Source organism: Cydia splendana, chromosome 2 (assembly GCF_910591565.1).
Source record: "Cydia splendana chromosome 2, ilCydSple1.2, whole genome shotgun sequence".
Lineage (NCBI taxonomy): Eukaryota > Metazoa > Arthropoda > Insecta > Lepidoptera > Tortricidae > Cydia > Cydia splendana.
Window position 1 is genome coordinate 14,376,009 of NC_085961.1, and position 72,089 is coordinate 14,448,097.

The 72,089-nt window shown below is 36.8% G+C and overlaps 4 protein-coding genes and 1 pseudogene across 4 annotated transcripts; 2 read left to right on the forward strand and 3 right to left on the reverse strand.

The window, feature by feature from the left end:
- Window positions 1–681: 681 nt before the first annotated feature.
- On the forward strand, window positions 682–5,563 carry LOC134799346 (odorant receptor Or2-like). The gene is made up of 5 exons (XM_063771756.1): window positions 682–1,535; window positions 1,977–2,073; window positions 2,672–2,776; window positions 4,069–4,221; window positions 5,510–5,563. Exons 1-5 carry the CDS (start codon window positions 742–744, stop codon window positions 5,561–5,563), a joined length of 1,203 nt encoding a protein of 400 aa, XP_063627826.1. The 5' UTR covers window positions 682–741.
- A 26,035-nt stretch (window positions 5,564–31,598) lies between these two features.
- LOC134801063 (uncharacterized protein K02A2.6-like) lies at window positions 31,599–37,047 on the forward strand (annotated as a pseudogene).
- A 16,719-nt stretch (window positions 37,048–53,766) lies between these two features.
- Window positions 53,767–54,153, reverse strand: LOC134801075 (uncharacterized). The gene has a single exon (XM_063773599.1). It carries the CDS (start codon window positions 54,151–54,153, stop codon window positions 53,767–53,769), a length of 387 nt encoding a protein of 128 aa, XP_063629669.1.
- Window positions 54,154–54,289: 136 nt separating this feature from the next.
- Window positions 54,290–55,054, reverse strand: LOC134801086 (ATP-dependent DNA helicase pif1-like). The gene has a single exon (XM_063773608.1). The coding sequence runs from the start codon at window positions 55,052–55,054 to the stop codon at window positions 54,290–54,292; it is 765 nt and encodes a 254-aa protein (XP_063629678.1).
- Window positions 55,055–55,589: 535 nt separating this feature from the next.
- On the reverse strand, window positions 55,590–56,165 carry LOC134801096 (uncharacterized). The gene has a single exon (XM_063773620.1). The coding sequence runs from the start codon at window positions 56,163–56,165 to the stop codon at window positions 55,590–55,592; it is 576 nt and encodes a 191-aa protein (XP_063629690.1).
- Window positions 56,166–72,089: the final 15,924 nt, after the last annotated feature.

The following is a 72,089-nucleotide window of genomic DNA, read 5'->3' on the forward strand; positions in this document are numbered from 1 at the left end:
TATATCCCGTGCGGAGCCTGGGCAGGTCGCTAAGTGTTGTAATACATAGAATATTCATTATCATGTCAAAGCAATGATGTGATATACTTATCATGTAATAAGCTCGAAATTCATGTATTTAAGTAGTCAATGTTTTAACGTCACTGTACCTGGTGATTGGATAATGACTAACGCAGGAATGTCAGGTAATAATTAAAGTAGTGCTGTGCTTAGGTAAAGTTTTAAATGTAAATATATTATTTGATAATAATTTCTTACTCTTAGTAACTATGTAGGTTATATTTTAGTAGGAAAGTAGATACCTAATACACTTTTTTTAATACGTACACATAATTTGTAAGTATATTGTCTAAATACAGATCATAATCGTTCACAAAATAAAAACAGTCTGGCATCTAAAAATACTAATCAATATAATTACCTCTTATTAGATTTAGAAATAATACCTTGTCAAACTCTCAGACGTGACGTATAATTTAGTTTATAAATAATAATGATGTTTAATTGAATATAGATATTGACACAATTTTCAACGAATCAGCCGCCGAAACGCCACTCCCATACAATCGAAGTTAAGCTCTCATTAAAAAAAAATTACCGTTAAATATTTTAATTAAGTTTACTTCTAATTAAGAACACCCCATCACTAATACAAATAGAAGGTATAAAAGGACATATTATTAAGTTCGCTCCTCACAATTATTTTCATTTCCTAGGGAAAAAACATAAGAACAACGTAAAATGATTCAATATATTTTGAAAAAGTTAGAAAATCCAGAACGACCCTTGCTTGGTCCCAATGTTAAAGCCTTACAATTTTGGGGACTTCTACTCCCAGAAAACGTAACTATGAAATATGTTTACATATGTCTACATATATCTATCATTTACTTTACGGCTACAGAATACGTGGATATATGGTTTATCAAATCGGACATGAATATGCTTTTGGAAAATCTTAAAATAACTATGTTGGCTAGTGTGAGTGTAATAAAAGTATCGACCTTTTTGATTTGGCAAACTTCTTGGCGAGACATAATTGATTATGTGACAGAAGCGGATTTAAACCAGCGAAAAACTACAGACGAAACTAATCTAACCATTATTAGACAAAATACAAAGTATTCGCGTAAAATTACATACCTTTACTGGTCGCTCATGTACACTACGGTTGTAATCGTTATGGTACAGCCGATTATCAAATACGTCTTTTCACAAACATATAGAGATAATGTCAAGAGTGGAGAAGAATCATATATCCAAGTCGTGAGCTCTTGGGTTCCATTCGACAAAAGTCAGATTATTGGATATCTGGGTGCCTGCGCTTTCCAAAGCTACGCGGCTATATACGGCGGAGGTTGGATCACTTCATTTGACACAAACGCAATAGTGACTATGGTATTTTTTAAAGGAGAATTGCAGCTGCTAAGAAGAGACTCTGCTGAGATTTTTGGTACTGGTAATAATCCTGTATCGCGTGAGGAAGCAGAGAAGAGACTCAAGGAATGTCATAGTAGACATGTTAACTTGATCAAGTAAGAGTCATTTATTTGCTGGTCTGTAGGCATTTGTTACGTACGTCGTAAAATGTGCCTACTTTGCTCCAAAATATTCCACAAAATTCGAAGTTTAATTTAAAATTTATAATTCTTATATTTAGGTAGGTGTGTTGAAATGATGTTATGATATAGTTGTCGTATATAAAAAACTGTTGGAGCACAATTACCCAGTGGGGAGCAAAGCAGGCGCATTTAACGGTAAACAACTTTATTTTATTGTTAGTTCGTGATAGCTACATTAGTTATAGTTAACTGAAGATCTACACATTAAATTTCCATATTTGGGATATCAACTTTCATTTACGTTTGCAACACCAAAACATACCAAAAAAGAGAATAAGTACCTACATACGTGTGCTATGTTCACTGCTTTTTACTACTTAGATTTTTTTTTAAATGTATTTCCGTTTTTTCCAGATATTCAAGGCTCTTTGACTCCTGCTTGTCACCGATCATGCTTTTCTACATGTTCGTATGCTCCGTGATGCTCTGCGTAACTGCGTATCAGATAAGGGTGAGAAAAAGCATCAAAAGGCTATGTCCTACCGCCAACAATTAGCGAGAACCTAATAGCAATGAGAGAGCTTGTTTATTCGCGGGCTCGTACTGGGAAAAGTAAACAGTACTCATACCTATACGAAGGCCTTTGGCGCGAGAATATAAGTAGTCAAACGCTACACGCTGTTGCGACGGCGGCCGGACCAAGCACATGATTGGCGCGACAGTATCTCGCCGCGAGATGGACTACCCGTCTTTTTCTAACTGTATTAATTAAAGAGGGACGAGTGGTCTATCTCGCGGCGAGATACTGTCGCGCCAATCACGTGCTAGCCCGGTGTCTACACGCGCGAGCAAAACACGGAATCACTTCACATGTTTGATTTCTCAATTCAATAAATTTTCTAATTTTCACGTCATCCTGAAGAAAAACATATCAAATGAAAGCTGATATTAATAGCCTATCAAAAATTACTAACATTCTATTTCTTGCAGGACGACCAAAAATATTCCTAAAAAAATAAACTCGAATACTCGTCTCGCAATAGGCAATCTTTCCTATTCCAGCAAAGCTTCTGACAATATACGAGAAAACATAAATCTTTTATTTTCAGTTTGGAACTAGTCTGATGCAAACGATATTACAAGTTGAATATCTTGTGTTCGGCGTGTCTCAACTCTTTATGTATTGCTGGCACAGCAACGATGTCATGTACACTGTAAGTAATTTCGTTAAACCATTCATTAATTGTACCGCAGTTAACTAGTAGGTATTTCGCCCCGAATTGTGAACTCTCGGTTTGCCAAAAACTACTAGAGCGATTGAATTTGTTGCACCTCCAAAGTCGTCAATAGATCGAAAACCGCGTACGATTAATTGCAAGGTTTGTGGAGCCCTTAACTAATTGAATTATGTCACTATAGATAAAATATACTGAGTCTGTGATAAGCCGTAATGTTTCTTGTCAAATGCCAAATATCTATTTTATTTTATTATGTTTATTTCATTTGTTTTTTAGGGTTCCGTACCCAAAGGGTAAAACGGGACCCTATTACTAAGACTTCGCTGTCCGTCCGTCCGTCCGTCCGTCCGTCCGTCTGTCACCAGGCTGTATCTCACGAACCGTGATAGCTAGACAGTTGAAATTTTCACAGATGATGTATTTCTGTTGCCGCTATAACAACAAATACTAAAAACAGAATAAAATAAAGATTTAAATGGGGCTCCCATACAACAAACGTGATTTTTGACCAAAGTTAAGCAACGTCGGGAGTGGTCAGTACTTGGATGGGTGACCGTTTTTTTTGCTTTTTTTTTTTCGTTTTTTTTTTGCATTATGGTACGGAACCCTTCGTGCGCGAGTCCGACTCGCACTTGCCCGGTTTTTTTTTCTTTTTGTCTTAAATTGAGTGACTTAAATAGTATTTTATACAATTTAAGTTACTCATTTTATTCATGATTTAGGTTTAGGCCAAAAAAGCCTTGTTAAAATTTTGTTCTTATTGTAGAATTATTAGAAAAGGACGGTGTCTAAGTCCTCCCAGGTTACCGAGGTCCAAATACCCAAAGACCCAACGTTGAATTTGGAACTTAAATTTTGAATTAAGTAGGTACTGGCTTTATGGCGCTCAGTACGATATATTACTCGCAGTGGATACGATTCGCACGCCGTTCCGATGTTCGAATGCGTGCTTATTAGCGTTGTCTCGCTCAAACATCGGAGCGAAGTGTGCTAAGCGCTTACGGAATATGGATAGACTGCAAATTGCAAGCCTGAGCAGTTCACTTTGCTTGTAGAAACATCGGACGAGAGTTTGTGGGTTTTGCACGATTACATCAATTTAACAGAATTCATTCATAAAATTTTGCAGCACGCTTTACAAAAAAAAAATAACAATTATGTTTCATCGTGGTTGTAATATATAGGTACTCTTAATGAAACAGACGACGTGCTTTCATCCACTTCAGACGCGTTTAGTAATTAATTTCGCAGATTAATACTTATTTCAGAGTCAGGAAGTAATCCATGGCCCGTACGAAAGCAGATGGTGGTATCAAAATGCTCTCCGCAAGGACCTCGTCATATTACTGGGGCAGTACCGCAAAGAGATTGTATTTTCTGCAGGGCCTTTCACCAATCTTACTCTACCCACTTTTATAAGTGTAAGTTTTTCTAGACACTTATTTGAAGAGTATGTCTTTACCCATCACGGAACATTGGTGTTCCGGATATTTGGGAGACGTGCGTGGAGCCGAAGCCTACACGTAGATGCCCTTTTGACACTAATGAGATATAAGGTGTACACCAAGTTGGCGCTGCCCTTGCCCGTGTCATGGGACACACGCAGAGCCAAGGACTGTTGAAAGATGATGGAATCTAAAATGAGCTAGGCTATTGGGTGAAAACGATGGACTAAATATAAAAAGTATATTAGGTAAAGGTAAAAGTTTACGAGTATACCAACTACTGTAATTGTACCATTTTTGTAGCTGCTATGTTACGCACTAGTTAGTAAGTTAGGAAATCAGTAATTAAATTTAAACGTTACTAAACTAGCAAATTTTGAGGTTTAGGTACGGATTAAATGCACAACATGCATGAACGGTCCGTCGTCGTCGTCCTAATAGTTCTTTCGTTGTCTTTAGTTTCTGAATCTGAGGTATGTCAGTCAGCCGGTCAGTCAATCGGTCGATATCAGGCCCCTATTTCACCAACGTGACAGGTGCGACAATTCTCATAGTTGCTGACGTCACAGGCATCCATGGGCTACGGTTATTGCTTACCATCGGGCGGGCCGTATTCCTGTTTGTCACCATCATTGTATTATTAAAAAAAACTTTATTATATTGGCAAAAAACAGGTATTTCTCTTGCGATGTTTATAATGACAATGATGACAATGGTCACAAGATTTCAAAGAACTTTCAGTAATTCTTGACAGCAAATGAGTTCTGTGTCGGAATTTCGTGACAATTGTCGTACGTATTTCTTGTGACAATTGTCATGAGCTTCGCAAAATAAATACTTATTAACTGGCGATATAGTGGAGTTTTTTTTTAATTAACATGTTGGTGACAAACAACCACACCGCCCGTCTGATGGTAAGCGGTTACCGTAGTCTATGGAGGCCTGTGACGTCAGTAACAGTGATGTCGACAATTGTCGGACCTGTCACGTTGGTGAAATATGGCCCAGGTCACCACGGAGGTTAAAAGCCCTGACAACGTACATCCCGCTAAATGCTTTAAAATGAGTTTACATAACAGTTATAGTTTAATGAATAGGTACAGTCAACTGTAAAAATATGGGTGCACAAATCATCTCAAAAATATGGCTCTTATGTCAGCGAATTAAGAACATACTTACACGGGACATATTTTTGAATAAGTTGGCTACACCCATATTTTTACAGTCGACTGTACATCAATCAAAACCTTTACATTTGTTTCAGATTTTGAAAGGTGCCTACAGCTACTACACATTGTTGACCAATTCACAAAAGTAGAGCAGTAGCTGTAGATTTTTTTTTAGTTTTAGCTTACACGTTATAGGTATAATAAAACCTCTGTTCTACTTATCCATTGTTACTCTCTTCTACTTGCACTCTAAAAATATTTATATTAAAAATAATTTACACTTCTATCGCTGACTGTGATTTCTCTCCTTTGTATGTCTATGAAATACTTTTCGAGTCTTTTCTAATAAGCCTAAAATGGATTTCTCCCTACTTTCCTACTTAAGAGGGGGCGTTACGCCAGGAAATTAGAAAGAAACAAAAGATATGGTGCGCCGCGCGTAACATGTGACGGAAGATTTAACGATTTTTTAAGCTAGGTACAAGATCTGTAACACCATATATTGTAACATCCCCATACTGTATCAATGCAAATAAATAATTTCTGATTTCTGATTTCTGATTTCTGATCGCGCGTGTTTTATCGTTTTACCTCAAAAACTTAATAAAAATACTCTTCTTTACGCTAGTCATATATGCTGAACCAATTTAGATGACATTTTCCATGACGATTGTTTGAGTACGAAGTTTTTGGCATGGAAATCATCATTCTACGCAGACGAACTCGCGGGTAGAAGCTAGTTTCTAATAAAGTTATACAATGCACACTAAATACTCGAGTCAAATAGTCCCCGTGTCATAAAAAGCATGCACAGTTTCATCATAGAGAATTTATTTGTTTTGTTTTATTTTCGTTATTGGCGTTTTCATGGGTCATTAATTTTAGAAAAACTAGTATTTATTTTGTGAAAATAAGCATCTGTAACATCACAAATACAGATATACGTACACAAAATGGCCCATTATGTCTGTTTGTCGAGGAATTTATCTGATCTCAGGATAATTGAAACGTGCTAAAGCTAATATCTCGCGGATTATATTATTTTTTTCGAATATTCTTCGTTCTCATAAAAATCTGGTAAAAGTAAGATTCGTAAAGTAAGATTATGTAAATAAAGACAACATAAATATTAAAACGGAATAAGGATATACCCGTACACACCTAGGTCTACCCAACGCTGGCTGGATAATGTTAAGTGTTGGTAAAAATAATCAATTATGTTTCTTGAGGAATGCTTAGGAAAGCTGTTCTGTTATTCTTTGTTATATTTTAATTAATTTACATCATTATTATTGTAATAAGAAAATCTTAAAATCTTATGATTGACCTGCTTTTTGTGAACAATTGTTGTAAACAATTTCAATATTTACTTCATTACTTAGGTAGGTACATTAAGTACTACATATAAGAATTATCTCTGGTAAAAATACTCAATTATGTTTATTGTGGAATGCTTAGGAAAGCTGTTCTGTTATTCTTTGTTATTTTATAATTTAAATTAAAGGTATTTCGTTTTCAATTTCACTAATTATTCTAACATGACCCAGCCAGCGTGGGGTAGTCCTATAGTCTGTATCTTTAGGTATTTAAATAAAAGTAAACAAATATCTACCCTCAAATCGACTTAAAATGTACAAAGTGTTTATTTAATTTATTTAAATATCTAAATATACAGAATATAGGTGTGTTTGGGTAAACGCCGAACACAAATTATTTTTAGGGTTCCGTACCCAAAGGGTAAAAACGGGATCCTATTACTAAGACTCCGCTGTCCGTCCGTCCGTCCGTCCGTCCGTCTGTCACCAGGCCGTATCTCATGAACCATGATAGCTAGGCAGTTCAAATTTTCACAGATGATGTATTTCTGTTGCCCCTATAACAACAAATACTGAAAAGTACGGAACCCTCGGTGGGCGAGTCCGACCCGCACTTGTCCGGTTTTTTATTTCATATTCGGACTTTACCTAAAAAGCTAGGGTAATACTAAGTAACCCCGGGTAAAGCAAAGTTTACTTAATATTCTGGATTTACCCGTACATAGGTATACTTAATTTAAGTAAACTTAAGTTTACCTGGGTGTACCGAAGGCTTTTGGGTAAAATAACACTTTAAACTCTTGCGTTTTGTACACATATTTATTTACACAAACGGGTCTACCGCGATATAATGTCATTGTTTTACCTTAAATTCCGACGTTTCAGCTAAGTTGCACCAGCTGTGGTCACGGAAAGACTGACGTCCCAGCAAATGTCAACGGAGATATAAATAAAACAACACTAAACTACCCGAAATTAGTTTATAAAAATGTCCGGGTAGACAAAGAAATTGCAGCTACCCGTTAAAGTCGTCGACGTCGGAATTTAAGGTTAAAAACAATGAAAGCCCGAAAATGAAATCAACTTTTACGCCATTATCCAGCCAGTGTTGGGTAGACCTAGGACCTAGGTGTGTACCGGTAAACCCCGAATACAGATTAATGTTGTTTACATTTTCGGACTTTACCCAAAAGGCTTGGGTAATACAACTCGTAGTTATATCCGGGTAAACTTAAGTTTAATCAACCTTCTAACATTACCCGTAACATATACATATGAGCATATAGGTAAGTACTTATAACACATTCAGCGCTAAAACGTTGCCGTTTTGCCTCTATGAAGCATTTTTGCTATACATAAACCTATACCAGGAAACCCATGTTAATCGGGCTAGGTTCTACGTAGCGCTACGATGGTGGCTCAGCGGTTAATGTGTTAAGTTTAATAGTCATGTACCTAATATCGACGCTTTGTACCCATAGTACCTATAATTTTATTTTTAAATCATACAAATTAAGGAACAGGTCCGAAATTATTTTTTTTATATTATAGTCTCTGTCCATCACGGAACAATGAGCCCGATTCGGATTTTGAAATAGACATCTATTAGACATCTTTTAGACATCACCAAGATACGATAACGATATGTTTAAGATCTAACCTGCCAAATTTGACATTTGCGCGATTCTGGAGATACTGTTGAACGATTTCCACAAGATATGACTTAGAGATCCATTTCACATCTAATAGATATCTTACTCTAACTATCTAACGTAAAAGTGACATTGGTTGCCCGAATTGCGCTGCAAAAGAGAACTAGTTGATATCTAAACTATAACGTATCTAGAATGGATCTAATACGTGTCGTCTCTTGTGAATATCTTGAAGTTCGAATACGGCAGAATGGTGTTTCGAACATTTAGGAGGCGTGCGCGGAGCCAAAGCCAACACGTAGAGCCCCTTTTGACACTTTAATGAGATGTACCTAAGGGGTACGCTGTAAACTATTTATTATTAAAACATCTGAAAATTCAGACATTCTACATTTTTATAACAATACAATTTTATTTGCTTAGAGGTACAACTTTCGAGATATGGAGTTATTAATAGTTCCTAAATAAAATAATCTATTTAATGAAAAAAAAAAAGATCTCTAGATGCAACCATTATATTTTATTAACATTTTTTTAAATCTGAAATTGTCAAAATGTACTAGTTGAGAAACTTGCATTTAAAGTTTATGGTCGTGAAGAAAGTTACTGCGAAGTTACGGAATGATTGATTCCAAGATAATCTGGAAAGGTCTAAGATAAATAATATATTTCACATTTATCCGCAACATTGATGGTTTAAAAGATTTAGAGAGAAGAACACGGAAAAGTGAGGACAACATTTTTCACAGTTAGTTTTAGGAAATATGACGAGAGCAACTAAATAATCATCACAGTTATTATATTTGCATTTGGTCCTGAATAATTAACAATGTAGTACATCTCGCTCGCTTGCCATTTAACGCGAATTTAGAGCCGCCATAAAAGAAAAAATCACCAACTGTCAAGATGACACTTCATATATTTTGCGCGCGCCTCACGCATCTGTCGCATACTGTTAGTAAATTAAGTTTTATCGAGTATTACTAGTTTTTCCCATGCAGTTATACCTAAAAAAGACGATATGCAGTGCAATGTGTACATGGAAAGTGAAATTTGTAAATATCGCATCATCACAATGTACAGCGTTGTACATCTTTACGGATGATTTAATCAGCATTGGTGTTCAGCATAGTGTTCAGCTGGTAAACAAAAGTAGTCTTCATTTTCCAAATTTTTGCAACTATAAGGTGCTAAAAGTGTTCCCGTGGGGAAACTTGGAGGTCTAATGCAATAGTCGTGTACTTAACCTCACTTTATTATAGAGTACCTATACAAAGTTTTTGCCAAGTTTTTATACATACTCGTGTGACGAGTTTGTCTATGTCCGTGGGACATTGTTGGAGGTGTTGGCTTAAAGATATTCACATGTCGAGTGGCGACATATTGTGCTTCATCCTATAGAGAAGATAGACATAGGTCCGTGGGACATGGTTTGAAAATATTCACATGTCGCGTGGCGACATTGTGCTTCGTTCGTGGAATGAAGGTCAGATCTTTTTCAACTCACTATAACTATAATATAATGCTTATTGCATAGCAACATTGTTTGAAATATTAGCTTGAAAATATTCACATGTCGCGTGGTGACATTGTGCTTCGTTCGTGGAACGATGGTCAGATCTTTTTCAACTCACTTTAACTATAATATAATGCTTATTGCATGGCAAAAAGCCTATCGTCGGTGGGACGAGCAAGAGAATCTACTATTCGATAATAAATGGATTACATGTGAATGATGTGAAAAACATGCCATCCGTGGGATGATAATTTGTGAATTGTTTTGTATTATAAAAAATGACATTAGCACACTAGCATTAGCACAGTCATGGACGTGGTCCTGTTTCATGTACATACTATAACATAAATAACACAAGCATATTCTAATATAGACAGTGATATTCTGTCATTAACAAGCCCGCTAGCGGCATTAAACATTATTCATATTTAATTACACAAACGGGTCTACCGCGATATAATTTCATTGTTTTTACCGATCCGCGGATAATAGTGTCGCTCGTTGGAGAGGACACTATTATCCGCGGATCGTGAGAGAGGCGATTGAAATTAAAAAACACCCTAAAAATTTCAATCGTGAGGACGGGTACAAATTATCGTCTACTTGGGGACCAGTGATTCAAATGTTGAAACCAGCGGATATATCTTCGGACCAGTGTACGGATACTGTGAGTGTTGCGTGTCGTGCCGTGGACAATAAACATTAAACTTTAACGGGTAGCTGCAATTTCTTTGTCTACCCCGAACATTTTTATAAACTAATTTCGGGTAGTTTAGTGGTGTTTTATTAATATCTCCGTTGACATTTGTTGGGACGTCAGTCTTTCCGTGACCACAGCTGGTGCAACTCAGCTGAAACGTCGGAATTAAAGGTAAAAACAATGAAATTATATCGCGGTAGACCCGTTTGTGTAATTAAATATGTGTACAAAACGCGAGAGTTTAAAGTGTTATATTAAACATTATTGTATGCTAATTAAGTATCTACTTACTGTTTACAAATAATAACAATATTCTGGATGCTGTTGGAAAAATGTCTCTGGATTAATGTCTATGCTAAGCATTTATAATATGTGCTGAACCCTTTTAAGGCTTAAGAATGGCCTACCATTTTTATTCTGTAACCTGCACTAATACAATAAAATAAATAAGTGACTTGGCAGTGTATATCACACACATATACTAGTGTACAAAAGAATGGTATTTAACAGCCTTTATAAGGACTAGATCCAAACCACTGCCTTATTGTGAAAGGTCATACCCCGGGGTTAATGGCTTATACTTTTTTCACTAACACTTACAAGTTTACTATAGCTTTAGCTTGTTTCATAATATCATATTGTGTGAATAAAGTTTGGTAAATTGCCATACAAATTTACTAATAAATTCTAATATCATAAGGAGACATCATAACATAACCCTTCAAGGGCTACTAATTTATTTTAGCCACCCTCATAAAAATATAAATGAAAATGTCACAATTATAACGTGAACAAAACTATGAAATGTCCCCGGATAGCTCAGTCAGTTGAGCAATGGAATTTTAAGTTCTCGAAGCCCTATTCGATGAACAAGTGAAAACGATCAAACAAGACATATTTTCTATTTACTTCAGAAAAATGTATTATATATTGAATTAAGTCGAGAGTTTATTATTACTTTCAAATGTAAGATAATGAACAGTATGTTGTATAAGATACAAGACTGTAGGTGAACAAGGATACAATACCAAAACTATGCATATGAAATCTTAATCAGTCCATTGGATGGATATTTAATATCAATTAAATTATAGCACAATGCTTCAAACTCATTTATTTATCAAACTTTCAGGCCTTTATAAGACAGTGGTAACATTTATTTATTTTTTGGAACCCTTTTACAAAATGATAGGGTTCAGTTTAGCACAAGCTCATGCCCATTAAAGGGCAGACTTGAATACATTTGTGATAAGAAAGAAGAAATAGTTAGGTTGGTAGGTAATATAATAAAATATAAGTAGGTAGGTAGGTAGATAATTAGTTAGGTTTATAGGTAAGTATGTAATAGTTATATAACATTTCCCAACTTTTGAACATTAGTGTCCCCATTACCTTGTTGTATTTGTTTTTTAAAGGGTCAAGAGAAAGCTTTATCTACCAAATTTCTATAGCAGAATCCTTGAGATTTTAAAACAGTAACGGTCTTAGCTAACTTTAAGGCCAAAACATAAAATGAAATAATATTATTACTTAGGTATTTATTTATATCTGTGTTTGAATGTTTGATACCTCTTGGTACTGTAAAATTACTTTGAACGGTTGGGGGGCTAATGATAATGGGTCAGGTCCATCAGAGACAATTATCGATAGTAGAGCTGAAATGAAAGAAGGATTGGATTCCGAAAGTAAAATTATGCTTTATGCCCATTTTATGCCATAATGAGCAATAGATATTTTTCTTTTATCTCTAATGATCTAAGTAATCAATTATAATTGTATAAATAATCAGTAGTGAATTGAAACAATTTCACAAGTATAATAAAATTTACAACAGATCATTTTGTTGCATTTATATGCTTTTCTTTATACTCTCTGTACGAATATGATCAGTAAAGACCCAACAGAAAGTGGATAGATAGGGACATCTCTCAGCAGTCTTACGACTGTCCAAGCTGATCTATGAAGATATTTTCACTTAACAGAACATTCGAGACAAACTGTCTATCTATAATAACTCATAAGCTCATAACTATGTTATGTAAATAGTCATATTCTGTTTTTCTTAGTACCTATTTAGAATTCTCGAGGTGTATGCACATGTTGTAAGTGATTTGTGGTTTTTATTATGGGATAGTGCACGAAACGTCACAGACCGATCCACATACATATGTGTGGTTATTATTTCACACAGTCCCTAAATAAATGTGTTACATTATTTGACCTAATTACATGTTGTTTTGGTTTAAATTGCTTATTTTGTTAGATTCTGTAGTGGTTGAGAAATACTAGAACAAATAATTGAAAGAATGATACCCAACAGGATCCTCTTTTTATATAAGTACTTACCTCTAGACATTTATAATAAATAAATAAAATATTCCCTATGCATATGTCCAGCAGTGGACGTCCTCTGGCTGATATGATGATGATGAAATAAAATATTAAAATATAATACAAAGTGAAACTTGTTGTAGCTAGGAAAGCAATTTATTATATTTTAAGTGTAGGCTATATAAATGGTAATACCCCTTTTAGCATAGTTAGGAAGTGACTACTTAGTTAGCTTAGTTAAGTGGTTACTTAACAACTTTTTAAATAAGGATACTTAAATCCCTTCCAACATAAACTATCTAGTGTTAAGTCACCATGTAGTAACAAATTTACTATATTTAGTTGAAACAACTCCAAACATGTCTCAAGATACTCCAACCGGGGAAAGAAGAGTTGTATTCGGATTTTAGAATATGGACATGCAATAAATTACGCTTAATTGCACGCACGAGAAGCAATGCGAATCTATTTAATTTTGAGGGTGTATGACACGAATAATAAATCAACTTGAGATTTTGAAACTAAGATTACAGGCCTAGATACTTCTTATTTCAACAAATAGTACAATTATTTTTATGTTTATTTAGAATAGCAATACTCTTTGAAGACCTGAGATAAAGAAATATGACTATTCAGACACATTTGTTTATGAATAAATAAATAAAAGGAAGGAAATGAAATACGTACTTATTGGAATAAACGAATACAATATTAGAGAAAAATATGGCATCATAATATCTTAAAACCTTGTCTTAGTATCTTAGACAAGTAACAAGAAAGTATAAGGTAAATAGTAACAATTCACATGTCTTCCTTCTTTTATGGAGGCTTTATATTTATATACCATAATATAGGTACATTACTTAGATGCTACTTAGTACTAAAAGAGGGAGTAATAATATTTCTATATTTTCTTTACATAATGGAATTATCATGTCTCACATTGGTTAAGGTAAAGATCATAAGGGCAGGTCTCACCAGTGAATATAATGTTTTATAACGAAGGGATGCTCCAGATAACTAGTCTGCTACTTTTGTTAGATATTTATTAGGTATATTTACATGTTCAAAATTTTGTACACAGTAAATCTCTGATTCTCAAAGTATTTACCTATTAAAATAGCATGATAAGTTCAGACTCTAATTTTATTGTTGATAATTCTCATATTCAGGGACCGGAACCGGTTACCTTAACCGGGGTTTTTCATAGGGTTATTTTAGAAGTGGTTATAAAAACCCCTACCATAACGGTAACCGTCTGATAAGGTAACACTTTGATTCGGTAACCGTATCAGATCGAGTTAACCTCGGTTACCAGTAACCGAAATAAAAACCCAGTCGATTCAGTTACCTCATAATAAGGTTTTGAACCAGTTCAAACGATTGTAATCTTTACGCACACTTAAATTGAACTTATTATTGAATAACCGTGGTTGGCATGGGCGGTCTATTAAGTCTCCAGCACAAACATGTTTCTTTGTCGGTAACTTCGCTTATTGTCAATTCAAACAATATTGTACTTTGACTCCTTAAGCTAAAATTGAAAACATTATTGGGCGATTACAGTATTATTTTGGAGCGACAGCCGCAGCGCGGCCATTCCTTTGTTTATCTTTATACTTTTATACCTGTGTGTTCCTATTGTTTTTGTTAATTTCGGAGCAATTCTAGTTTGGAATTTTTAGAAAAGGGCTTCCTGCAAGTAAACACCATCCTATCCTAGCAATATCTGTTATTGTTTAGTTATATTTTTAATGCTACTTAGATATTATTTTTCTATTTTCGGGTTCAAACTTGGTATGTACCTACAGATTAAACACTGATTTAAGGAAAGAATTTAACCTAACTAGTAATTTTACTGGTAGTTATTGTTTATCTTTAGATAGAGTGATTAAAAAAAATCACGTTGTGATAAAGATACATGCGTTAGCGGATTGTGGTAGTGTGGTAGATATTTAACCATTGTTGACAAATTACATAATACCTAGTTATTATGAGCTTATTTTATAATAAGCAATTACTTTTAAACGTTTTCAGATGCGGTAAGTTGTGTCAGCTAAAAGTCGTAATTTACCTTGTTTTGCTTAATGCAGCGACCAGAAAAAATATATATTATCTATAGCAGTGATAACCTTATTTTAATACTGCAAATCTTTCATTAATACCAGAATTCATTATATTTATTAAGTATCTGTAACATTGGAAAGGTGAAATAATTTTGATTAAATTAAATAGATACATACTTAGTAAGCAGTGTTGGGCATTCAAGAATAAAATCATTATTTGAATAAGAATTCCTAAGAATAAAATCATGTTGATTTATTCCCGTCAAAATTATTCAAATAAAAATAATAATAAGAATAATCTCATTCTTAATTAAGTAAATGTAATCATGATTTTATATTCTTAATAATATTCCTGGATTAAAATGTAGTCTGGGTGCCGTATAGATAGAAGTAAATAATAATAGTTGTCTAATTTATACCTAATTTTATTCAATAAAATCTTAAGAATTTAATTTACTGCCGCATAGTATTTGTATTGGTCGATACCTGTATTGCTTTTAATCTGATAACTAAATCATCAGGTACAATTCAGCTGATCTGCTCGGATGGTGGATAGCGAAACACTTCAATGGCTCACTGTGCCTAATTTAATGTAAAAAAATAAAATACCGGCCAAGTGAGAGTCGGACTCGCGCAGGAAGGGTTCTGTACCATTACGCAAAAAACAGCAAATAAATCATGTTTGTTGTATGGGAGCCCAACTTATATATTTATAATATTCTGTTTTTAGTATTTGTTGTAATAGGGGCAACAGCAATACATAATCTGTGAAAATGTCAACTGCCTAGCTATCACGCTTCATGAGATACAGCTTAGTGACAGGCAGACGGACAGCCGAGTCTTAGTAATAGGATCCCGTTTTTACCCTTTGGGTACGGAACCCTAAAAAATATGTTTTTAAAGGTATGATAAGGAATACCTCGATATGGTGTATTTCTATTTCTCTCCGCCGGGCACAGATGGGAATAGGCACTTCATTTAAATCATTCCCATATGTCCCCACCTCATGTATCGCGGCGGTCACGTTGGGCAGGAACAAATGGGGAAAGTATTCATGATTTTTTGTTTTCGAATTATGTTTAGTATGTAGTTTCAGTGTCCGAGTTACTACCGAGACTCATTGTGTTTTTAAAAGTTCAGCTGATATTTAAAATTTGTACTCATTATTAGACGGAAATGAATAGGTATTAATATCGTTTGACACACTGCCTACCGCACGTGTTTAGCAAATGCTGACAAAAAATTCACCACGCCACGACTTAATCTTATTGTTATTGCCAATGAGTAATAAATGACGGTCTAAAGTGGAAACACAGCAAATAATACAATACAATTCATGCTGCGATCTGCGACATTCTGCAAATCTAGTGATAAGCGTAGGACTATTTTCTTACCTGCTGTAATTTGCTATCTCATTCACTTTCCGTAGGTGTGAAAGAGATAGCATACGTAAAGACCTCAAGGCTGATAAGAATAATAAACAAAATACATACTTAATTGGCAAAGGAATATACATTGAACCATCATAATTATAATTTCGCAGTTTACTTTATATGTAGTTTCATTATCAAATTATCATCGCCGTTTCGAAGGCTCCAAAAAAATGTACAATACTATCACAATATAATCTTTTACGCTAAAAAAAATTCAAATCAATCCGACCGTTGAAAAGAGGGGTGAAATTCATTTTACTAACTTTATACATTGTACTACAAAAGTTAAATTAATTGAGTATAACATTCTAATTTAATAAGACGTTATTTAGAATAATCCCACATTAGGAATAAATATTCCGTTTTTTATTTTTCATTTAAATAAAAGTGACATGATTTATTAACTTTCATTTTATTTTAAAATAACGAGTGCAAGAATTATTCTAATTCAAATCTATTGGATTAAGAATAAAATTTCTGTGTTTATTCTTCTTCGTATTCAAGTAAATTTTAGCCCAACTTAGTATGCTTTCTACATTCCAACAAAACTTTCTTCTACAATTCACGGGATTTTTTTTTAAACCCGAAAGAGTAAAAGGAAATAGGTAGTAGTAGGTAGTAATGTATGTAGTATTTTTTTAGACTCCGCTGTCCGTCTGTCTGTCACCAGGCTGTATCTCATGAACCGTGATAGCTAGGCAGTTGAAATTTTCATAGATTATGTATTTCTGTTGCTGCTGTTACAACAAATACTAAAAACAGAATATAATAAATATATTAAATAAAAAAATAACAAAAAAAAAAATAAACAATATAAACAAAATATACAAAATAAACAAAATAAACAAAATAAACAAAATAAACAAAATAAACAAAATAAACAAAATAAACAAAATAAACAAAATAAACAAAATAAACAAAATAAACAAAATAAACAAAATAAACAAAATAAACAAAATAAACAAAATAAACAAAATAAACAAAATAAACAAAATAAACAAAATAAGCAAAATAAGCAAAATAAACAAAATAAACAAAATAAACAAAATAAACAAAATAAACAAAATAAACAAAATAAACAAAATAAACAAAATAAACAAAATAAACAAAATAAACAAAATAAACAAAATAAACAAAATAAACAAAATAAACAAAATAAACAAAATAAACAAAATAAACAAAATAAACAAAATAAACAAAATAAACAAAATAAACAAAATAAACAAAATAAACAAAATAAACAAAATAAACAAAATAAACAAAATAAACAAAATAAACAAAATAAACAAAATAAACAAAATAAACAAAATAAACAAAATAAACAAAATAAACAAAATAAACAAAATAAACAAAATAAACAAAATAAACAAAATAAACAAAATAAACAAAATAAACAAAATAAACAAAACAAACAAAATAAAAAATAAACAAAATAAATAATGTAAATAACATTCATAAAATGAATATTATTAATCAAATAAACTACTTACATTAATAAAATGAATATTATTGATAAAATAAATAACATTAATAAAATAAATAATATTAATAAAATAAATGAATTATAGCAAATAAGTAAAAAAGAAAAAAAAACTAAATTAAGAAAATTAACAAAGTTAACAATTAATAAATTAACTATTTTTTTTTGTATTTTACTGACGGCACATCACTAAATACGGATGTAGCAAACCTATAAGCAACCGATAATAAAGGTTACCCTAACTGAATAAAAACCTGTTAAAAACCCCTAACAAAAACCCTATCGCGATGGGGTTTTGAGATTAACTCGGTTAAAGGTTAGGGTTACCGTTTCAATAAGCTTACCATTACAATCAGGTAACAGCATGATAGGGTTACCGAATGATACGGTAACCGAATCGATTGGGTTACCGAATGGATAGGATTAAGCGTAAAGAGAGGTTTTCCGGTCCTTGCATATTATAGGAGGGAGAATTCGAAACATTGATCTACTTTAAGATTTCTCATGGCAACTTATGTTTAGTTTACCTTTGCTGATATATAGAGATAGGTATCCATGATAGATATATAAAATATATATACATTCTTGCCAAAAATACAAGTGCTTGTTTTTTGGGTAGTTTTTTGAGATATTTGGTTTTAACAAATTATTTAATTCTCTTCTCTAAACATCTACATTGTTAATTATTCAGGACCAAATGCAAATATAATGATAGGATTAAACGAACTTACCTGAAGTGAAGTTCAATCCTGATTATATGAAGCATTTGGTCCTGAATAAGGGGTACCCCCACCCTCCTCGAGTAACCATGAATTCATGGTTACTTCCCAATCAGTGTATGTATGCTCTAAACTATATGAAGTGTCATCTTGACAGTTGGTGATTTTTTTCTTTTATGGCGGCTCTAAATTCGCGTTAAATGGCAAACGAGCGAGATGTACTACATTGTTAATTATTCAGGACCAAATGCTTCATATAGTCAGGATTGAACTTCACTTCAGGTAAGTTCGTTTATTCCTATCATTATGAGTGTTTACCTGTTTAAGCATTCGAGGAGGAATAAAATAAAAATATGAAACTTCGTATAACGTATGCTTTTGGAAATAATCGCTCCGAAAGTCAAAAATATGACTAGAATCCTGAAAGTTGTACCTATTACTAAATAATATGACATATCACATACAAATAGGTAATAATTAAACCACTTAAATCATACGATTTAAGTGGTTGCATTGCATACGCAATAACAATGGATCAGGGCATAATAAATTCCGATACAAACATTTGCAAATCTATTTTAACAACCACCGTATATCCCGAAAATGTTTGCCAAAACAAAGGCACAGTGCGTTCAATCCCGCGTTAAAATTATGTAAATAGCAGGGACAGAGTGCTCAGGTGCCAAGTTTTTGTTTGTACCCGAAGTAATTTACATAGGTTGGTAAGAAAAATACTTGACACTTACTACTGAACACGTTTGGGTAGGCTTAGAGCTTTTTGCTTTAATAAAAAATAGTTTGACCGACAATACATGTTATAAAAAGTGTTTTTATTCGGATTTAGGTTAGTTCCTGAAAGCTTCCATGATTCGCAAGGTTGCTTACGACAGCCAGCTGTTAAGATGAGTTCTTATTTGATAACCCTTTTTCCGGCATAGTACGATTTATCGACCACAAACGCGCCAAAGAAATTCAATTTTAGCATTCCGATTTAAGTCGTCTTCAAAAACAAGATTCATTGCAATATATTTGGATTATTTAGGAAAACCTTGTAGATTGGTGCGACCTGAAAAAGGGTTACATTTAAGTTATCAACTTTCTTGAGAAAATCTAATCATATTAGTGTTCAGAAACTACAACGTCGTATGAAATTCATTGTATCTTTTCCTAAATTAAATGTGTTATTTCGTGTGATGTTTAATGCGTTGTTCAATGTGATGTTTAGTTTGACGTACCTAGGTATTGAAAAGGAACTATTATATTGTACTTAATTACTGTTTCATGCCCTCACAAACAATAGTAAGATGGTTGCATCAAGATAAAACCATGAAACTTGGCATGCGTGTAACTTATATACACGGCTATAATAAAAAACGGAAGTCAACTATAGCCCCTTCCACTCTTCTAATACATTTGTATCCCGATTTGATCACTGGCATGTTTTTGATAGCCTGATGAATTAAATACGAGCTGAGGCCGCAATGTAACTGCGCTAAAATCATTTCGAATTAGCTCTAGGGTAATCTCTTTCAATCAATCCTTATAGTTCATCATTTACTTCAGTGTGAAATGCTTCATAAAATGAACCTTAACCCGAATTCATTGAGATGCTTGTAATTAAAAATACCAACAAACACAAATTTTCTAATCGTCTAACCGTAAGTAATAAGTAGGTAATAACCGGGAATCATGAATACCTTTTACTACTTATGTACGTTCCTACGTTACCATATTTTTTTATTAAAGGAGTATTTTCTATGAACGTTGTCGCGGGTAACATTCCTCCATAATATAATATAATGTTATTAATTCCACACACACCCCTCACGTTATGGTATGAATTTTTATAGCCACCGCTTATGAATTACCTTTTGTTGTACTGTGGCGACTAATCGTTACGGCCTTTCCAGAGAAAACCGTTAATTGAAATTCTTAGTGAAATTGCTATTCATGATGATTAAGGATTCTTTTTGTTGTTATCAGATCTTGACTTGACGATGATGACAATGGGATGGGACCAAATAGAAAATATGATACTCTTTAATAAAATATTTTGGAATCGATTTTATAAATAAAATTAATATCCGACGAATTTCTCCTTTTTTAAGTATGTTAAAAATCTACTTTTCACATAGGTAACGTTCACGAGTGAACCATAATGTATAAATTGAATTAATGAGAAATGAAATGTAACTCTTTTCATTCATATGTAAAAATATCAACCTACGAGTATTGACCGAGTAAAAGCGAGCGAGTTTCAGCTTGAGTAAAAATTCTTTCGTATGTCCGGCTTCTGCTACAGGCTGCATTTCTCAACCGATTTGAAATTTCGTGTAGGTTCTTTAGTTACATAGAATTTATCGTTTCGTTTTTGAACGAAATCGGCGGCGTTAAAATGGTAGAAATCGGCACAAAGGACTAAAGCCTGATCAGGGTATTATGACGCTTAAGACCATTGTGAGTTTGCTGTTATAACGTAGTAAATATTTATTTTTATTTTTTAAGATTATCGCTTGGTCCTTGGTGTACTCTACAGTACACAGAGCTACAAGTTTTAAACAAATTTTAATTTTACACTGATACTCATCGTTTTAATTTATCCCGATTCGTTTTTACAATATTTATCACAGCACAAAGTTTGATAATATTTACGAGTATACACCTAATATTTAACACACTTATCCCTGAGTAATCATTTATCTCTGAAAATCCAGGTATTCCGGTAAAACAGTTTTAAAGGCTTATCAATCAGATTATGTAGCTCAGTTTATATTCCATTTATATTTTTAACGTCACTATTTAACTTTGATAACTATTAAGCAACCAAATTTGTTGGTGAGGAATTGTTGTTTTTTGGAAAAAGTGAACTAGGTACAATCTAACAATAAATTATATAAATTACTAAAAGAGGCGCTAAAAACCATACCTTGCAATACTAGTTGCCTTGTTCAAATCTAACTATGGACTAAAAACGACAATTTTACTGGATAATTATAGCAATATGGATGCTAATAAGCAATAACGTGTCAACCCACAAAAACTAAAAAAATTAGATTATAATGCCATATTGTAGCTGGTCCGCTCGACTTCATTTTGCAAAAATGACCTTAGTGATTTGAAATTTATAAATATTCCAAAATAAGGAAAAAAGGTTAACACAAATCCGTTAACACATGTTGTCTGTTTTGCATTATTATTTTTTTTTATTTATTTAAGAAGAAACAAACAGTCGTTTACAAATAGGTTTACAAAAATATTTCTTAAATTAAGACCTGGAGTTTCCTTATTATATGTATATAAAAATTGCAGTCTGTAAAATAAAGTAACATAAACATAAGGTACTAGATTAGTTTGAACATATAGGTATACTCACGAGAGTCGGAGTGAAATTAATGGGTATTGATTAAATTACCGGAAAGAGACATAAGTAATGAAAAATTACATACTTAACTAATTACCGAAAAGCACGTTTTAGTGAATTTATGGAACAGTTAAACAAATCTAAACTATAAAGTTTTTCATTTTCGTTAAAAAGTTTACAAACACGTCTCATAAATACATTTTTTACATAGCATGTTCTACTATAGGGAATGGAAAACATTTTTTTCTTCTGACATTGGCGCTGACGTCTATGAGGAACTCTCAAATGTATTTGATGTAGTAGTGAGGGGACATCTAACACATTATTCAATATTTTGAAAAGTAGGACAGAGTCTACACAGTCTCGTCGACTAGCAAGAGTTTGGAGTTTATGATGTGTCAGAGATTCATTATAGTTAAGGTGAGTATGACCAGTTCTAAAATCGAGGGTTCTAACAAACTTCTTTTGTACTCGCTCCACTCTATCACTATGAACATTATGGTAGGGTTTCCAAACTGCGCAGGCAAATTCGAGGTGGCTGCGGACAAAACTGTTAAAAAGGATTTTGTAAGTGACACTATTTTTAAATGGCTTTCCTAATCGTAAAATGAAACCTAGTTGTTTGTACGCCTTTTTTATAACCGAGTCTAGATGAGGTATAAACGATAGTTTTGAGTCCATAATAACTCCAAGATCGCGAATTTGTGTTACTCTACTCAGACGATTGTTGCCTAATGTGAAATTATAATTAAGATTATTTTTTTTCTTAGAAAAACTTATAACATAACATTTATTCAAGTTTAAAAATAACTTATTTTGGGAACAAAATGTCTCTAGATTTTTTAAGTCATCTTGGAGCAAATAATAATCTTCAATAGAATGAATTATCTTATAAATTTTTGTATCGTCTGCGTAGAGCAGCACTTTCGAATTTTTAATATATTTATCTATGTCATTAATAAAAAGCGTAAACAGTAAAGGGCCTAAATGAGATCCCTGTGGTACCCCGGAACTAATGGACTTCCATTGAGAGGCGTAACCTGCTAGAACAACACATTGGCTTCGATTCTCTATATATGATTTAATCCAGCGGAATAGGTCTCCGTGTATTCCAAGGTGCCAAAGCTTGAGTAAAAGTGTATTGTGACATATTTTGTCAAAAGCCTTGGCAAAGTCTGTATACACGGCCTCTAAACTTGCGCCTCCATCCATCGCTACTAAGATATCACTAGTGAAAGTCAATAGGTTAGTGTCTACCGAACGACCTTTGTAGAAACCGTGTTGATTAAGGCTAATATGATTTTTGACTACTTGGGACAGTTCATTTGTGACTATCTTTTCGAAAATTTTGTTAAATTGGCATAATTTTGAAATCGGCCTATACTGTTCAATATTTTGGCTAACTTGACCCTTGGGGATAGGAGTTACGAAAGCTTTTTTCCAAATTTCAGGAACACAACCAGTTTTAATTGATTTTTGGAAAAGAATAGTGAGTGGGGATGATAAGTTCGCTGAGCATTTTTTTATAAAAATTGGATGAATACCATCAGGGCCTGCACCTTTGTTGGTATTGATTTTATTCAATAGTCTATGGACAATGGCACGGTTAATATATATGTTACTTGCGTCAATTAAGGGTTCAGTTGGTGGCACCAAAGTATCAACTCGAAAATGAGTATCTGACTTTTCAAAAACGGAGTGGAAGTGATCATTAAATAAGTTACAAATTTCTGCACCGTCTGAGGACGTGCGGTCTTTATATTTCATAGTCTTTGGTATTTTATTTTTAGTATTAATCGACTTAATATACGACCAGAAATAATTCGGGTGTGATTTAATTTTGTTTTCCGCGTATGATATATAACCGTTGTAGCACTGTAATTCCATTTTTTCTGCGCGTTTACGTAATATTTTAAATGTCTCGTAGTCCAAAGGATTACGGTATTTTTTCCATAACCTATGAAACTTACGCTTTTCACTAAGCAACTTTCTTAAAGGTTTGGTGTACCACACCGGGACAGACGATGACATATTAATCCTACGCCTAGGGATGTGAATACTAATAAGTTTATTTAAAATATCGTAGAATTTAGTAACACAGCCAGTCAAATCACTATTTTCAAAGAGTGAGTACCAATTTATTTTAGATAGCTCCAAGTTAATCTTGCTATAATCACCACAATTAAAATTATAAATAAAACTAGGAATCGGCTTAAGAGTGGGTTCAAATCTTAAAATTACATCTATAGTTAACGCTTTGTGGTGATTATCTTCAAGCGTGAGTGGCTGGTCGCAAGCAGCGACTGTACAATCTGTACTGCAAAAAATAAGGTCGAGAATGCGATTGTTAACGTTATGTACACAATTAAATTGTTTTAATTCAGTGAATGACAGAAAGTCGTGCATTATTCTTGTCGTGTAAGTGTGTCCCGTCATTAAAAGCATTCCCGGGGACGAATGAGCCAGCCACTCGGCCTCCGGTATATTAAAGTCTCCGGTAATCAAAAATAAATCATTCGGCCTTTCAACAATAATGTGACTAGCTATTTCAAAAAATGACTTTAGTGTGTCCCTATGTCCAGTACCTTGAGGGATATAAATACAGGCTATATGAAAAAAGGATTGTTGTTGTGTATTGTGAGCGCTTCGTTTACATGGGTCGAGCGGGACAGACACCCATACACAATCACAATAGGCTCGCGGCGGCACGGGCCAATCGCGGTGCACCGGCTGGCAGCGCGCGCGCACCGCCACCGCTGAGCCACCGCCGCGCATCGCGCCACTTTCCTCCGCTGACCGGTCGCATCGAAATACGTTAAAACTCGAATCAAAAAATTCTCCATCAAAAAAATCTGGAGTTAGCCAGGTTTCCGTCAAACAAATAAATTCATAGTCTGACTGAGCCACTTTAGAGAAAAACTCACTAGCTTTTGTTCGTAATCCCCTCACATTTTGGTAATAACCAGTAAAAACCGTATTAGCCATTTTCAGTTAGTAAAAAAGTTTCTAAACATGATATTAGATTTATTGAGTACATAACGCCAGTCAGAAGTAATAAATTAAAATATGGGTTTAATTATGACACATTGTTATAGGTAAGGAAAAATATATTATAGTGTTGAATAATATATTTAAAAGACGTGCATGCATTGTATTTACGTAACAGAACACAAAAAATATATCGACGTAGTAAAATGTTTGTAGTGTTACTAGTGTTATACAAACGTAGCATTAGTGTAAATTTAAATTTAGTGTAAATTTAAATGCGTTAACGTGCGTTAATGCGTTTAGTACCTTAACTTATTGCAGTAATAGGCAGAACGTATACTAAAATGTCAACAATGATTTAAGAGAGGTTAACTCATTATTGCGGAAATCATATTCCATTAGTTCTGTTTTACCAGAAGTGCTATGAAGGTAAGTGTACGAAAAATTGTGTCTATAATAAGTGATTTTACGAATTTAGTCTACAAATCTTTTAATTCTAGCGGTTTTCAAAAGGTAAATGCTAAAGATGATCGAAATAACGTATTTATAAAGCGTAATCACACTAGTTTTAAAGGATTTTGTTTTTGAGATAAGTTTGCTGAAATAAATTAAACAAAACCGCAAAATGCTGTAGTTTTTCTTAGCAATTCATTTTAAATGCCAAGTTCAACAATGTGAATGTATGCACAATCGTAAAATAATGTTATTTTTATAAGTATAATGATTTTAAATAACTTGTTAGACTTGAATCATTCTTGCAAATCGAAAAACTTATCATATCAATGCTTTATGAGGCTTGATTGATTATTGCAAAACATGTATATTAAATTACATAGTATTAAACAACAACATGTTAAGTGCTATAACATGTTGATTATAAGTTCAAAGGCAGATTAACACAATTAGCAAAACTGTGTTAAGTATAATGACACGTTCTTGAGAAAGTTTCACGTCTTCATGCAATTCGCAATAAACAAAAAGGGGATTATTGCGAAAAATCTAAATTTATTTCGAATATTATAATTATAAATAACTAGTGTTCATTGTATTTAAACTGACAAATTCAACAGTTGGAACAAAATCTTTAATTTTTAGAACAAACACCCAAAAACTAAGAAAAAATCTTTGGACGCCATTTTCTCAAAATGGTGCATGTGGGTTAACACATTATTGCTTATCTGCATCCATATAATGAAATAAATTTAACAATGTTTGCCACCATCATGAGAATTCATTATTAAATAATGTTGCCTGGGTAAGCTCAGTGGCGTCCTTAGTAGGTATGTGTATTACCTATCATAGGATGTCGTCGGCCTAAATCGCAAACATCGTAACTCAATCTGACCAAATTTTACAGGAGGCACAATAAACTTAATTACCAAAAATTTTGCATGAAGACTTGCTTAGTTTTTTTTACATAATGTTAATTTAGCCGTCAGATTGTTAAAACCAATTTTTGTTTAAATCACCTGAACCTGGAAAATTTGGAGTTATGAGTTTTTCTTGAAAATTTTCGAAAGTTAATCGGGAGTTAAGAGTTTTGCTATAAAAATCCTTGAAAATAGAGGATAATCGTTTGATCTGAACAAGGTAATTGTGGATCAAAAAATATATTATTTTATTAAACTTTAAACAGAAAAGCCTCTTTACGCAAAACTACGTGCAGTCACAACGCCATCGCAGACTGTACTGAAGGGAGTGGCGGGGGGGAGATACGAGTTATTCCTTTTCAAAATGGCGGTCGGGAGTTGCGAGGTTTTCTATTTTGCTTATAACACGTTAACGGTTTCTTTTTGGTACCTATTTAAGAGTTTTGGCGTTAGATGCGTTCAGAAGGTAATTGTGGATCAAAAAATATATTATTTTATTAAACTTTAAACAGAAAAGCCTCTTTACGCAAAACTACGTGCAGTCACAACGCCATCGCAGACTGTACTGAAGGGAGTGGCGGGGTGGAGATACGAGGTATTCCTTTTACAAAATGGCGGTCGGGAGTTGCGAGGTTTTCTATTTTGCTTTTTAAACGTAAACGGTTTATTTTTGGTATTTAAGAGTTTTGCCGTTAGATGCGCTCAGAATAGTACTATATAAAAGTGTCAAAACATGATTTTCAAAAAAAATGGAGTTACGAGGTATGCGATTTAGGCCGACGATGTGGGAAATAGTCGCTTGTAGCCAGTCCAAGTTATGCATTATCTATAACACTTTAACTTACTTGTTATCGTGCCTGGAGGCTCGTGTAACGCAGTGCCGTGCGGTCGAGATAACCCAATCTTGAGGAAAAAACTACCCAAAACAATGTTGCAAACACACACCGGTTTCACCGAATATATACTTACATAGTGTTAGTGCGATATACGACTGTTTAGGTTAAACAAAAAAGTTGTGTCGAACTATAAATGTAGCCTACATGTAATCTCATAAACAAACTGTCAAACATTCCACTTCAGGATTGCGTCGAATTAATAAACCGACTGTGAAAACGAAGGCCGCCCACGGTCGTCTGCGGTCCAGCCCAAAACTTCCAACGCCCCATGATCTGGGTTTGATGATCTTTTGTTTGTATGTTTAAAGCTAGGGTAGGCGTATTTTATCCATATAGAGCAGAGAGGGACAGGGTCGCTGGTAGCCTAGTGGTAAGAACAAGCTACTTTCAATCCGGAGGTCGCGGGTTCAAACCCCGACTTGTATTACCAGTGAGTTTTAGGAACTTATGTACGAAGTGAGAGTCCCACATCTCGCCGCAAACGTCGCCACCATACTGATATCGATAAATACGTACAAGAAAAATGGAACAAGTACTATCCACACTCCACGAGATACAAAAAGAGCTAAACGAACAAAAAACAACGATTCGGGAGAGCGGAAAAAACGTTACTGAACAAGTGACCCAAAATATCAATACAATCATTGATGAAAAATTCGTAAAATGGGAAGAAAAGTACGATATTCTTAAGGAGAAAATGAACACACAAGAAAAAAGGCTATGTATTTTAGAAAAACAGATAAGTTCGCCTTTGTACTTCCATTACTGTAATTTATTTTTGTAAACCTGTGTTGTGTACAATAAAGTGATTACTACTACTACTACTACTACTAAAACAGGCGAGGCAAAGAAACCTAATATTTTTCGGAATTGAAGAAAACAATTTACCATATTCTGAACAGGAGAACGCCATCATATCATTTATCGAAGAACACTTCAAAATTGAACTGGACCGCAGGGATATTCAGGCATTTAGAAGATTAGGCGTAAAAAAGGACAGACCTCGCCCCATAGGGGTAACATTCTCAACCCTTGGTACAAAAATCAATATTTTGAAAAACAAGAAAATGCTAAACAACACTGGATATTACATCACTGAGGACTTCCCACCAAACATCTTAGAAAAAAGGAGAGAATTACAAACTCAACTAAAAATGGAAAACGCGAACGGGAATAAAGCCTTCATCAAGTATGACAAATTAGTAATCGTTGAAAAATCAAAAGACACATCATCCAACAAAAAAAGGAACCTCCAAATATCACCAGAGAACAATCAACGCCAGAATGACTATAGAACACAGGTTTCAAAGAAAAATAAAACCCAACCTATGCATTCACCATTACAAAGACCACAAAGTGTATCGGAGACAGACAATCTAAAACCAGGAATATTAAATTATTTAGTAAATAAAAATCCAAACAACAAAGAAAAACAAGACACGAACTTATAGAATTAGTACCCTACCCCTCCTCTACACAGAAATTACTTAACAAAAATCAAGAATAGAAAAAACAAAATACATCTTCCAACACGGCTGGTCACCGGGGAAGATTATGACCAAAACCCTCCAAAGAACAAAGGAACACACACCGAATACAGATTGCAACATACAAAGTCAGAACACTTTCGTTAAGTATATGATTGATTAATAGAAATAGAAGAATCAAGAAAAGAAATCAAGTACAACATATGGTATAATAATATACTCCGCCTGGTACTCTATTCCGAGATTCGCGTATGACCTAACTGACACGGGCCTACGTCATCATGCTGTTTACAGGTTCTCAAACTTTAAAATGTGGGAGAATTTTAACCAACGGTGAAAATCACAAGCAATCTCATATTAATCTTTTTCTCTATAAACTTGAAAATTTGTTACATTACTTAGCTTTAAAGTTTCCTAAGAAAAGGATTGTGGTTTGTGGTGACTGGAACTTAGACACATTAAAACACAGCTCAGTTACAAATGAGCTGATTAGTCTACTAAGGACCCATAACTTTACACTGCACATAAAAACACCAACTAGAATTAACGCCTGTATTGACCAGATCGCCAGTAATAACCTATACACTATTGTTTGATTTTATTTTGTTTTTTTTTTTCATGCAAGAAATAATAAAGGCTTTTTTATTTTATTTTATTTTATGTATGAAATATGATTTGATATTTACTAGTCGCTTTTCGGTGAACAAAACCGGACTAATTCCAATAAGGCCTTAGGTTCCCCTCTGGGTTGGAAGGTCGGAACGCATTCGCTTTCGTAAAACTAGTGCCTACCAATTCTTGAAATTAGTTGTCAAGTGGACCCCAGGCTCCCATGAGCCGTGGCTAAATTCCGGGATAACGCAAGGAATCTGAAGGAGCAGAGAGGGACAATCCGAAAGAAAAAAAGAGATATGAAAATTATGAGACAATGATGAACACGTGTTTATTTTATCGGTAGCTGTAGAAAAAGTTGTTGTACAGTAAGTCATTCTTGTAAAGATTCAAGCCCTCTACAAAGACCTACTCCCACTTAACTGAATAAATTCAACTGCAGCAACAAAGAGCCTGTATCTTTGCGTTTTTCTTTGTGTCATATTTCCTTTTTTGCACTCATTAGCATTTTCTGACAAAAGTAAAGGCAAGTATCAGTTGGGTGACCGACTGCAACGTTCAAAGAGGACGTCGGGATAAATAAAAGAAAAGAAGCTAGTTATTCGAATAAAGGGCTTAGTAAAATTATCAGTCAGGGAACTTATTTGAAAAAGAGAGCGCTCTTTTTAATGGGAAATAAAGCTCTGTCTCTAAGTACAAACAACCTTTCTAACACTTTAAATTAATATGCCGTTGGTAATTTTATGCAAAACGACCAACATTCACACACTTTTAATATACCTATTTACCTAATTTAAATATAGAAGAGCGGTATTCGAACTTCCGACTATCGGTATTAGACAGCTAATATTCTCAGTGCCGGCGAGATTTTTTAAGAATATCAATGTGATGATTTACCGGTTCGAATTTTTATCAATAACTAGTAAAGTTAGGTACCTAATACTAAAAACTTTATTTTTAGGATTTTAAATTAAAAAAAATACTTTTTTTATCAAAGTTATTTAAAATATTTATTATAACACAATTAATTAAATATAAAACATTTGCCTACAGCAAATAACAAATTATGTAAAATTACGATATTAAACTATTATTAACAATGAATAAATCTTAAATAGCTAACAATTCCACAATCAACACTTCACTTCATTTTATATAACAAATAATATCTGAAACCCTTGTAAATATTAGTAATAAATCCAACGCTCAAAGTAAAATTTAAACTGAAGTATAATTCTGTGTTATTTTTTGCTCCTAAACAAACTTACTAAATACAAAAGACATTTACCTCGTTTAGTCAAAGCTCTAGGAATATTTGTTTAAATCGCTCTTGACTTTACGGTCGTTTTTGCAGACACTCGACTGTCCACAGAATACTCAGCATTTTTCGAACAGTAGTTTCAAATCTCTAATTAACTAACAGAAAAACTATAAATATTTTCTTCTCAAAACCCAATAACATAATATACGAGTAACATGCATTATCAGAGGTACCTCTTATTTCAGTAGGTATTTGGCCAGAAAGCCTGTTTGTGGTTCTGTATTGTTTACGAATTCTACTAATGATAATATCAAATAGATCGGTATAATAAGAAAAATAAATAAATTACGCATAAAGCGTAAATTATTTACCGTTTAATTATTATTAAACGTAAATAACGTTTTTTTATTATTCAGCGTTTGGAAGCGTAAATTTTTCCATTTTTCCTTTAATATAAAATTTGGAATATATCTGCATGTTTAAAAAGGTGGTATATAATAAGTGTAGGTAATAATTGCTGTGCGACTGTACCTACCTTATCCTTGTTATTTTAGACACAAACCTTTACACATTTTACCCGTATAGGTAATGTGTGTGTCAAGTGAAGTTTTATTTCCTATATGGCTGTTTTGTAAATATTTGTGGATAATTTCTTTTAAGCTACCTGGTTACGATTTTTTATTTATTTTTAGTAACCCTTTACAATAAATGCACAAACATAAAATTTTAAAGCAGTCATACAACTTTATTTAACTGTACTTCTAGGTACTTTTGTCTGTGACCAGTGCTCTTAAAAGTTGGATCAGATCCTGTTGTATATGTATGCAACTACCTATGCATGTGTGTGTGGCTGCGCCCACCACCCATCTTACTTACGTGAATAAAGGAGTGTGCTATTAACCAACGCTTGTATCACTCGTCTCCTCGGCCCTATATTTATCAGTGGCGACGTTTACCCACGTTTTAAAAAGATGAGTGCTGTTTTCGGTGTCCTTCCGACTTTTGACCATAACGTGCAAGTTTGGAAAAATTATAAAAGTCGCGTGTGTCAGTGGTTCATCGCTAATAATATTACAGCGGCTACAGATGCACAGGGACAGAAACGACGAGCGATTTTGTTAAGCGCACTCAATGACAGCTCATACGAGCTCGCAGCGCATTTGGCGCTGCCCAAAGACGTCCAAGAAGTGCCGTACGAGGACATCTTAAAATTACTGGACGACCACTTCACTCCCAAGTTAACCGGGTTCGGCGAGCGGCACAACTTTTACTCGGCAACGCAGCAACGAGAGGAGTCATACCCGCAGTGGGCCGCTAGACTGCGAGGACTGTCAGTGCATTGTGCGTTTAATAACGTAGAAGAAGCATTGCGTGACCGTTTCGTTATGGGGATGCTGCCGGGCAGGGAAAAAGAAAAATTGTACGCTCAAGATTTATCCGCGTTAACATTAGCGAAGGCGGTAGAACTTGCTGAAAACATTCGTCGCGCGCGGGCAGGCGCGGCCGTGGCCGGCGCCGGCGCCGGCGCCGCTGCCGCAACTCCGGGATCGTCGGAATCATCAGCCTCCGAGTTATTTAAGATCGCGCGTGGTGGTAAAAACGAGGGAAGTGCAAAGGTGAAGTGTTCGGTGTGCGGCTACACCAACCATAGTGCGTCACAGTGTCGTTTCGCTAAGTTTACATGTAAAAAGTGTAATAAAAAAGGGCATCTCCGTAAGATGTGCACTAGCGTAAATTACGTTAATGTAGCGGCAGATTGTCAGGGCGATAACGACGACGACGGTAAGTTATATTACATTCGATCTTTTAGGGGCGAGCCTATGGTTGAAACGGTAAAAATCAATGGTCGAAAGTTGAAATTTGAAATCGACACTGGTTCCGCGGTGACCGTTGTTTCTTACATTACGTACAAAATGCATTTTAAAGACGTACCATTGTTACCTACAAAAAAAAGATTAGTCACTTATTCAGGCCAACATCTACAATGTAAGGGTAATGCACGGTCGAGGGTAGAATACGCGGGTAGCACTCACGCATTAAACGTGTATGTTGTTAACGACGACGGCCCGCCGTTGCTAGGCAGAGATTTTATTGCTTTGTTTCAATTGCAACTTGCACCTGTGCAATCTGTGCATTATTGTAATGATAAATTACCTGTAGGTAGCACTGACTTGGAAAAACAGTATCCCAAACTATTTTCAGGTAAATTAGGGTTATTCAATAAGTATAAAGTCAACTTAAGGCTTAAAGAGGACGCAAAACCTGTTTTTTTTAGAGCGCGGCCTGTAGCGTTCGCATTACGTGATACCGTTAGCAAAGAAATTGATAGGCTTGTCAATTTAGGGGTTCTGAAGCCAGTTGATCATTCCGAGTATGCCTCACCTGTAGTGCCAGTTTTAAAGAAAAATGGTTCAGTGCGTTTATGCGCAGATTATTCCGTCAGCATAAATAAACAGTTGCTTATCGATCAATATCCCTTGCCAACGATAAACGAATTGTTTTCAAAGTTACACGGGGGGAAAACATTCACAAAGTTAGATCTGTCCATGGCATACAACCAGTTCGAGTTAGACGAAGATTCACAAAAGTTGACTTGCATAAACACGCACCGTGGATTATTTCGCTTTACACGTCTCGTTTTTGGCCTGGCTTCTGCGCCAGCAATATTTCAGCGAGCCATGGAATGTGTGCTCGCAGGCCTCGACGGCGTGCTGTGTCTGCTCGACGACGTGCTCATCACGGGCGCCGACGCCGCCCAACACCAGGCCAGGTTAAAGGTAGTGTTGCAAAGACTACAGGATGCGGGACTGGTATTGCAGCGCGAAAAGTGTGAGTTTTTTAAGGACGAGATTAGCTATTTAGGCTATATAATAAATAAAGAAGGCTTAAAAAAATCACCAGACAAAATTAAAGCTATAGTCGAAGCCCCGGTGCCAACAAACATTAATCAGTTACAATCATTTTTAGGGCTAAGTAACTACTACCGAAATTTTGTTCCGGGCGCCTCCACCATACTCAGTCCGCTATATGACCTACTTAAAAAAAATACAAAGTGGGAGTGGTCAGAGTTGCATAACGACGCTTTTAACAAAATTAAAAGTCATCTGGTGTCTGATCAGGTTCTTACACACTTTAACCCCAAAGCAAAACTTTTTCTGACCTGTGATGCATCACCTAGTGGCCTTGGGGCTATTTTGTCACAGATGGATTCGGACGGAGTCGAGCGGCCGGTCGCATTTGCCTCGCGCACTCTAAACCCCGCTGAGAAAAGGTACGCGCAAATACAGCGGGAAGCAACCGCAATAATCTATGCAGTGCGACGCTTCCATCAGTATCTGTACGGCAGGGCAGAGCCGTTTGTGTTACGAACGGACCACAAGCCTTTAACTTCAATATTTGGGCCCTACAAAGGTATCCCCGAGGTCTCAGCTAATCGTTTACAAAGGTATGCACTATTTCTCAGCGGTTATAATTATACAATAGAATATGTGCGTAGTGCAGACAATAGTGCAGACTTTCTGTCTCGGGCAAGCCTGCCGGGGGAGCGCGGGCGGGGCGCGGAGCCGGCACTCGCCGATAGTGATAAGGCCGCATATGTTTGTTTTGTTACAGACGGGGCTAAACCATTAACTCTAAATGAATTACAGGTAGGTACCAAGACAGATGCAATATTAAATATCGTAATTGGGTATATCCTCAATGGTTGGCCGAATAAAATTACCGATGTGCGTCTGAAGCCTTACCATTTATGTAGAACACAGTTAGCTGTAGAAAATGGTATTATTATGCGAGGTCACAAAGCGGTAGTTCCACAGTCGCTACGCGATAAAGTTCTGGCAGAACTACATACGTCACACCTGGGAATAGTTAAAACCAAAGCTGAGGCTCGGGCTCGATTCTGGTTTCCAGGTATCGACAGGGCTTTGGAGATGTTTTTGGGTTCGTGTGAGGTATGCCAGCAGTTGCGGCCGTCCCCGCCCCGCGCGCCGCCTGCGCCGTGGCCCCAGACTGCGCGCTGTTTTGGAAAGGTTACACATTGATTTCCTCGGACCGCTATATGGCCATACGTATTTAGTAATCGTGGATACTTATAGTAAATGGCTCGAGGTATATCCCATGGTTAGTACGACATCCACGGCCGTAGTAGACAAGTTATGCGATTTTATTTCCAGATTCGGGTTACCAAAAACAATAGTGAGTGACAATGGTACTGCTTTTTGCTCACAAGAATTTATTCGATTTTGTGACCTTAACGACATAAAACATGTTACGTCACCGGCCTACCACCCCGCCAGTAACGGCCAGGCCGAGAGTTTTGTTAAGATCACAAAAAAGGGTATTAAGTCGAGTATGTTAACGGGTAAAAATGATAGACAGAGGCGGTTACTCTTATTAAGATATTTAATGGATTATCGCAATTCAATACATTCAACCACAGGCTGCGCTCCGTCACAATTAGTATTCGGTCATAAAATAAGATGTAGGCTTGATGTGTCGAATCCATCCTCGGAGTTATCGCCCTTACCATCTGCCGAGTCCGCGATTAATAAACCTGTAAAAACTCAACAGTGTTCACCATGTAAAGAATACGAGTCACGTAATTTTAAAAAAGGCGAGTTAATACTATACAAAAAGTATGTAAACAAATCTCAATTTAACTGGTGCAAAGGGACAATAGATAAAAGAATTGGTAAAGTTTTATATTTAATCAAAGACTATTATACAGATAGTATTGTGAAAAAACATAAAAATCAAATAGTCAGATACAATGGTACCATAACGAATGACAGCCCAGGGGACCTAAGTTTAACAGATTTGGATGAGTACTTACCATCTGCAGACCCTCCTCCGCCGCCGCCGCCGTCGCTTCCGCCGCCGCCGCCGCCGTCGCCTCCGCCGCCGCCGCCGCCGCCGCCGCCGCCGCCGCCGCCGCCGCCGCCGCCCTCGCCGACTCCGTCTCCGCCAACGATCGATGGGGGCAGTGGTCCCCCTCCAGATCCGTCGTCTCCGTCTGGTGACACTCCAGAGCTCTCGCGGGAGGGGAAAGGGTCAGTGCCAAGTGACGCCGAGTACCAAGAAGCGGAATCTTTTACGGACAGCTCTGAAGACACAGACACAGAGATGGTCCCCACTGAGGCTGAGCAACAAAGTGCCCAATCTGTGCGCTCAGATGCGCGTAACAGATTACGACGCCGATCAAAATTAAATGTAGATTTTAAGAAATATTTTTAGGATATTAGTAATATAGAGGGAGGGGTGTTGTATATGTATGCAACTACCTATGCATGTGTGTGTGGCTGCGCCCACCACCCATCTTACTTACGTGAATAAAGGAGTGTGCTATTAACCAACGCTTGTATCACTCGTCTCCTCGGCCCTATATTTATCAGATCCAATGGCTCCGTGCAGTTCAAAAAGCGTATTTAGTATTTCGGTAAGGCTCTCATAATGCGCTTGACTCGCTTCCTTTGAGGTATTCACGAGATTTCATTACTTTATTATGTATTATGTATTTACGGTTAAGAGTTTTAGTTAGGTAGGCATACTTAAATAACTTTAATATTTATTTACCGCATCAATTGTTGCCTATAATAAAAAAAATAACCTTTCGTCGTCGTCTTATGCCGCAGGGAGCAAAATATTATGCTCAATGGAGCAAATAGCATACAACTTAACGCACTCAGATGCAAGGGTTTGTCCCTTCTCCTTATTGAAGTAACAAACGTATTATATATACATATATATTACAATGCAACTAGACGTCATATACTTATACGAACAATACATAATTATACTAATATGTATGTATAAAATAAAGAAAAGAAAGAAAATAAATACAAACATGTAAAACGGAAGACAATATTTATATTATTCTTTTCAGAAACAATAAGACAATACCGCGAGCCTCATCATTGTTTAATTTTTGCATTTTAGGTTTCTGCTTGTAAAAAATTTAATCTCACAGCTCTTTACATCCATCCAAACGTAACATCCAAAACGTCTAAGAATTTTGCTTTAAAACATCCATTTTTTGCTTTCAGATATCGGTCAGTTTGAAGACTATACGAAAATGACATTTTAGTGGTCCTTGTACCGTTTCTGCTCGTCAAAATAAGTGTTATATTGTTACGTATATTAGGTATATTTTTCTTTAAGGTGCAGTAAGTTCTTGTTCTTCTCTCTTAGAGCATTTAAGTCTTCTCTCACTCTCACTGAGCGTTAGAGTGAGGGAGGTGGAAGTGCGTGCCCGGTAGCGTGGATACCTATCATGTTTTTTTAATATTCATTATTTGTGTGTTTTAACTTTACACTATACACTATACTATATACACTATATACACTGTATATTCTATATACTATATATTGTTAGTCTCTTTCAGGAACAGGCAAGACAAAGAAATCGAGCGCCGTGTCGAAAACGCCTGGAAGAGCTACTGGTCCATGAAAGAGCTGATGAAGCCTTCCATTGCTTCCTTCACTGAAGCGAAAACTCGTCGACATGTGTATCCTTCCCGTCCTAACCTACGGTGCTCAAACATGGTCACTCACAGAGAGTCAGAAGTCCAAATAAGATTTGCCAACGGGCTATTGAGCGCAGCATTTTAGGTGTGAAGAGGACTGATCGTATCCGGAATACCACGCTGCGCGCAAAAACCCGTATTGCTGACGTCGGCAAAAATACTGCTAGGCTCAAATCGGACTGGGCCGGTCACGTCTGCCGCATGCATCCAGACAGATGGGCTAGTGTAGCTATCAAGTGGATGCCAGAAGGAGAGCGCGGACGCGGCAGGCCCAGACGGAGATGGCGGGCCGACCTAGACACCTTTCTCAGTAACTGTCCAGAGCAGGCGCTATGTCGGGAGTCGTGGAAGACAAGGGGAGAGGCCTATGCCCAGCAGTGCACAGTAGGACACCTTAATAGGCTAGCAAAAAAAAGTGTGTTTTAAGATTAAAAAGTAATAGCTGAGTTCTCTCAAGCATAATATTGCTCATTTTTAGAAATAATTCTCATATATTTAACTTTTGTGCAAAATTTACAATAATTGTTCAAAGTGCATTTTAGACCTATGTATGTCTGATGTCTGATTGATTCGTGTTTTTTTTCTATAGCGCGAAAGTCAAAAACTCAGAATTCGAATCGCTGAAGTCCCTAGAGAAAGACCTTTAAATTATTAATTAAAATCATGGCAGCTGGGGGCCGATTTTTGAATTTCGAGCGCTCCTTTTCGTCACTCGAAAATCTGCGGAAAAAGGCGAATACTAAGTAATTTTTGAAATACGAGCGATAGAAATTGGGAATATAGGGTAGAATTTAAATGCCTAGTAGTAGAGATAGAATTGAAGGAAGCCACACGAAATACAAAAATAAAAATAAAAAATCGGGCCCTTGTATTGTGAATATTGTGATCCAAAGGAGCGCTACGATTTTTTTATCCGTTTTCTGAACCTACTGCACCTTAATGTTAACATCGTAGCAAACGACGAATACAGAAATAAAAGATAGTGATATAACTATTGAACAAAGCTAAAAACCATACAAATCATAAGTATAACATTTACTCCCAAGTCTCCCCGCAGTGTCCGGGGAGTCATAAACGTTTACGACGCAACTTACTGATGTTTAACCGTCTGTCTGTACTGGAAGTGTGTGATTTTACCCAGCGGCGTCGTTATGACGGATTTTAAGATAATTAATTCATAGGATTCCAAGTTCCGCAAAAGTTGCAAGGGGATTGATGCCATTCAGAGAAGCGAGTAAAGAAAATTATTTTGTGCCTTGGTGAAATGTGTTGAGAGCCATTTTGGCATTTGTTTTTATTGCGATTGTTAATTTATTTGTATTGATTTTAGAAAAAAAAGTTAAATTTATAATAATAGTATATTTGGCACTTACTCTTAAGTATTTTATAAAATACAAAAAATAACCAACAAAACAAAATGAAATTAAAATTCACTTCTAACTTAATTTCGTTTGGAATGCGTAATTACAACAATAAATTGAGTTAGCCTTTGCGTCGGGGGCAGCCCGGGACGGGCTTCAGTAGGCATTTTTTTATACTTATTTAGTTTATATTTATATTTAAGTTTAGTTTTTAATTAGTTTTATGTTTAGTTTATGTATTATTTTAATTATGAAATAAACAAATTCATTTGTTAGTGAATTAAGTATGCTAATTTACATATTTGCCATACACTTTTGTGGGTTTTCAACAATGTGTACCTACATCCGAAAAATCTTGATGTTCCGTCCATTCAACCGACATTTTAGACTTTCTTTTTCACACAGCTCGAAAGGAGTTATACAGTTTTATAGATTTAGTATTAGGTATCTCAAAATATTAAACCTGAGGACCTGGCTGGCCTAGTCGGTAGTGACCCTACCTAAGGTCCCGGGTTCAAATCCTGATAACTATTAATTTGTGTGAGGAGTATGGATATTTGTTCCTGATTCATGGGTATTTTCTATGTATTTAAGTATTTATAAATATTTTTATATTATATAAGCGCATAACGCATTTAATACCGTTGACCATGACATTCTCCTTGCCTTGCTCAAACATATGAGAGTCTCTGAAATAGCCCTTCACTGGTTGGGTGCCTACTTGCGGGGGCGCCAGCAGGCAGTCCGAGTTGACCGGTCTTTGTCTGACTGGTATGATCTGGCGACTGGCGTGCCTCAAGGAGGTATCTTATCCCCACTTCTTTTTTCCACCTTTATTAATTTTATTACACCTGACCTTCGCTGTTCCTACCATCTGTATGCTGACGACTTGCAACTCTACGACCAGTGCTCCGTGACTGACCTCCCAACTTGCATTGATAAACTTAACCTGGACCTTTTTCATATCCAGAAGTGGTCTGAGAGGTTTGGCCTCTTTGTAAATCCGTCAAAGTGCCAGGCTATTGTTATAGGTAGTTCCAAACAGCTTGAAAAACTAGACTTGGACGCACTTGCACCTGTAAGCTTTAACGGCTCCCCAATAACATTTAGTCGGAGCGTTAAAGACTTGGGCGTTCTTTTCGACAACACCTTGAGTTGGAGAGCACAGGTTACTGAAATCAGTCGTAAGGTCATGGGCTCACTTCATTATCTGAACAAACTGAAACACTTCTTACCGGTCAAAACTAAAGTTGCATTAGTTAACGCCCTTATACTACCCATTATTGACTATGGTGATGTCTGTTATCCGGACATAAACGAAGAGCTTCTTGATAAATTGGACCGCCTGCTTAATAACTGCATTCGCTTTATTTTTTGCCTCCGCAAATATGATCACGTTTCTTCTTTTCGCTCTCAGCTTGGCTGGCTTCCCATTCGACAACGTCGCAATATTCGCTTGCTTTCCACTCTTTTTTCTGTGCTTAATGATCCACTCTCTCCGGAATACCTCAAGTCCTTCTTTCAATACTACGGCGTTTCTCGCGTCCGCCAACTTCGCTCTTCTGGCAATATGTCTTTGTCCATCCCTCCTCACCGAACCGGGTTCATGTCGAATTCGTTCACTGTGCAGGTGGCGCGTCTATGGAACGGACTTCCTTTCAACATAAAAAATGCGCCTAATAAGTTCGCTTTCAAAAAATCCGTACGTGCTTTCTTTGCTAGCAGAATGAAAAAATCTTAGTGTATTATTAGTTTCATAATATGTTTCGTCGTTATTTATATATATATATATAGGTATATAATATATATATGTACATATATATCATAGTATATTTGTATACGTAATTAATATGTTATTCGTAATTTATTGATTGTTTTTGCTGTTGTAATTGTAGCACCGCTCACAATCTCTCTGCTTAGCCTTAAGGTTGACTGGTAGAGAATGCCTTATGGCATTAAGTCCGCCTTTTGTACTATAAGGTTTTTTTTTTGTGCAATAAAGATTAAATAAATAAATAAATAAATATATTATCGTTGTGTAAGTACACACAATACAAGCCTTATTGAGCTTACTGTGGGACTTAATCATTTAGTGTAATAATGTCCTATAATATTTATTATGTATATAGGTAAGGTATTTATTTAAACCAAATATGTATGTTTGAATCCTCTACATATCTTGTAGCTACTTTTGAGGTTACAAGATGATACCTATCACTTCCACTATTTAAACAGGATGGCCCTTTTAGATATATGCAGAGACGAGCATTGTATGTGTGACTCTTAAATACTCATCTTTACGCTGAATACAGACCTCGACTGTAGTGGGAGCAAATACGTAGAATGGGTATTTCTACTAAAACTACCTATATGAATTCACGTTTGACTATATTCTATGTATACGAATGCAATTCTATATGTTTCTAAACATCCCGAGGTTCCTATGATATTACTATAATTATTTTGTTATAACTTGATCGTTTAATTGTACATCTTTTCATTGACCGTAGTTGTTGTACCTATGTTGGTTTTCCAACTGTTTTGTCACTGACCGACCAGTATCGTATCGCTGTGACATCTTATAAACATGGTTTCGAATCAGGCCGAATATCTGATTAAATTTTGGTTTGCATTCAAACATCCCCAGAGAAAAAATTAATCTACTTTATTCCAACTTCAATCTAGATTTACATTCGAAATTTGTGGCATAGTGCAAGCGGGTGCTTGCGGTCAAAATATGGTTTCAAGTGCAGTTCAATACGTAGAATTTTATTACAGATTTACAGATCACCAACACCAGCTCTGACCTACATAATATTTCATCAACAGGTCAGTATCAGTAGATTTACCCATTGTTTTCACGTCGTACGGACATTTTTGCTTCTAAGAGTATGAAAGCCAGCCACAATAATAAAATCTAATAAGGGTCCGTATATAAATAAGCGTGAATTGACTGTCAGTGAGATGGCGCACTTCAATAATGCGAAGCCGTCTCGTAAGAATAGCTACCGTAGATGCTTCATTTCTGTGATAGTAAACATTAGTGACATTGACGTGGCAATAGGCTAGATCAGGGGTCTCCAAACTTTTTTACCTGAGGGCCATATTGTGCCTCAGAAACTTTCGCGCGGGCCACCGTCGGTTTTTGCGCCGGGGGACGGTGTCTGGTTGCTGCTGTTAGGAACAGTTCCACTCTCAATGAATGCTCAACCCCTGGAACCTGGCTTCGCGGGCCGGACAGTGGGCACTCGCTTTGGGTGTCGGCGGGCCGGATTGGAACGTGTCGCGGGCCGGATGTGGCCCGCGGGCCGGGGTTTGGAGATCCCTGGGCTAGATGACCAATTAAATTTATGGTATCCATAGATCAGGTTTGTTTTTAGGATCAAATGTCTACGAGTATATGGGACCCATTGCATTAAAGCAATACAAAAGTCAGAAATGATAGTCAAAGTCCGACAGTCGTACTTCACTCGCGAAACGCTCCTAACAAAACGATAAGTGAACGTGACGGCAAGGTCACTGAGAGTCCACCTTGAAGTATGGACAAAATAAGAAAATTGCGTTTTTGTCGATGAAATATTGCGTTTATGTGTATAGTAGCTATACAATATTTTTTTGGATAAAATGTAAGGAATCGAATGGTATCCTTTTTTATTTCCTTTTTGGAAGAGTAATAAAACTAAAATTCTAAAACTTTCAGGTCTTGTATTTTTGTATTATTTCCATAAAGGATAACTCACGTTAGACCGGGCCGTGTCCGGACCGGAGCTTCCGGGCATCGTTTTTTATGGAAAGCATCACGTGATCGCCTTTCACGTCATAGAAAAGTAAGCGCCGGAAGCTCCGCCCGGACACGGCCCGGTCTAACGTGAGTCATCCTTAATATATTATTTTAATATCCACATTATTGTGATAAATTGCTCATTTGCTATCTGTTTTACTAGATTTTGTTATAAAATTCATCATGTGTCATCATCCCTATAAGGCTTACTAGGACGCACTGGGATTAATTTCTTGCGGTTCCAGAACCGCAAAAAGTGTAACACGTAGGGCATGCTGGTATGCTTCATAAGCGCACGCACTTGCAAGACTAAAACCGCAAGAAATTAATCGCAGTGCGTTCTAAGCCTAAAATGTGATAATGTGATGCCATTTGGCATTAAGTCCGCCATTTGTACATTTTTGTATATACTTTGTACATTAAAGTTTAAATAAATAAATAAATAAATAATCCTCAGGTAATATTAATTACGGACTATCAACACACGGACTCATCATATGCGCGAGTGTGTATACAAATAAATAAATTAAAGCAAACGAATCGAACGGAAAACGGAAATGGAGAATGTTTTTCAAGTAGATATTTTTTTATATTTATTGGAGTATTGAATATTAACGAGTACGATTTCAGGCCAAAATCAATTTGCAAAACGTACTAGTAAAAATGGGGTGAGAAGGGACAAAACTGACATTCAAACTTCGATAAAACTTTATTTTTACATGTGGCAAACTGATTTTATACATAATAAATGTTCCGGTCCTTTGAATTTTAGTTTTTTTATGATTTTGTGTAGTTCCATTTCATAACTTTAAAGATAAATACGAAATTTATCTTTAAAGTTCTCTCACTTCGTAGTAGGGGTGAGGGAGGATTTCCTACTAAGGTGAGTTTCGAAAATTGTTGGATCGACATTTTGAGATTATGGGCATAATAATAATAGCTTGATTTGTTTTTAGAATATAATTTACAACAGCCTGTAAAAACCAACTCACCCCTTTGTCATCCCTCCTCACCCCATTTATAACCCAACTGCCCTCGTAATCCCTACTCACCCCATGTTACGGTACATATCTCGTCAACTTTGAGGAAAAGGCATAAAATATGTGATGTTATATCTACAGAGTTATGACTTATTCTTCCAAAACTCAATAAAACCTTCTCACTCCGCTCACGTCCGCAAGATGGTGTGCCGTATGGCATGAATATTCAGTCGTAAGGAGTTTTAATTAACCTTGCCGGGGTGGGCCCAACTATGGGATAATCCCCTTGGAGGGGCTCGTAATTGTTTTTGATACAGGTATTTGGGTGTAATCTGGTTGTTAAGGTGTCATTATGGCGGAAGATAAGACGGTGTGAAATATCTCTGGAATATCTTTAGGAGAGTGTTCATAGAACCAAGAAAAGTCTGCAGCGATTTTGATAGCCCACGCAGTGCAAGTGTTATTAAACGTCATAATTTCATAGAAGTATATTATATTGGAGCAAAAATCTTAGGAACTAAAGCTTAAGAACCTAACACTCACACACGTACACATAAGTACTTGCCAATTAAGTAATGCAGCTTACCGTTTACACGGGCACTTCCATGCTCTGCCTACGAAGGTATGCTTATCTAACAAACTCCATTTGAGTTTCCAGCCTCTTGTCCTAACACTGACTAAACTAACTAACTTTGCTAGCTAAGCCTAACTTAACTACCTAGGATTGGACTGGATGGAGAACTGGATTAAACACAAGCCCTAAGTTAAAATAATTTTAAAAAATCCAGGTGTATCTGGATTCGGACACGGACACGTCGATATGTCACGACGTGAAAATCATTAAAATTAAATACAACTTAACAACATTTCGATTTAGTAAGTTTTCGGAACCATATATGTATGTATGTAACTAACTGTAATGGAATCTAAGGTAACTAATTTAACCATCTTCCAAGGATCGTAGCGTCATGAATATTGGCAGCTGTATGTAGTTCTGATGACAATACAATAATATGGTACTGTCGAACTAATCTGATGATGGAGACAGGAGGTGGCCATAGGAACTCTGTGATGAAACAACGCAACCTAATTGTGTTAGGGGTTTTTAGAATTGTCTCGATGAGTATTAGTTGTCTGTCGTAATAAAAGTACAGTCAGCGATAAAAGCTTGTACCAAAAATGAAATTTTTGCCAAAAACTTATTTTTAATATCATAACAACTGAATTATTCGGAAAACAAATTATCTAGTTTAAAACTGTATATCTTTAAGTAGAAACTCTCATTGAATTCTGGAAGCATTACGGTAAAAAAACGACAATCTTGCTAGAATAAATTTGGACCACGTTTCAGTTTAAGAGATAAGATTAATAGGAAAGTTAACAAGAGTGGAGTTGCGATGCGAGCGGCGTTGAGCCAAAGTAGGAACACAGTGCTGGAGTAAGCGGAAGCGGGGCATAGTTTTAAAATTGTTCATTAATGTGTGCTAACATTTTTAAGATACACAATTCAAGTGGCTAACTTGAATTGGCTGGGCTGATGATCTTTGCTGTTTGTTGTTGTGAGGCAAGATAACCACGGCTGGAGTCCCAAAACTCAAACCAAGAAACTGGCAGACCTCGTCGGTGACGGAAAGATTACTTAGACTCTTTTTTGAGAGACTGGCCATACTTCTTCTTCTTCTTCTTTAAGTGCCTTCTCCATCCCGGAGGTTGGCGACCTTATGTCTATACGCCATTCTATCTGAAGTCATGCGAATTAGCCATACCTACTGGAATAACGCAAAACCAGGACGAAGGGACATGTTTGTCCCGTCGTCCCGGTTTTACGGTGTTCCACTGTTCCCCGACCTTCCAATGTGTCCTTATAAGCGCACTACAACGTGTTACGTACACAAGTATTATAAGAAGGTACGCATTCGTAACAAACCCTGACCCTTATTTTGATTAATGCTCACAACACGCTGTTACTTTCACTAAGAGTACTAAGACTTTATAAGTAGATATTCCTTTTCGTTGAGACTTAATTTGGAATTAAGAAAAGTTTTAACATACATTTTTTAATTCATAAAATAAAACTTTTCTTTTTCAGTTGCGTAATCATTTGTATTGAAACAATTTTATTTTATATATCCGGTAAATTTTCATAAGTAGTCGTCAAGCGTTTAACATTAATTGTAATTTTAACACACATATACAAAAAAAGCCCTAATTTTAGAAAACAGACAAAAATATCATCATTTGCCACCATAGTACTGAATCAAGATTTGCCTTAGGCTAAAATAATTGTTTTCAAGATCTTGTACAAACTTGGTTTGTTTTGAGCATACCTGACGTTGCACAAAGGCGCACAAAAAACTTGTAATATTCTGGATCTACATACATGCAGTGTGGAGAACGAACAACCGTGAGGTACAAGAATATTTGCCAAGGCTGTAATAATACGTAGACTGCTGATGCTGGCTACTCTGGTAAAACAAGCATTACTACTACTTAAAGGTCCTAAAGGATGCGACTGATCGAGTCATTTATGATGATGCTCTCCTGACCGATTTCGGCCACAGCGACTCTGTGCTCTGGAGTAGGCAATTTTTAATTCGCGCTATGAGAGTGTAGTTGATCTACTCTCTGTACCCTATCTTGACTTGACTTCTTATTGCTAAATACTCGAGCGCATTTTGGGCACGTCAGTACACCACCCACATAGTTGTAGGAAATTGAGTTTGGAGGCCGAGCCTTAAGCTCATCTTGTTTTCTGTCAAGCTCATTGCGGCGTTCCGCCTCAAAATCGCTGACTCGACCATGAATGAGGAATCATCATATATTATACATATATAAATAAATAAATAAATAATGTAGTAGGTGTATGTGCATATCATCATTAAGTAGGTACCTATTGTTTTAAAAAACCAAACACCAAACATTGTGACATACATCTCCGCCAAAGATATTTCTCTCATAATTACATCGAAACTCAAGTTTTTCGTCGAAATTTTGTATTCCATTCATACCCATCAGTCAACATTGCAAAGTTTTGTCGAGTTTGGCACAACTCGCGATTTTACTGATTCTCTGGTATACTTAGTCTTGCGTTGAGCTGCGTAAATATGGAGAAAGTGTTTGATTTACATTTAAAACTAAAAAAAAAATTATCAACTAATAGGATTAAGGATGACACACGTTAGACCGGGCCGTGTCCGGGCCGGAGCTTCCGGCGCTTACTTTTATATGACATGACAGGCGATCACGTGATACTTTCCACAGAAAAGATGCCCCGGAAGCTCCGATCCGGACACGGCCCGGTCTAACGTGAGTCATCCTATAGTTTTACTTCTTTTCTGTTTGAAAATTCTAGCTTCGGTTACCTATAGTTACTCTTTTTGAGTATTGTTAAGCAGTTACAGACGTTAGTTTCATGAGTTCTACTATGGTAGAGTACAGAAGGTTTTCAACTCAGATACCGATTAACGATTTTCAACTCAGCAAACGTGAGTTTTAAATGTACATTTAATTTGTCTGAAAGGCGTATTCTGATTTTAATGACAGGTTAAGACTCTGAGTCAGAATCTATATCACGGAGCTATTTCTATGAAATTTATTGCCCAGGGTATGTCTACGATACCTCAGGTAAGAGGCAATATGAGCAGTAGTTACACCGAAGAAAAAGTCGATTGAGCGACTTAGTTGTCGTTAATAACAAAGAAATCGAAAGAGTTTTGATTATTGCAATGTCATGTTTTAGCAAATACTTAAGTTATCAATAAATAAAATAAATATGCTTTCTCCACAAAGACAACGGACTAAAAAAGCATCTCGTTATTCAAAAATGTAAACCTGACGGAATAAACTTGTAGCAGGCGAGCGAAAGTATCTAAGACTTTAATGTATTAAAATGTCAACAACTGTCCAAATTCTGACTTGCATACATATTTAATCATGATGAAACTTTACTAATGTTCTACTGTTACTCGTTTCGTCTTAACCATGTAAACTTGCGTCAATATTTGTATAAAGCGACATAAAAAATAAGGGATAATGTTGGAGTGTTAAAAAAAATCAGTTAAACATGACGGTGTCACATGATTAAATTTTATTTTTATCAACTAAAACAAGACTTAATTGCGTATTAACTATGCTTGAAAATTATCTCGTTGTTACAGATAATGATTGGCTAACGTTGACATCATCATATATGATAAAATATATTTTAGCTGCACGAGGTTAGAACTGCGGCCCTTTGCAGAAGCGAATAAAAAAGCGTTTTAAGTATAAAAATAGGTTATGTACCTATACTAAATTACCATTTATTAAATCAACCATAAGACGGGGTAACTACTTGTTGGATTGGATTAATTAATAATATGTTTTATAATATGTTTATTCGGTCTTAAAAAAATAGCAGTACGAGAATTTGCTGCTGACCTTTAATGAGCTTCAATAAATCAGAGAGTGAAATTTGAGGTAACGAGGGAAAGGATAGCTGATTGACATATGAAGTACAAAGAGAAATTGTTAACGTCACTGAAATCCAATATTTCATGCCCGGTGCTTTGATGTGTGACTTTGAGATGTTGAAATATAAAATAGCGTATTTTGTACCTAAACTGTAATAGTTGTGTTTTTGGTTGGATAATTATTTATATCTGTTTAAAATTTTCTTCAGATGCAAATTAGCTTGGAAATTATTGAAAACGTGATTAATACAAATTTCTCTTATGAACTCAGTGTTTTAAAAGTCAAAAGCCGATTGTGGAAGTGATATCATTTTAATAATTCGTGGGCAATAACGACATGTCAAGCGAAGTCGAGAAACTTCGCTTACCTAAGTATCTGGCGACTTCGCGCGACTTATGTCCGTAGCGGCATCAGGCGAAGTCGTGCAACTTCGCGAACTTCGCCTGACATATCTGGCGACATCGCGCCACTTATATACGTGTCGCAGAACATTTGTCCCGTAGTGTACTTATACCTGTCATTCTTTTAGGTTTTTGTGTGACCGCCTTTCAATGTCAAATAGACGATTTAGGGAAATATTGTGTCGGCATTTTCTTTTCTTCAATTTTCATTTATAATATCGACTTATTATAAATGACATTTAAAGAAAAGATTGATTAGCTTCTTAATTCAGAATATAAAATTAAACACCACGCACAGTGTGATCATAATCATAATCATATTTATTGGTATATAATATCATATTACATGTCACAATAAATTTAACACTTGTACATATGTACAAGTGTATATAATACATAATGTATATAATATTCATAATTTACAATTTAACACAATAGTTATTTGTTTTACAAGGGGGCAAAGTTGTTGTTTAACCGCTCGTGCTAATATTGATACCCGAGCAAGCGAAAGATTTCAAAATTGCGTAGCGAGTGGTTCGAAAAATTGAATCTTGAGCGTTGCGAGGGTTTCAAAGCACGAGGGTTAAACAAAATTTGCCGCCGAGTGAAACACAAAATTTTTCGCCACACCAACCCGAAGAAAATATTAAATGTAAAATATCAAACAAAATCAAATCCAAATGAATGTTATTAAATATTTATCATCCAAAATCATCATTTAAAAGTCAATTCTACCAGCAAACATAAGAAAACAACTCAAATTTTGCATTTGATTACTTTGCCTCGGTTTACTAACGAATGGGCCAAAAACGTTTCCCAAAGCATCACATCCCAAACTATGTTTCCCAAATTATCATTTCCCAAAAAAATTTTTGGCAAAACAACTTATCGCAATTTTTCAGTTAGCAATAGTCTTTTTTGGCAAGTTATTGTTTAGCAAATAATTACTTGGACAAGTTTCATTTTACCAAGTATTATTTAGTCAAATGTATCATTATATCATTAAGTATAACTTACTTGCATAAAGGGAGCTGGGATTTTATTATAAAAAAGTCGGTTCTGGCGCTTCGCCGGCCGCTGCCGCGGCACGCTCGCTTCGCTCGCTCGGCTCGCGCACTGTAAGGTCGCAGTTCTACCTAACACTCCTCCTCGCTTCGCTCGTCGTCGTACCTACACCGACCTGCCTTTAAATAGTGTTATGTTAAACGCTCTATCTCCGCCATTTTCAATTTTAGAAAAAAGTTTTCCAAGTAAAAGTGTCCTCCTATCTTGACGTGTTCGTTACAATCATTTAAAATATATGTCATAATGACACCACTCTGAAAATTTTCCAAGTCCCAGCTCTCTTTAAAACATCAATCTTTGGAGGCGTCTAACTTGTTTGTAACGCCCTTGTTTATTTTTGAGAAAATATTTTTCAATAAAAGATGCTTATTTTGACGTGATCTACACATTACAATCATTTAAAAATAGTGTCATAGTGACACCACTTTGTCATAAAAAATCTAAGTCTCAGGCCCCTTTGCTCCAGTCCAACCAAAACGTTTGCTAAATAAGTTTTTGTCCTAATAACATTTGACAAAATAAAATCTTACCAAATAATAATTTGACCAAATAAATTATATGCGAAGTGTAACTTTGCTAAAGGTTCCTTTGGGAAATTATACTATTGCGATAAGTTTCTTGGGAAGTGAAATTTGGCGAAAGGTATTTGGCCCAAACGAAAGTACACCCTTTGCCTCACATGTGAATAAAATGCAACTTTGCTATCAGTTTTTGAAGTGCAAAGTAAGCCTTTCCGAGTTGGTGTGGTGAAAAAAAATATAGTACAACAGGATATGTATAATCTTATCCTACATTAAAGCAAAATATATTTTGCTTTAAACTCGTTATGATTATGGAAGGCCTGCTCGACAAGCCAGTTTTTCAATTTTGTTCTAAATACTGACGCACTAGGACCTGCAATTATTTCGCTTGGGAGGTGATTATAAACCTTGCGACCCATGACGTGCGCGAGTTTTTTTGATTTCGCAAGTCTGGATGGTACGAGGGGTAGTTTTCCGGCGCGCGCGCTTCGTGTTTCGTACCTTCGATGAAACTCGTTACTAATCGGGGTGGACTCCACTTCACCTCATGTGGTCACAGCTATTTGTAATATTAAAAGCGAAGGTTGCGTCAAAATACCTAGGTTTTTAAATATTGGTTTCGCAGAAACAGTTTGTGGGACGCGCGCTATAGCACGTACTGCACTCATATTTAAACAGAAGACGTCTGCCGAGTACGCGAGTAGGTTAAATGCATCAAAGCGTTTAAAGTTTGCTACTCTTGTACCCCATAATTGCCAACCGATACCGAAACTTCGTTAGGTACGGCATTGGTGGTCACCCAGGCGAACCGATAGTAATTTAATTAATTGACCGTTTCCTCATATTAGTTGCATGCTGCTTTACCTCATTGATAGTGAATATGTGGTAAGGTCGACCTGTATTATTATGATACAGCAACAACCAGAGGAGTCGTCAAAAAATAGTTAGATATGCCATTAAAAAAATGTACGACCACAGTGCATCTCATAACAATTACAATTAACCTCAAGACATAAAATTCTTATCGTTAGTATTTCATTCTGGTCTTCATCAGCAGTTCCACTTCAACAAACATCACTTTTTGAAATAAATGCTGGATTTGTTGAAGAAAATATACAAACATCACTATACTATTAGAATATCAAAGGCATCAGGTAAGGGATTTGCATATGTAGATCTTCTTCTATCTATACATCTATTACATACTAGCTGTGCCCGCGGCTCCGCCCGCGTGGAATTCGGTCTGTGTCAGTAAGCGGCTAATTTCTAATCCTAATTTCTCTCCCTCTCCTCTGGAGGCGGAACTTGAAGTAAAGTTGACAGATGGATATGCTAGAGGACTGTAGTCCAGATAAAATATTTTACAGTTAGGTACCACTAAATAAAACTACACTCCAAAATCAATAGTTTTTTCGCCCTTATTAAAATTTTACACGTGATTTAAACGACAGAGTAGTAGGTGTATATCGGACGATACAGTAAGGTATAAGCGCGCGGGCGAAAGCGAAGCGGCCTGCCTGGCTAGAGTGCCACTCACCGTGGTCTTCTTCAGACTCCTGAGGAAGACCACGTGCCCCTTGTAACCTCAATGCGTTGCGAGACTTTCGCGAATGATTCGATTTTTTTCGAAAAGGCATGGAAATGCGTATAAAATGCGAGTCCCAAATCGTATGACTCCGCAAACGACCGTGCCGGATTAAGATATTTTGATGCCCTAAGCATTTCTAGACCATGGTGCTCCCTCTCCGTAGGGTCATCAAGATTACATTGAATTTTTTTGGTAAATTGAGTGACGTTCATTGCCGCATTACAGCTGAGAATGGAAATCAGTCACATAACTTTATCACAAATATTGACAGTGCCGCAGCAGTAACGTTGCAACAGAGTACCTAATGCTGCTGCAGTCGCCACCCGAATGTCACTTTATCATATGTTAGAGAGTTTTAGAAAACGCGAGCGAAGCGAGCGCGAAAATTTTTCGATATAAAAAACGCAATTTGATAGACAGTTGTACATTTTTACTTTTAGTATGGAAATCGGTCACATCATTTTATCACGAAAATTGACAGTGCTGCAGCAGTAACGTAGTAACAGAGTAATGCTGCTGCAGTCACCACCCGAATGTCACCTTTATCATATCTTAGAGAGTTTTAGAAAACGCGAGCGAAGCGAGCGCGAAAATTTTTCGATATAAAAAACGCACCACCCGCGTGGAATTCGGTCTGTGTCAGTAAGCGGCTAATTCACCCCTAATTTCTCTCCCTCTCCCCTGGAGGCGAAACTTGAAGTAAAGTTGACAGATGGATACGCTAGAGGACTATAATCCAAGTAAAATACTTTACAATTAGGTACCACTAAATAAAACTACACTCCTAAATCAATATAGTCTTTTTCTCCCTTACTTATTCAAAAGTAGTAGGTGTATATCGGACGATACAGTACCACTTTTGTATTTTTACGTTCTTGACTGTACCTATCCAAAACATGTCCATGGCAAATATCAGTCAAATCAGTCTAAGGGCTGATTAAGGGTCTCCCCAGATATATCGACGCGCATTCGGCAAAAGCCGATAGGAAAAAGCTTTATGTCCACGCAATAAGAGCGAAAAAGCCGTCGACGCGTCGGCAGGCGCCGGCCGATGCGAGCCGAGCCGAACGACGACTTTTTCGCTCTTATTGCGTGGACATAAAGCTTTTTCCTATCGGCTTTTGCCGAATGCGCGTCGATATATCTGGGGAGACCCTTAGACGGCGCGCGAACTCGCATGTGATTTTAGTTATATTGTAAAGTAAAGTAAAGTAAAGTATTTATTTATTGTAAACTGTGTACATAAGATGACATATACAGGAGATATCGAATCAACAGTTGCCCATTTCAAGCATACAATATGATCTTAAAACTACTAACTATACTAGCTTACTGACTAACTTATACTTAACAAACTGGTGATTCCAGAAAAAACTCATTTAAATTGTAAAATATATTTTCAATTAACCAGTTTTTAAATTTAAATTTAAAACGATTGCCCTCTAACATTTTTATTTCAACTGGCAGGGCGTTAAAAACTCGTATTGCAGTATTGAATGTACTTCTGTAAAACATTGAGTTGTTTGATTTTGGACATACAAGATTAAATCTGTACTGCTCTCTGAGATTATCTCTCTGCGAGGATTTTTTCCTAAAATAGGCGTCATTATTTTTCACAAAGAGGCAGAGTTCTAAAATGTATATTCCAGTAAGAGTAAGAAACCGCTTTTCTCTAAACACATTACGTAAGGATTGTTCAGTATGCATGCGATATATTGTACGTAAGCATCGTTTTTGGAGGATAAATGTACTCTGGATGTCTACCGAGTTCCCCCAGAAAATGATACCGTATGTTAGCAGCGAAAACACATTACCATAATAAGACTTTTTGGCAACATCCTCAGAGCAAGTTCCTGAGAGTATTGACAGGGCATAACACTGGCTGGAAATTAACTTATTTATTTTAGTAATATGCGCCTTCCAATTTAAAAAAGTGTCTATAGTAATGCCAAGAAAAGATATACTATTTACTTCTTCAATCAAAGTCCCATTTTCTGCAACATTCAAACATAGAGAAGGTGTTTTATAGTTTCTGAAACTAATAAGTTTTGTTTTGGTTAGGTTAACTTTTAGATTTAGAGTTTCAAGCCATTTGATCACTTTGTGATTGCGGATTGCGGACTGTTGGTTACGTCGAATTCAACCGACCGATCAAATACCACAATGTAATGAAACTCGCATGCGAGTTCTCGCACCGTCTAAATGAGCCTTAAAAGCATGAAACGTTAAGAAATATACACATAGAAATCCATACGTACTTCCTAAGAAACTTTCGAATTTAGAAGTAAGATTAGAGGAAAGGAGAATAGATATCAAAAACTTGGGGCCGAGTATTTACATTTTATTTACAGTTATGTTATATATATATATATATATATATATATATATATATATATATATATATATATATATATATATATATATAACTATAAACATATCTACAGTTACCTATATACATATATATAAAGTATATTTACATAATATTTACATTTTTTTACAATACTTCCTTGTAAACCACATTGTGAGTCTCCCCGGCGGGCATTAGCACGAACAGCTCCGTGCAGCTAATGACGCGCGAGCACGCCACGTAGAGCTGCCCGTGCGAGAAGCAACCCGTGCGCAGGTCCACGCCGGCGGCGCGCAGCGTCTCCCCCTGCGACTTGTTGATCGTCATGGCGAAGCAGACGCTCACGGGGAACTGTAGACGCTTGAAGTGGAACGGGACGTTGTTCGGAATGAGGGGGATGCGCGGGATGAATACGGCTTCTCCGGCGCCGCACCCCGTCAGGATCTGCGCCTCAATGAGGTTTCCCTGCAGCTGCACTACCTTTAACCGGGTTCCGTTGCATAACTTCGGAGGCGACAAATTCCGAAGAAGCATAATTGTTAATTGAATTATATACTGCCTGTTCACCTTCGATTTCCGCCAATATCCGCGCATTAACTGCTGCTGCCTGTTCATTTTTTTGCGTGAGTATGGCTCTCTTACAAACCCAAGAGTTCTCACGCTGCGTCACCTAGCTCAGGTCTCCGTATACGCTCCAAATGAGGTCTTCAACGGACGGAACGATCCTGCATAACGTCTCTGGTAATCGAACCAGGCCGTTGGTTTCCTCCAGAAGTCCTTCTCCAACCTGAAGCAGTACCCGGGCTAATTCTTGGACATGTGAGCCTCCTCCTTGTTGGACTCGCATATTCTCAGTCAGGCGCAGCTTCTGCACGCTTGGCCACAACACCGACCTCTTCAGGCAGGCATTTACCTCGTCGGCTCGAAGACCACGCGTCACGACCGGCAAAGTCTGGCGGAAGTCACCGCAAAACAACATTGTAACGCCACCCATTGCGTGCGCCGTCCTTCTTACGTCTTGGAGCATCCGATCTACGGCTTCTACGGCCTTTTTATGCGCCATAGTACACTCGTCCCAGACGATCAAACTGCATTCCTGTAGAACTCTGGCTTTATCACAGTTTCTTGATACCCCGCAGACAGGAGTTTCCGTGCTGTCCAAATCTATTGGCATCTTGAAAGTTGTGTGAGCCGTTTTGTCACCAGGCAGCAACGTAGCAGCGATTCCCGAAGACGCCACAGCTAGCGCGATTTTTCCTTGTTTCCTCGCTTCTGCCAGTAGGATACCAGTAAGGAACGTCTTTCCGGTGCCTCCTGGCGCGTCCAAGAAATATATTTCGCCCGATTGCTGTTCAACACTTTGGACGACTCTGTCGAATATGTACCGTTGCTCTATATTCAGCCTGGGGATGTTGGTACTGACGACAGCTGCCATTTCTTCTCGGTCGTAATGGGTTGCTTCCTCATAGTCTTAATTTATATGGAGCTGGTTCGGTCGTGTCGGTTGGAGCAAACCATAACTATCCAGAGAATTACCACCGATCGTAGTGACCACTTCCTGAAGTAAAGTGAGGCAACCATTTAACACCCTTTTGTCAGCCTGGTCAACTTCTTGCTCGTTACTCCTCATACGATGCAGAATATCTTCGGTAAAATTATTTTGATATTTCTGCCATAGTTGCAAAGGATTGGATATCCCGCAGAATACCAACATGATCGCAAATAAGTGGCGTAGTCGACTGGGGTTATCACTGACGACGGCCTCTGCCAGAGTATGATCCCAATTTTGGTCGTCGTCTAAGAGATGCAGGGCGCTACAGGCGGCATGAAATGTAGGGTGTTCCACGCCATCGACCGTTCTGAGGGCCGTGAAGGAGGTTGGTCCACGAACTGTGTGCAGCAGTAACCTCAAATAGTAACATTCTCTGTTACTTGGGTGTATCGCGCACACCCTACCTAGGGCATGGCCTTTAAAGATCCCCAGCGCCGTATACCTGTACAGTTTGACCGCGAGTTCTGACCTCGGCCGTGAACCCGCCATCTTCAGCAGATCGGCGCCGATACGATGGGTAGCCGTTTTCACCAGTAACGGTTTCCGCGACTAAACTCTTAGGGAACCGTTTTGTGCAGCGGCCGTTCTTCATGCACGGCGAGTTCGGGTTTATGGTGCCGCAAGGTCCGTGAATCATGTGGGTCTTGATTATGTTGTAAAGGCGAGGATCAACTTCGGGATCTGACAGCTCGGCGCTGATCACCAAATCAATGTCGTTTGGCCTATTTTTTTCCTCTAGCCACAGCAGGGTGTGCGAGTGTGGTAAACCGCGTTTCTGCCACTCGATGGAGAACATGAAGCAGCGCACACTACCAAACACTTTATCTTTTGTAAGTAGGTCAATTAGGCGCTTTTGCTTGAGGTGAAAGACTCGCGACACGATGTCGTACCTGTCGGTTGGTAGCTGACCAGCGAGGAGCTCATTCGTGATCTCAGGCCACTTCGGATTGCAGGTAAACGTTATGAACAGGTCGGCGCCACCGTATCTCCGCATAACATAACGCGTCCTGCGTGCGCTCGGCCATGTATCGATCGCTGCCGACGAACGATGAGGGAAGTATGACCATGCGGCCCAGATTTTCTGCATCCGTGTCGCGCTGCAAGGCATCACGCAAATTCACATAGTTTTCTGCTCGTAGTCGTCTCTGATGCGTGCGGATGTATATCAACCTTTCTGTTTCTATCTTGGCATAGAGATCGACTATAAATTGGCTAAATAACCCTTTGAAACGGTGCAAGTAGGGCCATTCATCCTGCCGCAGCTGCAATCGGTAACTATAAAACTGCAAAGCTGATGTTTTTTGGTATAGTTAGGTGCTCCAGTTTGAGGATCAACGTGATGAATGGAAAAATTGTATCCGTCTTCTCCTCGGCAGAACATCAGCGGGTACTGGAGAGAGTCGTACGCGCGGTGCGTCTCGCTGATTCTCTGGAGGCGGTCGTCACGCGTGCGAAGCACGACGTCCCTGCGGTCACACTCTTGGTCCACCAAGACGATGGCGACTTCGTTCGTAGCCGGGGCGTTGTAGCGGCCGCGTGGCCCGCGGCGGGGCGACGGTCGGCGCTGATGACGAACTTGTAGTTCTCGCGGTCGTCACGCACCGATTCCAATGCGGCTTTGAAACTATTTACGTAGCAATTTACGTCGTGCAACATAATATACTTTGTAGTCCAGTGATTATTTCCGGATTTAAGTTTGGAATATGTTGTCCACGAATATTGGCCTGCTCCAAGTAATGCGCCACGAAGTATATGTGCAGGAATTTTGGGACATCTTTTGTGGGTAGCAATGCGCCAATGCGGTGGTACACCTGTCCCTGAATTTTAAAAGTAGGCATGTACCCGGGTTCTGGGGCTTGTTTCGCACCGAATGACGTCATTTGGAATGCGCTGTTATAGGCTCGGATGGAATCTAAAAAATGTTTTGACAACGGGTGTTCCCCGGTTAATAGTGATTTTAATGGCTCCGGTGGTTCCAAAATCGGATCTAATCTAATTTTGCCGGCAGAACAACACATTCCATTTGGCCTCACCATTCCATTTTAAAGCGTTGCAAAATTCGCATATTTCCGTCATCCGACCGATGTTTGTGTCATCTGCGTATTTAATAAGTGGATTGTACGTCAACCCAGAACCCTCCTTCGGATCCCAAGGAACTTCTTCAGGCTCGTATACTACAGAATCGTCGGACATCCCTGACAGTCTGTAAACAGCGTGGCGTACGCGGTCTGCCTCGAGCTGTGCGTCCCGCTGCTCGGCAGATTGCGACGACCGTAAATCGCCAATACGTTCACGCTCTTGTGAACTGTGAGCCATCGCGTCTAAACGTGCTTCGTTGTATCTTTCCAGAACTGACTGTACCCGAAGTGCCCGTTCTGCGTCGGTTTCAGCTTCGCGAGAAAGACTGTGGCGTTCACGGTCTGTAGCTAACCGCCACTCGCGTTCTTTGTCAAGTTCCTGGAATTAAATAAAGTAATCTCAGGTTTAAGAAACTTTATTTCTCAAGAAGCTATAACAAAAAAACTTCAATTTACCTATTTATTTACTGTAAACATTGCACATGACAATGTATAAAATCATAAGTGGCTGTAACTTAGATTCGTAACGATTCTTGTATTGTATAGTTTACGTTTTCATACAGAATGAGAAAACAAAACCTTTTATAGTCAGTCATAAACATGCCCACATCTTTATAAAGAATAATGAATCCCGTATTTTTAAAAAAGAAAGTGTATTACATACCTGAGACCGCGCCGCAGACGTGCGCGTTCGCTGTGACGCTAAGCGTTCATTGCGTTGCGTGAAAGTCTCAGACCTAAGAGATAGAGCGTGGCGCTCCCGGTTGGCGGACAGCCGGAGATCACGCTGCTCCTCGTTTTCCTGAAACAAAGTAAAACAGGTAGGTAAGTATTTCGCCTTATCATAGTCGTCATAAAAAGTGTACGGTCGGTGTCTGGCTACTACCTATATACAGTTTACATTTTCATATGGAATGAGAAAACAAAACGATATATTATAGTCAGTCATAAATGTGCCAGCGTCTTCTTGAAAAATAAATATTCCTCATTTTTGAAAATAATATGCAATACATAGAGTCTGTGAAACAGAAGAATCGTGGAATGTATGTAGCCCAATACATTCCACGATACTTCTCTTTCCAAACAGACTTTACATACCTGAGACCGCGCCGTAGACGTGGGTGTTCGCTGTGACGCCAAGCGTTCATTGCATTGCGTGAAAGTCTCAGACCGAAGAGATAGAGCGTGGCGCTCCCGGTCGGCGGACAGCCGGAGATCACGCTCCTCCTCGTTTTCCTGAAATAAAGTAAAATAGAGTCAGGCCGAGAAAAGTCTGCAGCGATTTTGATAGCCCACGCAGTGCAAGTGTCATTTTAAACGTCAAACTTCGATGAAATTATGACGTGTAAATAACACTTGCACTGCGTGGGCTATCAAAATCGCTGCAGACATTTCTTGGTCTAACTATAAGTATGTTCACCATAAGGTGAACTATGATAACATAGTCGTCATAAAAAAAAATGTAGGTACTTGGTGTTTGGGTACCGTAGAGTTTCGTATCTTCGCCTGGATTTTGACACTTTTCTAAAAAAATCTCTCAAATTTGAAAGCATTTTAATCCGTTAAGACGAAAAAATGATTTTTAGTACTCCCAACTATCAGTATACACCACTAAAACTTAGAATTTTGGGTATTTTTCCCAATCTTCACCCATGGCATGCCTTGCCGCTAATACTTACTTTTCTGTGACTTACACATGTTAAGTCGTATCTCCTTGGAATGTGCTAATATACTATGAACCTTAATTACACCAGACTAGGCATATTTAAAAAAAACGGGGTAGTAGGCGAAGTTTGGTGACAGTCTGAAGTTGTTTTCATACATTTTCTATTAATAGTGATTTTAATGGCTCCGGTGGTTCCAAAATCGGATCTAATCTAATTTTGCCGGCAGAACAACACATTCCATTTGGCCTCACCATTCCATTTTAAAGCGTTGCAAAATTCGCATATTTCCGTCATCCGACCGATGTTTGTGTCATCTGCGTATTTAATAAGTGGATTGTACGTCAACCCAGAACCCTCCTTCGGATCCCAAGGAACTTCTTCAGGCTCGTATACTACAGAATCGTCGGACATTTTATATATTTTTGTTATGTTTTGTAAGTGTTTTTATATTTTACTTTTATACTCACATTGTAAAATCCTAACCTAAGACCCTAATTGAATAAAGTTTATAATAAGAACACACCACACAGGTAGGTATAAAGATAAACAAAGGAAAGGCAAAAAAACTTGTTTGTGCTGGAGGCTTCATAGACCGCCCATGCCAACCTCGGTTATTCAATAATAAGTTGAATTTAAGTGTGCGTAAAGATTACAATCGTTTGAACTGGTCAAAAACCTCATAATGAGGTAACTGAATAGACTGGGTTTTTATTTCGGTTACCGGTAACAGAGGTTAACTCGATCTGATACGGTTACCGAATCAAAGTGTTACCTTATTAAGCGGTTACCGTTATGGTAGGGGTTTTTATAAACACCTCTAAAATAACCCTATGAAAAACCCCGGTTAAGGTAACCGGTTCCTGTCCCTGGAGCTAACACTGATAATACAGCAAAGAGAATAGGTAGTATAGAGGGGTCCTGTCATAGTAAAGTTTGTATTCACAGTAAATTTACTGCCATCTATCGACACACGACTAAAACTCAAAATGAAATCGTATGAAATTATCAAAAAAATTTATATATGTGGATAAATGATTTTATTATTTTTATATCATTTTTACCCATGTTCATTCACTGATATCTCTGTGTTAAAATTGTTAAATATGAAACGGTGTCGTCACGCTATCCGAGAATGACTTTTTCTTGATTTCCGAGGCACGTTTTTTCCTTAGACTTTATTCATCTTACACGAAGTTACATATGTCTTTGTAATACAGTAACTGTCAGTATCACAGATTACACTTTGAGGCACTTTTCTGGAAGATTCTGAATTTCAGTATCAATACAAGAAAGTAAATAAACTCGTAATGGAGCAATTCATAACAATGCTTGAAATATGGGCCCATTTGGCACTGCTTCTGCGTTGTTTTCATGCAGCTATTTTTTAAATAAGCCAAGGGTATTTACTGTAGTCCCTTTCTCCGCATTTAGTAATAATGTGTGAAAAGTTTTTAGAGTTCGTTATAAAGAACCACAAATCATTAAATGTAGAAGGCATCGTAATAGGTACTTGGATTATTCGTGGCTTTATTAAGATTATTTATTTTCCCTCCTTATCTCAAATGCCTTAACAACACCTTACAAACTTTACTGGATGTGAAGGTATTGTCAAAATGTAACTTACACAAGATGTCTTTGATGAGTCGTAGGCGAATAAAAGACACAGAACAAGTAAATAGTTTTATGATAATTGCACAGACAAAACATCCTCCAGACTTAGCATAGTCGCGCTACCCCCTCTGCCACGCATACGGTAATTTTACTCCATGTTCGAGTCGAAAGTGTATTTGTGTGACGTCCGTGTCTTTGAACGGACCAATCACGGCACGGGACTTCGCTCACCTCGTCCCGCGCACCCCCACATTTTTGGCATCATCGGTTGCATGAAATAATTGCTCTAAGCTCGGTCTAGAGGATTCTTAGTCTATGGATAATTGTGAGAAAATCGCCAAAAAAATTGTTAGTCACATAATATGTATACCAGCGGTTGCGATTTTATTACTCAAACATAAATTAATTTAAATATCGGACACTGCATTTCATTTCTTCTTTTTTCAAGTTTTCGATCAATAACATTCAACATGACAATAATAATCCCATTCAGCCAAATAATCAAAAACTATTTTAGTCCAGATTCTTTTATTAAGTAAATGTTAAATAACTTTTAAATTGCGTTTTTTAGTAAAAACTGGTCGTTACTAATAACATTGATAACGCATTTTAACGAAGACACTTCTGCAGACGAGTTTAAAAAAAGTCCTAAAGACATAAGACGGAAATCGGCTACATTATTAAGTAACTTTACAGTTATATACTTAAAGGGATAACTTTTTTTAAACTAGTTGACCAAAGTGAAGTGAAGGTCTCCGTTTTGACTCGAGCATTTTGCTTTCGTATATCCGGATGTTTTCCTCTACAGGTCGCAATTCAGAAAACCAATTCTCGTGAAATCTTGTAACCAGATTCTATGATAAATAAATAAATAAATATTATAGGACATTCTTACACAGATTGACCAAGTCCCACAGTAAGCTCAAAAAGGCTTGTGTTGTGGGTACTCAGACAACAATATATATAATATATAAATACTTAAATACATAGAAAACAACCATGACTCAGGAACAAATATCTGTGTCATCACACAAATAAATGCCCTTACTGGGATTCGAACCGAGAACCATCGGCTGCTCAGGCAGGGTCACTACCCACTAGGCCAGACCGGTCGTTAAATAGATTTTTTTGACGATCCAGTTTCTGGATTTTTTGCAAAATGCGGAAATGGGGAAAAAGGACTTAAGCGCCAATAGCGTCTATCGCGCTTAAAACCATTGTAAGTTCACTGTGATAAGGACTCCACGAACTATTTTTTTACTTTTACATTTCCTAAGCTTAACACGAGGTCTACAGCTCACAGAGCCACTAGTTAATTAGTTTTGATTTATAGTTATAACAGAATTCTTGCTAGCACCTAACTTGTTTATTTCTGTGTGAAGCCAGTAGGTACATGAAATAGTAACAGAGGACGAAAGCAGAAAAATGATAATTGTTTTAATCAGCGCAGCCACAGACCGCAGCAGGTCAACTCGTTGATTTATCGTTATGCTGCGTCGTCAATTTACCTCTTATTTACTTTCACACGGTAGTTATTTACAATATTTGACGTGAGTTCGCTGGGTGAACTGTGCGATAAAACAGGGAGTATGCGCGAGGATGTAGATAAATTAGGGACCATCAATAAAGTTGTCCCAGCTGAGTACCGAGAGCTTAAGTTGCAATCAACGTGTTCTGTACAGGGTGCCTAGCCAAGATACCAATCGTTTTCTCCGTAGCGAACGATACGCTAATGTCACTCGGTCACACTAATATGTAAGAGTGATAGAGAGAGATTACCGCGTGGTTTGTGGTTTTGGTTTGGCAGGTGAGCGTTAGATACGAAGTTTTTATCTCTGTTGCTATTTCATGGAAACTCTTTGCTTGGTCTGTTCATGTAAAAGCTTGTGTTTCCACTTCGTAACTGTATATTCAATTTAGTTGATAATTATTCAACGTGATCTCAACACTATTCATTTTGCATTCAGAGAATCTCTGGTAAAATCAGCTACCTACTAAAGTATAATGTCTAAAATAAAGAACCCTTTCCACGAAGAGGTGATGAAAGAAAAACTGTCGTCGTAAAGATTTTCCCCCGTAAGACTTTCTGCTATATGTGGAACTAATTTTCTCGTTCACGAGAGACCTCTTAATACCTGGTTCGTAATTCAGGAAACGACACATTGGGAACGGTGTTCTGTAATATGAAAAATATTTTTATTTTTTGTTTCTGTATTTGACACTATTGCTATTTGTAACTTGTACATATTTATTAAATTACGAATAGGGAGTATTAGACAAAGCTCTGCGTAGGTGGCACCACTAGCACATACAGTAAACAAACCTCATTGACATCATCAATGACACATCATGCGTCACTAGGTCAAGCACATGGCCTACCGTGAAACACGACAATCGAAAGTTCGGTAGCTGCCTCTCTATTACTCTTGCTTTATTCGATCGATAGAGAGGCAGATAAAGAATTATCGATTTTCGAGTTTCGCGGTAGGCCACCTGTAAACAAACCGCCTTGGTGCATCAATGTCATAGTGAAAACTTGTCAAAAAACTGTTTAGAGGCCTAGTATGTATAAGTTACTCTATGGTTTACTAAACAAATTAGTGCTGCACTCTGGCGGCAGAACATTGCAGTAATACTCCCTATTGACAGCGGTTGCTTAAGTACCAAATATTCGGACAGTTTATATTTAAAAATAAAATATACTTATACCGGGTGTGGCCTGTAACACGAGCAAAGAATTAAAACATAGATTGTACTCCTCAAACGGTGACACTTTTGTTCAACAACTTTTAAAAATTATGAAGTATATAGAGTCCCTATTTTTCATACAAAATAAATATTATCTTCAATGGACGCCATCGCCACGCCATATCATTGTGATTGACGTTGCTTGTCACGCCTTAAACATAACAAAATTCGCAATACATTGCGTCCTAGAATAAACTTTAAAGTGTATTAAAAATCAAACCACAAGTTATTTTTAAAAGTCGCTGAACAAATGTTGGTCAGTATGAGGAGTACAGCCTACAGTTTAATTTTTTGCTCATGTTACAGGCCACACACGGTATAATATATGTGTTACCTATTTCTTTAGCTTATTTAATCTAGTTTTCCTAAATGTCATTTAAAACGCGTTTTCACTAGATAAAACGAATGGCTTGGTGAAAACGAATTTTAATTGCATTTAGGCAAAACTTAACTGGTACGTTTTGCCAAACTTTTATTGTTTTTTAGGGTTCCGTAGTTAAACTAACACTTATAGTTTCGCCATGTCCGTCTGTCTGTCTGTCCGGGGCTTTGCTCCGTGATCGTTAGTGCTAGAAAGCTGGAATTTGACATGGATATATAAATAAATAGGGCCTATTTTAGATTTAAGCTAGTTATTATTTTATTTTTAATACCACTGTATATATCTTGTTTATAAATAAATAAATCCGACAAAGTGGTAAAATAGAATCTAAGACACATTTTTTTAGGGTAGGTACCTCTCCTACAAGTAATGTGGGATGAAATTTTTTTTCGCCATATGATGTGGAGTGTGTTGGGTAGGTCTTCTTAAACGAATGCAAAATTTGTTTTGATAAACTGAATATTTGAACTTTAACTCTTGAACCACAAGTCCAAAAAATATGAAAAATAATAGTGAAAATAGAGTTAGGCACTAGTTTTGTTGAATACAAAATGTAATCAGTCATTTGTTCCTGAGTCATTGGTGTTTTCTATGTATATAAGTATGTATTTATCTATATAAGTATGTTTATATCGTCGACTAGGACCTATAGTACAAGCTATGCTTAGTTTGGGTCTAGGTTGATCTGTGTAAGATGTCCCCAATATTTATTTATTTATTTATTTATATATTCAATAAAATAGTCAAAAATAGTCATACAAAACCATATAGAATCTGTTGGGAAAGGGAAGAGTCCTGGAATGTATGGGGCCCAATACATTTACTCTAATGTCAAATTATATAAAAGGTTATGCATTAAGAACTTAAATTAGGTTGTCAGTTTGATATACAAATTTATTAAAATATATATAATTTATAATTTAAGATATTTTAGGTACCTGAAATTTGTGTGAATTTTGTTAAATCACTTTAATGGACCTGTTTAATTATCGTTCTCATTATCGGTTCAAAAGCGCTAATGTGTAGCTGTAGACAATTAATTGCCCACTGGGAGAATGAAATGAAATTTATTGCTGACATTTATAAATTGTTTGAATTCAAATTTGTTACCGATAAAATAGAACAAACCAACAAAAGGTGTTGCATGTATTAACGCATTCACTGCCAGGGGGCGTGGCCTAGGAACAAACTTATATGACGCTGAACGCACATGTGCGTTGAGGGCAGTGAATGTGTTAATTGAGTGTATACTTAGGTACTCGTAATATTATTGTTTGAGAGCTAAACATGTACACTAAGCTGCAGAGATAGAGATACTTGACCCCCCCCCCCCCCCCCCCCCGCCCTGCTAAAAAATCATATGCAGGGGGTTAGTTATCTCTGCATTTGACTGTACATGTAATTAGCGGAAAATCTGCCCACTCTTATTACTTTGACTTGCATGCTAACTTTTGTATGATTGTAAATATTTATTTTGGAAATTGGTATTGGATTGTGAGTCGTTTTTTTTCGGTTTGCATAAAAACGATCATATAAATAAATACGATATCGACTAAAAATATAAACGTAATAGTAGGCCAAGACTGCAACAAAATCACTGTGTGTGCACTAAAATGAGTCTAGCTCTAATCTACAAATCAAACTGCAAATAGAATGCGGCTTATCGAACCCTTACATTATACCTAGGTCTTCTTAGAAATCCATTTCTAATACCTTTTACTTTCTTATTTCCATAAAGTCACAAGAGTATTTCCGCTGTATTTGGAAACTAGACTTTATTTGGCATGACGTAAGATCTATTTTTCAAAAATAAATTTTCATGATGAACCAACGTAAGCTATATACATATACATATATAGTTCCAGCGGATGTTAAAAGTGTGCCGTTTCTCACAATTACGTACCTAATCGATAATTTCATAGAATTCTACCGACTTATGTACATTCATAGTTTTCATACTTATAAGTACTAGATATGTTCGTGATTTAATATCGGGTGGAACAGAATAGGGGATTTTTATGCAAACGGGGAATTGTTTAGGCTTGTACTGTGTGGCGCTGGCGGGAACGGAATATGAGTGAAAACAACGTGTTAGGACTACGTCTCTTTAATCACTGTCTTACATGGAGTCGTGCATATGCTTAAACTATATCTATACTTAACTTACTAGCTACATACCACTACACCTCTGGGGTGAAAAAGAAAAATAAAAAAAACAACAAGTTTTTTTTTTTTTTTTAACATTAAGAAAATGCTACTATTCGAAATATTGTTTTATTCTATTTTTATGAACTAATTCCACTTTACCGTCCTTCAATATTTTAATATTAAGTCCACAGTCTTCGACGACACTGTATGGTCCTTGAAACACTTTGTCCATTTTTGTACCTTTTTCACTTCTTAACAATACTAAACTGTCTTTTTCGTACACATTTGATTTAGCGTTTTTGTCATACACTTCTTTACGCTTAATTTTATCTAAAATTATTTTTTTACGTGCGTCCTTATTAAGTAATTGTATCCTATATCTTAACTCTATAGCATAATTATCAATATTGTAAACCGGTTCAACAATATCATTACTTAATCTACTTGGTAAAATACATTTCTTATCGAAAACAAGTTCAAAGGGTGCATAGGATGTTGAAGTATGTACAGTATTGTTATATGAAAAACACCAAAACGGTAGCCATTGTCCCCAAGTATCTATATGTTCATCGCATTGTATGCGCAAGAAGTTACGTAAGCTTTTATGAGAATTTTCGAGGGCACCCAAAGATTGGTGGTGATAAGCTGTGGAATACTGTTTGTCAATATTCAATAACTTACATACCTCTACCATTACTGAAGACATGAATTCTGCCCCTATGTCAGTCGCTATTGCCTTGGGAACACCGTATCTTAGTATAAAATTACTTACGAACGCCTTTGCGACGGTCACGGTGTCCTTCGCGGGTAATGCATACGCCTCCACATACTTACTGAGCTCACATTGTATTGTGAGTATATATACATTACCATCAATATCCTTATCTAAAGGGCCGACGATGTCTAAATATATTTTGTCAAATGCCGATTCAGCTGTTGACGTTATGGCCATTGGCTCCTTTAAAATAGGTGAGTGTTTCATTATTTGGCATTTGGAACATTTTTTTACAAACATTCTTACATCGTTCTCTAAAGTAGGCCAAAAATACTTCCGTTTTATATTATTCGTCATTCGCCTTACACCCGCGTGCCCACTCGTAGGCAGCAAATGATAGTCTTGTAATATAAATGTTTTCTCATCATTGTCGACAATTTTCCTAACACCTTCACTCTAAAAAAAATTTGGTTGGCCCTATCAATATTTTGATAGTCGTAATCAAGCATCTTGATTCCATACGAGCCTAACAAGGACTTCGACATTTCAAATAAGGTAATTCTGATTGATTTTACTATTGCTATGTAACTGAGCCAACTAAGATCTTGTTCAATATATACATGAAAAATAATTATGCTAACTAATTGACCCTAGTAAGATCAACTAAGCTTGATATTTATTGAATCAACCTACGTTACATAATTATGTCACTACAAGGCTACGTACATTAGTTTTCACTTATTAATCACGTTTCTAACCGTTTCTGAGATACAGTTTGACATTATTGCAAACATCGGCATGTTTCAACCCACCCTAGCAAGTAGATATGAGCATCGAAATCAAATTGAGGAGTACAGCCTAGTGTTTAATTTATTGCTTCTGTTGCAGGAAACACCCGGTATATAGACAAGCTAACGACATGTGTCAATTTAAAATGTAAATAACTTTGTGTAGTAGTAGAGTTGTATATTTCATTTTAATGATTTTGTTTTACTTTTTAATCCAGCTTTACGATTATAATAACTCGACCGTAGATCACTTCGATAACACTATCCTTTCAGCTCAGTCTCTAGAAATGTTCCAGTCTGTATATCAAAATTAAGCTATAATAATATTTAGACTAAATTTATTAGACTTTATTAATTAGGCTTAATAAAGACTTTAAATGAAAATTGGTCGAGCTTCGTGAAAAGTCATAAAAGCAAACATTTTGCATTTGTGACTTGATATTTTCAAGACGTATATGTGGTGCACTAAGAACGTTTTTATCTGAAATTCAAGCAAAAATTCGGAAGGTTTTTATTGCAGAAAAAGCATAAGGACCCTTCTCTGATGGAAAGCCACATAAATAAGTTTAAAAAACATGTCATTAAAACTGATAAAAAAACCTATACTTAGAGAAAACCACATTTTGAGTCCGCTATAAATCGGTAAGTAAAGGCTTGGCCACATACAGAGCGCGACGCAGCGCCGCGTCCACGCCGCGCGACCGCGGCACATGCTAACAGGTTACCGACGTCAAACAGACTGCGTCCCGCCGGTATCACGCCCCGCTTCTGTCGCGCCCCGCGCCGCGCGGCCCATTGCGTCCGCGCGGCGCGTGCGCAGCGCTGCGCCGAGCGAACGCGGCGGCCCGCCGCGTCGCGCAAGGTCACGTCAGTAGGATCGGACGTAGGCAGCGAGCGGTGCGCCGCGTTCCCGCGCGGCCGCGCCGCGTTCACGCGCGCCTTGAGGGCGTGTTGAGAGCGTGAGGCCGGCGCGATCGGCGCGCGCCCTGTTTGACCAGGCTTCGCGTCGGCATCACGCGGCGCTGCGTCGCGCTCTGTGTGTGGCCAAGCCTTAAGCAAAACTAAGCACGATAAAATATTTATCCCCTTTACATGCATTCCTTTAGCACAAGAGTGCTTAGGTACCTATTTATATCCTTAGCTAATCATGATGGACGGACAACTAACAGGCCTATTCGGATTTCGAGATAATCACAAGATCTTGAGATGATTTAGAGATCAACTAGATATCGACTAGATGTGACTTGGATATCTAAGTAATAACTTGTCGAAATCGTTCAAGAGGACCTCCAGAATCGCGGAAACGTCAAATTTGACATATCTATCTTACAAATATCTTTAAATTATCCGTATCGTAACTTGTTGAAGTCTAGTAGAAATCTAATTCATTTTCCGAATCGAGCCGTAAGCAATCTCTCACTGAACACGGCCCAACACTCTCTCTCAAAGTTAACGCGCGCATTGATCAGTCTAGGTATCATGCAACTTGACTTACATATATATGTATGTATAAACTCTTTATTGTACAAAACACAAAACACAAATTTATGGCACAGGATAGGCAGTACAAAGGCGAACTTATCCCTTTAAGGGATTTCTTCCAGTTAACCTTTGAGTAGATGAGAATTGAAGAAGAACGGTAGACAAATATAGCACTGAGTACAATAGACTAGAGGAAAGTCAATAAAATTATAAAAGAGGGCAAAAATAAATAATATAAGATAATAATTAGAAGTAACAATATAACAAATATATAGAATACCTACGTTAAATATAATAATATACAGGGTGACTTTAGCCATTGGACAAACCCTGAAGTCCCACGTAGGGTTACTTCTCAGAAATGCTCTAACGGTAATATTTTTTTAATAATAGAACAAAAGATAAAAAACTAAATTATCAAACAAAAGTTATTTCCAATAATCGACAACAAAAAGAAACATACAGTATTAATCATTGGCAGTGCTTTTGAAAATTTGTTTGAAAATGTGCGGCAATGATGACATTTGTCAAAAGTCGGAATCTTATTAATGTCATAAATAAAAAAGATAATCAAAACGGTCGAAGAAGGTTTCATACTATTTATTACCTCAGGAGCTACTAACACATACAGGTTGCTCCAAAGTAAAAAAATCGTAATTTGTTAATTTCTTCGTAACCGCTACACCGATTGTTATGATACTTTGTATACTGGTTCTAAATACCCTAATGCATATGTACATTTCGGCTTTGTCCAATGGCTAGGGACACCCTGTATAATATCTATAGTCACGAACAAGTTAATTCCGGTCCGATAGCCACAGCTTTTTTAACGGCCCCTTAAGCGACGCAACGGACTGCGATTGCCTTAACCATAAAGTAAATATATATAGAGTCGCCAACCCATACAAGCCTCGCTTAGTTCCACAGAAATTCAAGAGATGTCACTCAGAGCACCATTGGGCCTAAATAGATATTTGTGTCATTTGAAATCTTGCCAATTTTTAAATTAACATGTATAGTTCTAATTTATTTACTATATTACAACAAAAACCTTTTAAAACATCCATTTACACATAGTAAATCGACGTAGAAAAAAATAAATAAATAATGGCATGAACTATTCTAAGCGCCATCTATCGCATTATTAGACAGTTAGTTTCTTGTCGTTGTAACACACTAAATAGCTCGATTGTTTGAGAAAAACTATCAATAGATGTCACTGTAGTAAATCCCATAGACCTAGTATTACATAGATGAGCTATACGCGTGCATCCGTGAGGGACAAAACATACGCAAAGCGACAATATTAAAAACACGTTTTAACATTCCTGACAACATACCAAAAACAATCTACGTAATTTGGTCGGGTTATTTGTTGCCCACCATAAACCATACTAAATTTTTGGTGGGGAACAAACAAAAAGTGCGACTGTGACAAGGACAAGCAATAATACCGCTTTCTCTGCTACTCCTACTGAAATTTCCATAAGTGCATCTCGATCGGTCGTTTGGCCCCTCCCCCGTGTCATCTCTATATGATTGTACCTCTATGGTAAATCCTCATACTTAATGATCTTGATCATAAAGTTCGACCACAGAAACTTTGCAGCGCTAGATAAAAAATAGTTTTTAAAAATCGGGCAAGTGCGAGTCGGACTCGCGCACGAAGGGTTCCGTACCATATAAAAAAAAAAAACACAAAAAAAAGCAAAAAAAAAACGGTCACCCATCCAAGTACTGACCACTCCCGACGTTGCTTAACTTTGGTCAAAAATTACGTTTGTTGTATGGGAGCCCCATTTAAATCTTTATTTTATTCTGTTTTTAGTATTTGTTGTTATAGCGGCAACAGAAATACATCATCTGTGAAAATTTCAACTGTCTAGCTATCACGGTTCGTGAGATACAGCCTGGTGACAGACGGACGGACGGACGGACGGACGGACGGACGGACGGACGGACGGACAGCGAAGTCTTAGTAATAGGGTCCCGTTTTACCCTTTGGGTACGGAACCCTAAAAATCAGTATGCGACAACACCACAGAAAATGGATTAAATAGTCTTGATACTTGTGAAATTTCTACCATATTTACCGTCTATGAAAAATTTAAGCTGTGCATTTATGGTTAAATAAGTTTAATTCCAACAATATATGTCACTATTAATATGAATACATATACTAAATGTTGATAAATAATATTGAGATATTTGTGAGAATATGACATTTGGCTTCATCAAAATTATTGAGCTTTTGTAATATCCGCGACGGCCTAGCAGTAAATAGGTAAGTACAGAGGGCCAACCGCAAACACCAACGTTCGCAAATTGCGAGCATCTTTCTCTTTTACTCCCATTAAGGCGTAATTATATTGACAGAGAAATTGCCCGCAATTCGCGAACTTCGGATTTCGGAAAAACTAAACCATTAAAACAATAAACAATACATTCAAAATAAATTTAAGCTTTAACTAGTAGGCCACCCATGCCGTAAGCATAAGCATGGAGGTTGTGGGTTAGAGGACTTCGATCTCAAAACCCACCTCGAACCAATGGGTTTTTCGAAATGTTAGAGAAAGTTCATAAGGTAATGCCTATACCTACTAGGTGTGTTCAATTTGGTGTGAAACCTTAGTCTAAACCAATATTATAATATATTATCTATTTATGTAATATAGTCGCACCAATAAAAGTCTGCAGCGGATTTGATAGCCCACGCAGCGTAAGTGTTATTTATACGTCATAATTTCATAGAACTTTGACGTTTAAAATGACACTTGCACTGCGTGGGCTATCAAAATCGCTGCACACTTTTTACGGTCTGACTTTAGATATGGTGCAAGTATTAAAATGTTTCATTCCACTTACCCGTCATCAACTCTAAATTTTGTAAACATTGTCGTTTTTGAGCTCGAATTGCCTAGTGCTGATTTTTTACTAGTGTAAAATTATTCGTCACGCGGAAAAGTAATTCCCGCACGCCGATTTTGTAAGGTTTCACCATGTTTTTCCCGTTCATCACAAAACACAACGAATATTTACCTAAACGATTTTGACAAACACATACCATAGAGAATGACGTTTACTGACTATTGCGCTGCAAAGTTTCTGTGGTCGAACTCTATCAACATTATTAAATAATAATATAATTTTTGTTCTTAGAAACGTGATAATAATTAAAATAAATTAAACCTACATGGTACCATCACCCACACTGTTAATTGTACATTGGTGGACCTTATGCCTTTTGTATTAAGCTAATAAAGTCCACCGATGTACAATTAGCAGTGTTGCTGTTTGTA

What these genes read in the sequence shown, in the direction of transcription:
- LOC134801075 (XM_063773599.1), bottom strand. Translation starts at nt 54,153, where the DNA reads ATGCTTCTTCGGAATTTGTCGCCTCCGAAGTTATGCAACGGAACCCGG.
- LOC134799346 (XM_063771756.1), top strand. Translation starts at nt 742, where the DNA reads ATGATTCAATATATTTTGAAAAAGTTAGAAAATCCAGAACGACCCTTG. An exon ending in AGACATGTTAACTTGATCAA is followed by an intron (nt 1,536 to 1,976) that starts GTAAGAGTCATT and finishes CGTTTTTTCCAG; the next exon opens with ATATTCAAGGCTCTTTGACT. An exon ending in CTCTACCCACTTTTATAAGT is followed by an intron (nt 4,222 to 5,509) that starts GTAAGTTTTTCT and finishes CATTTGTTTCAG; the next exon opens with ATTTTGAAAGGTGCCTACAG.
- LOC134801096 (XM_063773620.1), bottom strand. Translation starts at nt 56,165, where the DNA reads ATGCGGAGATACGGTGGCGCCGACCTGTTCATAACGTTTACCTGCAAT.
- LOC134801086 (XM_063773608.1), bottom strand. Translation starts at nt 55,054, where the DNA reads ATGGCAGCTGTCGTCAGTACCAACATCCCCAGGCTGAATATAGAGCAA.